Source organism: Caloenas nicobarica, chromosome 28 (assembly GCF_036013445.1).
Source record: "Caloenas nicobarica isolate bCalNic1 chromosome 28, bCalNic1.hap1, whole genome shotgun sequence".
In the NCBI taxonomy this organism is placed as follows: domain Eukaryota; kingdom Metazoa; phylum Chordata; class Aves; order Columbiformes; family Columbidae; genus Caloenas; species Caloenas nicobarica.
Window position 1 is genome coordinate 4,542,893 of NC_088272.1, and position 70,663 is coordinate 4,613,555.

The window sequence follows — 70,663 nt, forward strand, 5'->3', positions numbered from 1 at the left end:
CCAGCGGGCACAGGCCCTGCTCCTCACGGCACCTCCAGCCAGCAGCACCCAGGGCTCAGCCACGGACCCGAAGGAAGGTCTGGAAAACGACAAGGGGGTGTGGAGCAGGGGGAAGGCATATGTGAAATGGCTTTGGTTTTTCCCAGAGAAGTCTCATCTAAACTGTCACTGTCTTTTCCTCCTTGCACAGGTCCTCATGCCCACAGGCAGCGAATGTCCAACAGCAGCTCCATCACCCAGTTCCTCCTCCTGGCGTTCACAGACACACGGGAGCTGCAGCTCTTGCACTTCTGGCTCTTCCTGGGCATCTACCTGGCTGCCCTCCTGGGCAACGGCCTCATCATCACCACCATAGCCTGTGACCAGCACCTCCACACCCCCATGTACTTCTTCCTGCTCAACCTCGCCCTCCTCGACATGGGCTGTATCTCCATCACTGTCCCCAAATCCATGGCCAACTCTCTGTGGGATACCAGGGTCATTTCCTTTGCAGGATGTGCTGCCCAGGTCTTCTGTGTATTTTTCTTGTTAGGTGCAGAGTATTTTCTTCTCACCGTCATGTCCTACGACCGCTACGTTGCCATCTGCAAACCCCTGCACTACGGGACCCTCCTGGGCAGCAGAGCTTGTGTCCACATGGCAGCAGCTGCCTGGGCCACTGGGTTTCTCGGTGCTCTGCTGCACACGGCCAATACATTTTCACTGCCACTGTGCAAGGGCAATGCCCTGGACCAGTTCTTCTGTGAAATCCCCCAGATCCTCAAGCTGTCCTGCTCAGATGCCTCCCTCAGGGAGGTTGGGCTTCTTATATTTGGTGCCTCTACATTCTTTCTATGTTTTGTATTCATTGTGCTGTCCTATGTGCAGATCTTAAGGGCCGTGCTGAGGATCCCCTCTGAGCAGGGACGGCACAAAGCCTTTGCCACGTGCCTCCCTCACCTGGCCGTGGTCTTCCTGTTCCTCAGCACTGCCATATTTTCCTACCTGAAGCCCCCCTCCATCTCCTCCCCATCCCTGGACCTGGTGGTGTCTGTTCTGTACTCGGTAGTGCCTCCAGCAGTGAACCCCCTCATCTACAGCATGAGGAACCAGGAGCTCAAGGATGCCCTGTGGAAACTCATGCCTTAGTGTTTTCTGAAGCAGGAAACTACCTATCTGCTACTATATAGCAGTTTTAATGTAACTAGTTACAGCCTCTCATCTGTATTTTCTGTTGTTATTGATGTTTTCTTTATTGTGATAACATCATCCCCTTTCTAAATCACTTTCTGCTTTTCTTTTATAACTAATGGCTGTGTAAATGAGGAGCCATGATCTGTGTGTATTTAAACAAAATAAAGGGTCCCGTAGTGATGTGTTTTTCACTATATCCTTCCTGCAAAGCCTATTTGGAGCTGCAGGGACAGTTCCTGTGTGCATGGGAGGAGGGGAAAGAACTCTCACTTGGCAGCACTGCCAGGGAGCAGCAGCGCTTGGCCTTCCAGAGCTGTTCTCGTTCCACTCCCACACTCTCCTTCTCATCCCTTGTGTTGGTGCAAGGCCTGAGTCCTCTGGCAGCCTGGTCACCGTCCTGCTGTGTGTCAGTCCTGTGAGCGCAGGCAGGGACAGGCAATGGGCACTGCTGTGACAGAGCTGGCCTCTGTAACAGTACTTCTATAAAGAAGAGTGATCTTCTCTCAAAAACTTGCCCACGAAAGTGGCCACAGATGCAAACAGCAGGGTACAGCTGCACAGTGTGTGTGTGCAGGGCTGGGCACACAGCAGTGTCCTCTCACAGCCAGGCCTCCTGCCAGAGACCTGCAGGACCAGCAGAGCAGGGGCTGGGCTGTGCCCCTGTGCACTGGACACCCCTTGAGAAGAAGTCTCAGGACAATCATCATGGACTGGCCCCTCACAACCTTCATTTCCAGCCCTGGCCTCTCTCCCCAGCTCACAGAGGTTGCTCTTCCCTCCTTGGTGGGACACTGAATGAGTTGTTCAGCAGTCCATGTTGGCTTTGTACAGATGAGATGTAGGCACACACATCATGTACGTGAGGTGACACACATGCGAGTGATCACAAACACCATCAATTATTCCTTGTTTTTCCACTAAGGTCTGTGGCACAGACAAGGTCTTGAGGTCACTTGATGTTGGGAGGAACACGCCATGGGAAATCACCTGAATGCAGCACTGCGATCTTCTTCCTTGAACTGAGGTCCCCGTGTCCATTCCTCATGACATGGCACTTCTCAGATGAGTGCAGAGCAGGGTGACACACCACAGGGCTGAGGTGTCTCCCGTCCCTTTGGAGTGGCAACAGGAGGCCAGAGGGACACTGTGACTCCTGCCTCTGTGAGTTAAAGGGACAGACTCTGTCTCTGAACATCCCTGGGTGCATAAGGAGTCCTGAGACCAGCTCAGACACGGATGCCTGATGGAACCCTGGCATTTCTGTGTGTGACTCCAGGAACAAACCTCAGTGGCCCAGTGAGATTCATCTCAGCTGCTGGGACAGGCTCACTGCAAGTGCTCCTGTCTGCTACATCACCCTTGCCCATGATTCTGGATTGTGCTTTCAAAAGTGACAGCAGAATCAGAGAAGTTCTGAGGTCCTTGGGAAAGGAAGATGTCAAACCCATCTTCAAGAAGGAGAATTTGAATAATTACAGGCTGGTCAGCCTACCTCCATCCCTGGGAACGGGATAGGCCGCATCTTCCTGCACCAATCTCCAGGCACCTGAAGGACAAGGAAGGGATTGCTGAACCAAAATGAGCAGAAAACCCAATGAGTCCCAAGAAATGCTCTGAACCCATTCTGGAGCTTTAGACCCCCGGGAAAGAGCTCAGTGACAGTGCAGCCCATGCAGTTGCATCTGTGTCCCTCACTGAGCAGCACAACCAGTGTGGAGTCACCCCATGGTCCTGCAGCCAACCTGCTCTGTAGAGCATCAGTGCCAGGTTGGGGCCCTGTGGGGAGCACAGGGAAGGGGCCAGGAGCACCAGACCAGATCAGAGGAGGGATGGGGGGAGATCAGACAGGAGCTGACCGGGGCTGGAAATTGCCTTGGAGAGAAAAATGCTGGTGTTCAGCTGCCCCAAGATAATACCCAGAGTTCAGGGTGCAGGGCCAGAAGTCCTTGCTGTCCTGGTGCTTCACCAGGCCTGGGAAGTAGCTGGAGAAGGATTGGTGTCCCCCACTTGCCATCTCTTAGTGCATCATCCCTCGTGAAGGGTGGCGTGGAAAGCAAGTCTGGGACTCTGTTTCAGGATTTGCACCGAAGAAAGTATTCACCCAGAAGCCACATCATTTTGCTCTGGTACTTCAGTCCTGGTGCTCATCACATGTCCTTAAGACAAACTTATGCACCCCTCTTGTCAACCTTACCCCAAAAGTCACCCCTAGACAAGGCTCCTGAGCTGCGGCCGAGCTGGAGAACTGGGGTCCAGCTGTGACCAGAGGAAGGACAAGGCCTGTCCTGGGTCCTCTAAAGGGCTGGCAGCCTCTGTGATCTCCACCAGAAAAGGCAGCATGCAGGAAACTGTAGACCATCCCCATGCCCATTGGAGGCCCTTAGGAAGAGTTCCTCTCTCCAAATATCCAGCCCAGCTTGTTGCTGCATGAACAACCAGGAGAAACTGCCCCAGGACCCTCATTCCAGACCCCATCTCCTCCACCCCATACAGGCAGTGCTCTCCCCCTTGTCACTGAGGTGGTTCCAGGGACCCAAGAGACACCTGTGGGCAGGAGATGCTGGGTAGTACGGTGTCCTTCAGTGCTCCTCATGGTACCTCCTGCTGGGCTTTGTGCCGCTGGTCACAACCCTCTGAGCCTGGCTGTTCAGTCAGTTCTCAGTGGTGCTAAACAGGAATATGCCCATGAGCACGTTGGGCTGCACTGGGAGGAGCGTGGCCACCCAGCCAAGGGCAGTTATTGTCCATCTTGACTCCGCACTGGTGTGGTCACATCTGGAGCGGGGTGTCCCAGTGGGAGGTTCCCCACTCTGGAGGAACGGGGAGGAGATGTCGTGTGGCCGGAGAGAGTCTGAGTCATGTGTGGAGATGTTGAGAGACCCAAACTTCTTTAGCGTGGTGAAGTGGAGGCTGAGGAAACGTGCTGTTTTTACTGAGATTGAGTTAATTTTCTTCATGCATTTTGAATCTCTCTCCTTCACAGCTACTACAGTCTTTTGTTTAGATTTGCTATGAGAATAATAACACTGTTTCTTCCCTGGCATAGATTTAATTTTTTCTTTTAGCTACTTTACAGTGTTTGCCATTTGGTATGAAAGGAATGTCAGAACTCACTGATATCTTGGCTGTTGTCAGGGAAACCAAGGACGTCTTTGGCCATCCATCTGCAGATGCAAATTGGCAGGAAGGGACACAGGCAGGACAGCACCTGGATTGACATGCAGGCTGATCAATGAAATATTCCCTATGATTAGCGTCATGCTCAGTCTAAAGCTGGAGCTGGCTTTTAGGGCTTGTTACATCCGTTACTTTGGGTTTTCTGGCTAGTTTGGTTAGTTCCATTCAGAAGTTTCATTCTGTCAGGAGTTCGATGTCAGTCTGGCCTTTTGCCATTCTGCTATTTTGCAGTTGGCCCTTGGGCCTTTTGCACTTTTACTTTCTCTTGCTGGGATCGGCTGTTCAGGACCAGAGCGCTCCCTTCTTTTGGGCTGTCTGTTTGGCACAACTGGAGTTATGTGAGGGATTGCACTGAGTATCATATATTTTACTTTATGTATATTCTAGTATAAGTATATTAGTAGTAGTAGTGTATTATTTTTATTGTCTTATTATTTTTTTTTCTAAACCCACCAGTTTCTCCCTTCCCCTTCAGTTCTCTCCCTTATCTCACTTGGAGACTGGGAGCAGGATGTGAGCAGCTCTCATGGTCTTAGTTGGTGGCTGTGGTAAAACCACAACAAGAAAGAGTACTAGTAGCTTCAGAAATCTTGAAAATCACTTTCCGAGATGATGGCACTTTTTTGGGTTTGGTTTTTTTTTTTTTGGTAGAGGGAAACAACATGAGAAAGGAAAACCGTCAGAAACGGCAGCTCTGGAGGTCCAGAGTGGACCTCAGGGTAAAGAAATGTCATTCTGAGCACAGTGCTGTGGTCATTCAGAAGGACGCTGGATCAGCCATGGCTTTGTGTTTCAAGGAACAGCTGGTGGGGATGGAGAGACAGCAGCACAGGTGGGGACACACTGGGGTGAGAACAAGCTGGGGAAGCGCATGGGGTGTCTGCAGCCTGTGGGGAAACAGCCACAGGCCTGGGACAGTGTAGGATGGACCGTGGTGGAGATGGCCAAGGGTGCTGGCAAGGCTGCATGTCCCTGAAAGCCCCGAGGTCTTTGTCCCCTTGGCTATGGCTGATGTCCCTGACAGCGAGGCCGAAGAGGAGACACATGGTTGTCATGGCCATGGCACCCCATTGCCTCCTTGCACCCCCCAGGGAGTGTCACACCATTGTCCTGCACTGGGCATCATCCCCACATCCCCAGGAAGAGCCCTGAGACACACGTGAGGGACAGGATCTCCCTTCCTAGGGGCAGGGGGTCAGGGCTTGGCCATTCTCCTTCATCAAACAAACCAAGGGTTTTCTCAGCATCAGAGCTGCTGCACTTTGCCTTTGCCTGATGCAATCACTGCCTCCAATTATCTGCTCTAACGAGTCCCTGGGGAGGCTTTGTCAGTAACAGCCCTCAGTGGGGCCCATTAATGCTTCAAGGTACTTTGGGCTTTGCTTCTGACTTGGACTTCTTGAGGAGATTCTTCAGTCTGTCCTTGGTATCTGAGGTTCATGGACTCAGCACCAAATACGCCATGGGGCTCATTAAAACACAGAAAGCCCTAACGAGCGATGTTTGTTTCCTAATTTTCTTCCAATCTTCAAGACTTGTAGAACTAACTGGAGAGGTTTCAATGGGACACTTACTGATGAAGACTTCAAAGAAGATTTCATAAAGGAGGGTTTTTTCTTTCAAGGGTATTTTCTGTCATTTTTCAGTGTGTAGAAGAAGTGACAGCAGCATTCTGCAATGGACATTGATCCAGAGGGTCTCCTGAAGCCATCTGGACAGGCAGGAGAACAGTCCTTGAGGCTGGACACTGTATGGACACCCTTGCTCCTCACCCCCCACCCCCAGTCTGCCCGTTCCCTCTTTGGCCACCTGGGACTTGCATCACTTTTCCTCACATCAGACTTCTCCACTGAGCTCTGCAGGTGGATGCTGCAGCTCCTGCACACCAGCTCCCACCTGCTCTCCTGTGTAAACACTACACAATTTCATAAACACTAAACCATTTTCCTCAACTGTGTGTGTGAGCTGGATCTAATGAGGTCCACCATCCACAAGGGACATCCACACAAGAACTGTTTTAGACAGAGAGATAGGAAAGGATATACATAAACACAATTAACACGTTAACTACCATGTTAATTAGACTTCTGAAGAATGGGGCAAGTTTGTAACTCCCTGAAGATCAAATCAGAAACCAGAGAGTTGAGAGGCAACTGAATGACCAAAGAGCAAGTGGAGGAGGAAACCTGAGAGCACTGGGAAGGGCAAACGTCAAGACAGTCTGCTGGAAAGTTGTCCTTTGACATGGACATTTAATCAGGATAGGTGGAAACTCCTGAATGACGAGGGAGTTGAAATAATAGAGTGCTGGAAATAGAAGTACAGGGGAAGACCAATATTTCTTTTCGTACCCTTAGTACACTTCCTGGTAATTCACTGTTTAGCATTTTTTTGTGTTTCTGGTGGGGGTTTTTTTGTTTGTTTTGGTATTTTTGTTTTAATATGTTAAAAAACGAACAAACAATAACCCCCAGAAACAAACAAACAAACAAAACAAACAAGCAAAACCAAAAAAAAACCCCAAAATACAAACCAAACTAAACCAAACCAACAACAACAACAACAACAAAGTGCACCTTTCCAGGCAGACATCAGTCATCAGTTGTCTCACCATAAACAGCCAGGGCCATTTGGGAGGCCCCAGTGCACCTGAGGTGCTGGCCTGGGATTGGCATCTATCACAGAGGACCTGGGGGAGACCAGAGCACCTTGCGATGCAGGGGGAGCCTGGGCAGGGGTTCCTGGAGCATCTACACTGGCACCAGGTGTTTGTGTCCCTGGAGCTGAAGACATTTGTGTCCTAAATCCATTCCCAGTTCTGGAAAACTGGTAGCTAATCCTCTTTCCCCCTTTTTTTCCTCTTCCCCTTTTCTCCACTTTCTCTATCACATGCCGCTTTACAGGCAAAATTAGAGAGTTAACACTGTTTGATTGAATTATAACCCCTTGGCATTTTGGTCGCCTTAATTTTGCGCTTCAAGATCAAGGAAAACGAACCATCACGAGTCCATCATCAAATGGACCGTGACATTAAATTGGTGTCACGGACAGGATTCTGAGAATACAGAGGAGTGCAGGTATTGTGTGGTCAGTATTAGGGGAAGAAAGTTTCACTCCAGCCACAACTTGCCCTAACCAATAAGGTGAGAGGTGTCCAGAAAGCGAGGGAGGCAATTCAGATTTCCCACACACTACACACACCTTGGTGTTGAGCGCTCCAAACTTGAGTTGAGGGCTCTGTCTCTGGGATATCAAAGTGCAAAAATGGGTGTTGTTCTCATGTTGATGAGAATTGTCTGCTAGAGAGAGTGAAGGGGCAACTTTGAGTGTTTGTGTAACTAAGTTGAGCCTTCCTGTAGCAGATATTTGGCCCCTCTAACCACTCGGGAAAGAGAAAGGTGACACAGCAGTTGCTGTGGATTTGTGTAACTGAGTTGTGCCTTCCCAAAGTGGGTTTGGTCCCTTCATAATAAGAATGACTGAAAAGGCTGATAATCAAGAGTTTTGGCTAGTGAAAGATCGAAGCTCGTTCTACACACTTTTAGCAAAGTATGGGGCTCGACCCTCTGTATCCAGAGAAGACTGGGCTCGTAATAACTGGGCTAATTTGCAGAGTGTAGTGGACCAAGTAATTTCTCTACAGACTAAGTTTAGATCAGATAAGAACAAAGCTATGTTCTGTGCTGTCGTAGGAGCCATCCTAGTAGCAGAGATTGAAGATCGTCTCAGGTGATGTAGTAATGAAAGCAAAATTATAGAATCCCTTGAAAATCTGGTGCAGATTTTGCAAAAAACAATCTCCAATTTAGAACAAAAATTAGAAAATTGTTCACCACAACTAGAAAAAGCGATGGAAGAAAACCGCTCATTACAAGCTACTCTAAAGGAGGAATGTTTATAAAACACAGGAGTGCTGAGGGAGCAGGAGCCAGAGGAGAAAGGTATCAGACAAATAAATCAGATTTACCCTCAGAAAGAATTGGAGGAGACGAGAAAACGTGATGAGGAATACCCACACGTGAGACCCTTAGTGAAAACAGAATATTTTTATGCAAATGAGGAGGATACTGACCCTCACATTACAACTAAGCAAACACCTTACACTGCCACCGAGCTGGCAAACTAAAGAAAGAGTATGGGTGCCTCCCTAAAGAACTGAGTACGTGTGGCACGTATCCCTAACTGGGAGAGACCAAATTCAGTTAAGTGAACAGGAAGCTAATGGTTACTGGGGGTATGAAGTTTTCTTAACAACTGGTGACAGACGTGCCCCGTGATCCCTAACCCAGCGAGCTGCTTATTGGGCTGGAGGGCTAAACCCTTTAGATAGGGGAGAGCCCCTGGCAATCACTGTCACACCTGATCAATTGCTAGAAAGTGCACACAAAGCCGCCTGCTTGCAAATGATACATGAAAGAAAATTGATTCCCAAATGTGAATCCTCAATGATGCTGGCAGTGAGTCCTGACATGATGACTCCCTTGATAAGGGGACTTCCAGAGTCACTTAAACCTTCAAAGGACAATCGCATTGATGAGCCCAGTAGAAAGATTGGAAGGTTTGATCAGAAGCCAGGGTACCAGAAGCGGGAGCCAGAGGGATGGAGCTGACACTACCATTGATTCACTGTTCACCCCTGCCCTGACTTTCCCCAACCAACCAAATACTAAAAAGGTGTGGACGTGGGGGGAAACAGCACAAGAATTGATACATTATAATAGGAAATATGGCCCTGTAAAAATCCTAGAAGAAAGGTCGAGAGGAAACTGTCATGTTGAAGTCAAGAATGTGCCCCTTTCTACCAGTACTGCTGCTGCTACCAGTGCTCCAAGAAAGAAGCATCCGCATATTAGAAGAGGAAAGGGGGAACAACCTAAGATCCGACAACAATGGTGGGTTTTGGGAATTAAAAAGGGAGTTCCCGGAGATATAATGGAGGGCTTGCTTACCCCTTGATAAACTGAGTAAACTGGTATCAAGGTGGCACAATCCAAAAGAACATTCACAGAGCATGAAAGAAGTCCTACCCATTATACCTTCAGCTCCCTCCTCCACCGAGGATGAAACTCTCCCAGAAACAGGAAAACGAGAATCTGCATTCCCTCCATTCCGCACTCATACCTGAGGGTGGGACGTGACAGGCTGTGGGCATTACAACATAGTCCAGAAGCTTCTCGGTCTCTCTGGGCACCTCCTTTGCTGAGGACCCTGTCAACTGACTGAGGGTCCCACCCCTCCTGCCCCCCAGCTGGTGCAGGTGAAGTCACCCTGCCCGGGGCAGGGGAGGATGTGACTGTCAGCACCTTGGTACCACCCTGGTGTGTACCTGGGGACAGGCACAGTGGGGCACAAAAGGTGCGAAGGAGCCATCGACTGCCCTATTGAAGGCTCTGGATCTCAGGGGGATGTGCAACTGCCACAGTGGGGCATTTTGATGTCACTGGTGATGTCACAAAGGGCCCCACCCAGGCACCCCTTTAAAAGCGGGGCTGGGGGTGCAGAGCTGCATCCTCTGGCAGGACAGGGAGGTGGCCACCCCACCGTGGCCCGGTCCTGGTGAAAGAGGAGACGTGGTGGCAGCCAGACACGCTGCCGTAGCCGGCACTGCTACCGGAGTCGCTCTCGCTGCCGCCATGTCCCATCCCTGGAAACTGTGAGGCCCCTAAGAGCCAAAATCTCCCATCCTTGGACACCTTGGGCCGCTCAGGGTTAAATTTCCTGTCCCTGGACCCATTAGGGCCCCAAAACTTAAAATGGCACGTCCCTGGACTCCTTGGGCCACTGAGAGCCAGAATGTCCCATGCCAGACACCGGATATCCCATCCCTAGAGACTTTGGGACCAAGACCTAAAATGTCCCATCCCTGGATCCAAGATGTCCCATCCCTAGACACTTTAGGCCACCCAGGCCCAGATATCCTATCTCTGGACCCCATGAAGCCTCCGAGACCCAGGATGACGCATTCCTGGAAACTTTGGGGACACCAAGTCCTAAGATGTCCCATCTCCAGCCACCTTGGGCCACCAAGATCAAGATGTCCCATTCCTGGACACTTTGGGCCACCAAGACCTAAAATGTCCCATCCCTGGATCAAAGATGTCTCATGCCCGGAGACTTTGGGCCACCAAGACGCAGGATGTCCCATCCTGGGACCCAAGATGTCCCATCTCCAGCCCCCTTGGACCACCCAGGCCAAGATGTCCCAACCCTAGATACTGTGAGGCCATGAAGACCCAAGAAGTCTCATCCCTGCACCCTTTGGGGACACCAAGTTGTGAGATGTCCCATCTCCAGCCCCCTTGAGCCAGCCAGGCCAAGATGTCCCATCTCGGGACCCCTTAGGCCACCAAAAGACCTAAAATGTTCCTTTCCTGGACCCACTGAGCCACCAAAACCCAGGATGTCCCATCCCAGACTACAGATGTCCCATCCCTGGACACTTTGGGCCAATCAGACCCAAAATGTCCCATCCTTGGAACACCCAGGCCAAGATGTCCCATCCCTGAACACCTTGGGCCACCAAGACCTAAAATGTACCATACCTGGACTCTTTGGAACACCCAGGCCAAGATGTCCCATCCCTGGACAGTTTGGGGCCACCAAGACCCAGGTTGTCCCATCTCAGGACCCAAGATGTCTCATCTGCAGCCATCTTGGGCCACCAAGACCTTAAATGTCCCAACCTTTGGACCCCTTGGAGCACCCAGGCCAAGGTGTCCCATCCCTGAACACTGTGAGGACACCAAGACCCTGGATGTATCATCCCTAGACCCTTTGGGGACACCAAGTCCTAAGATGTCCCATGTCCAGCCCCCTTGGACCACCCAGACCAAGATTTCCCATCTCTGGACAACTTTGGCCACAAAGACATAAAATGTCTAATCCCAGACCCCGGATGTACCATCCCTGGAGACTTTGGGTGATCAAGACCTAAAATGTGCCATCCCTGCACCCCTCGGACCATTCAAGACCAAAAATGTCCCATCCCTGGACCCCTTGGGCCACAGAGAGCAAGGGTGTCTCATCCCAGACCCCAGATGTCCCATCCCTGGACATTTGGGCCAACCAGAGCAAAGAGGTCCCATCCCTGGACCCCTTAGGCCAAAGAGACCAAGATGTCTCATCCCTGGACACTTTGGGCCAACAAGACCCAGGATGTCCCATCTCTGGACACAATATGTCCCATCTCCAGCCCCTTTGAGCCACCAATACCTAAAATGCCCCAATCCATGGACCACCCAGGCCAAGATGTCAATTCCCTGGACACTTTGAACTACCAAGACCCAGGATGTCCCTTTTCCGGACCCCTTAGGCCACCAAGATATAAAATGTCCAATCCCAGACCCCAGATGTCCCATCCCTGGACACATTTGGCCACCAAGACCTAAAATGTCCCATCCCTGGACACTTTGGGACACCCAGGCATAGATGTCCCATCCCTGGACACTGTGAGGCCACCAAGACCCAGGATGTCGTATCTCCGGACCCCTTTGGCTACCAAGACCAGGATGTGCCATGTTCAGCCATCTTGGGAAACCAAGACCAAGATGTCCCATCTTTGGACTCCTTGGGCCACTGTGAACCAAAATGACCCATCTCAGAGCTCCAATGCCCCATCACTGGAAACTTTGGGCCACCGAGACCAAGATGTCCCATCCCTAGATCCAAGATGTCCCATCTCTGGACCCAAAATGTCCCATCCCTGGACACTTCGGGCCACCAAGATGCAGGATGTCCCATCTCTGGAACTTTTAAGCCACCAAGACCCAAAATGTCCCATCTCCAGGCATCCTGGTCCACCAAGACCAAGATGTCGCATCACTGGACCCCTTGGGCCACCGAGACCAAGATGTCCCTTTCCTGGAGTGAAGATGTCCCATCTCTGGACCCAAAATGTCCCATCCCTGGACTCTTGGGGCCACCAAGACCCAGGATGTCCCAACCCTTGGACCCGTGGAGCTCCCAGGCCAAGATGTCCTATCCTTGCACTGAAGATCTCCCATCGCTGGACACTTTGGGCCACCAAGATGCAGAATGTCCAATCTCCAGCCCCCTTGCTCCACCAAGACCAAGGTTGTGCCATCTCTGGACCCAAAATGTCCCATCTCCAGTGCCCTTGGGCCATCAAGAGCCAAAATTTCCCACCCCTGGATACCTTGCGCCAATCAGCGCAAGATGTGCCATCCCTGAAACCCTTAGGCCACCGGGACATAAAATGTCCCATATCTGGACACGTTGGGCCATCAATACTGAAAATGTCCTAAACCGGGACCCCTTAGACCACCAAGACCCAAGATGTCCCATCCTTGGACACTCTGGGGACAATAAGACCAAGGACATCCCTTCTCTGGACTCAAGATGTCCCATTTGCAGCCATCTTGAGCCATCAAGATGTTAAATGCCCCAACCCGTGGACCACCCAGGCCAGGATGTCCCATCCCTGGACACTGTGAGGACACCAAGACCCAGGATATCCCATCTCTGGACCCCTTCGACTACCAAGATCAGGATGTCCCATCCCTGGACCACCTGGGCCACCCAGACCCAGGGTATCTCATCCCTGAACTCAAATTGTCCCATCTCCAGCCCCCTTGGGCCATCAAGAGCCAAAATTTCCCATCCCTGTATCCTCTGGGCTACACAGAGCAGGATGTCCCATCCCTGGACCCTTTAGGCCAACAAGACCTAGAATGTCCCAGCCCCGGACACTTCGGGCCACCCAGGCCAAGATGTCACATCCCTGGACCCTGTGAAGCCATCAAGACTCAGGATGTCCTATTCCTGGATACATTTGGGACACCAAGTCTTATAATGTCCCATCTCCAGCTCCATTGTGCCACCCAGGCCCCGATGTCCCATGTCTGGACCCCTTAGGCGAACCAGAACCAAGACCTCAACATCTCCCCCAACTTCGTCCCACCTTATGTGGAGAGTATTGAACTCCAAGACCTCAAAACTTCTCCCCAAACTTACCCCCTCCTCACCTGGGGATGTTCAACCCTAACCATCTCCCTAACTTCACCGCACCTCATCTAGAGGATGTTGGACCCCCAGACAAAACATCTCCCCCAACTTCACCCCACCTCACCTGGAGGAGGTTGAACTCCAGCTGAGACCAAACATCTCCTCCAATTTTGTCACATCTCGGGAATAGTGAACCCAAGACCCCAAACACCTCTCCAACTTTGTCCCACCTCATCTAGAGGGTGGAGAACCCCAAGACAACAAACATCTCCTGCAGTGTTGTCCCACGTCTTCCAGAGGATGTTGAACCCCAACATCTCACCCAATTTTGTCCCATCTGGAGGATATTGAACCCCAAGACCCCAAACACCTCCCCAACTTCATGCCTTCTTTACCTGAAAGATGTTGAACCCCAACCAAGACTCCAAACATCTTTGCCAACTTTGTCCTACCTCATCTGGAATGTGGAGAACCCAGGACTCCAAAACATCTCCCGCAGTGTTGTCCCACCTGAGGGATGGAGTACCCAAGACCCAACCATCTCCCCCAACTTCACCTCTCCTCATCTAGCCGGTGGAGAACTCCAAGACCCCCAACATCTCCCTCAGTGTTGTCCCACCCGGAGGATGTTGAACCCCAACCAAGACCCGCAAACATCTCCCCAACTTCATCCCTCTTCCCCTGGGAGGATGGAGAACCCAAGACCTCAACCATCTCCCCCAGTGTTGTCCCACCTCACACTGACAACGTTGAACTCCAAGACTCCAAGATCTCCCCAACTTTGTCCCACCTGGAGGATGTTGAACCCCAACTGAGACCCCCAAACATCTTCCCAACTTCATCCAACCTCATCTGGAGGATGGAAAACACAAGACCCTAACATCTCCTGTCAACTCCTCCTGATTGGTGAGTGGAGGGGGTGGGGCCTGTGGGTGGGGTCTGTGGGCGGGGCCTGCCAGGGGCAGTGGCCACTGCTGCTCTCCCAGGGAAGTTCATCTGGATCCATTTTGGGGCCACCAGGAAGTTGGTGTCGCCCAACAAGATGTGTGAGTGGGCAGAGGGCCCAGCAGGGGGCATCTAGTTGGCCGGCGTCTACTTGTCCATCATCCATCTGTCTATCCATCCGTCCCTCCACATGTCCATCCCTCCATCTCCTCATCCCACCACCCACCTGACCCTCATTCTCCATCTCCTGGTGTCTCCACCCTCATCTGTCCATCTGTCCATCCCCATCTTCTCACCCACCTCCTGGTCCCTCCATCTCCATCTCCTGGTGTCTCCATCTCCTCGTGTCTCTGTCCATCTGTCCATCCCGAGCTCCTCACCCACCACCCACCCGACCCTCCCTCTCTTGGTGTCTCTATCTCCTCATCCATCCATCTCCTCACATCTCCCTCTCCTGGCCCCTCCATCTCACAGAATCACAGAAATCAGGGACTGGAAGGTGTAAGAGTCAGTCCGAAGAACAGTATTTGCCTGAACATCGCCATCAGGGACTTGGAGAACAGATGTTTTCATAGAAAGAATTGGTCAATGACTTGGAGAGAGGCCTGACGAAAAAAATTGTCTTGTACAGGTCTCTCCAACCTGGGGGCTACAGGTAACAATGGCTGCTGTACGGATTCCACCTGCTGCCGCAGCCAGACTTGCCCCCACCTCCTAAAAGGAATTGTGTTCTACAGGTGTCTCCCACCTGGGGACTACAGCTGCTGTGCAGAAGATGGATTTTCACCTGCTGCCTCAGCCAAACTTGCCCCCACCTCCTCCCTGCTACTAAGGCCAATGAAGAAGAGCATGCACAGAGGCTTGACGAAGGTCTTGAGGTCACCCAATGGACCAGTAAGAGACCCCTGAACCGAGGCGATGCAGGCACAGACGGGTTCTGGCAAGCGAAGCGGGGACTCTTCAGGCCTGCGCAGTTAAGCCTGGATTGCGAAACAAAGGCAGAGATTGGCCTCAATCCATGGGAGCGAAGCGGGGTGAAGAAGCATGAAAGATGATTCCTGCCAGGACATCTTTGAGCTCTCCCCACCAAAGGATCACGGATCACAACGGAGAACCGGCAGGACTCTTCTCACAGCACCTGAGACCATAGGGACGCCTTTGGATCTCGTAGTGGTAGCCAACCCTTTTTTTTCCCCGTTTCTTTTCTTTCCTTTTTCTCCACTCTCTCTATCACGTGCCACTTTACACGCAAAATAAATAAAGAAATATTGATGATTGAATTACAACCTCTTGGCTTTTTGATTACCTTAATTTTGCACTTCAAGATCAAGGTGAATGAAGCATCACGATTCCATCACCGAAAGGACCGTAACAGGCCTGGATCACAAGTCTTAAGAGGAGCAGCTGAGGGACATGAGGCTGTTTAGCCTGGAAAAAAAGAGACTGAGGGGAGACCTTATCGGTCTCTACAACTACCTGACAGGAGGTTGTAGCGTGGTGGGTGTTGGACTCTTCTCCCAAGCAGCAAGTGATAGGACGAGAGGAAATGGTCTCAAGTTGTGCCAGGGAAGGTTCAGATTGGAGATTAGGAGGCATTTCTTCATGGAAAAAGTTGTGAAGCAGTGGAACAGGCTGCCCAGGGAAGTGGTGGAGTCACCATTCCTGGAGGTGTTTAGAAGACATTTAATTGGGTTTCTTAGGGACATGGTTTAGTGCTAGAGTTGGGTTATGGTTGGACTCGATGATCCTGAAGGTCTCTTCCAGCTGAAATTATTCTATAATTCTATTGACAAATCAAATTCAGGGCGGTTATTCCCTTTAATGCCAGTTACAGGCCTGCAGTGTTACGTGAGGTGCCAAGGCTCTCACACACCCCTACATGCACTGGGCAGGGACAGCGATGGTCCTGTCCAGGGCAGCCATCCCCATCCACAGTGAGTGTGGGACAGACACCCCAGACAGCACTGCAGACAGATTTGGTGCCTTTGTGCAAGAAACTCATTCCCACCTCTGAAGCATCGGAAGATCTGTCCCTTCTCTATCCAGTAGATGTAGGGCAGCCCTTGAATAGGAAGCGCTTCACACCGCGGTATCCATGCGTATAGCAACACTTCCAAACCTCCTTTTTTTCTTTTCACCAAACCTGTTCTCACCCCCTTGATAACATAATCAAGGAACAGACAAACCATTGTCACATTGGGCCTGTCAGCAGCACCTTGTCATTCCTAGAGATCAGTGACACGTCTGCCCAAGTACCTCAGGGGCAGCAGAGACGCCACTGACAAAACACACGTTTCCTTCCAGGTCTGTCATTCCCAGCCCTGTTTCTCTCTGGCCTTGGGGACAGCAGGGCTTGCTCACTCTCCTGTTGCCCAATTTCAGCCCTAACTTTCCATCTGCCAACCGCTGTGACATTGCTCTGCTCTGAAGTCAAACCTTTGCACACATGGGGACCTGGATTCTTGAGACCAACCAGATTTCCCTAAGACTCTCAGAGCTTGGCCGGGTGCTACAGCTGAGGTGCCACAGCCCAACTGTGCACTGATGCCCTGAGCCAAGGGCACAGCCAGGACAAGCTGCAGCCTGTGCTGTTTGACACCCATGGAGTCACCGCCAGGCGTGGTGGGACAAGTCACACAGCTTGGGGTGCTGCAATGGCTGGGTACAGGCTTTTCAGGAGAGACGGGCTGGAAGGGTCAGCAGTGGGATTCCCTCAGAGTGAAGAAGTTGCTTGGATGTATGGAGCTCCTTTATGTGGGGAGTGACAAGATGGGTTTTCCCTTGTGAGTGAGGGCACCAATGACAAAGCCCTGGGGCTGTGGGGGCACATGGCCATGCCCCCAACAATCTGGTGCCACCGAAAGTGGGGCACAGCAGTCAGGGAGAGGCACCAGCATAAGGAGGAGAAAGCAGCACTGAAAGACTGTGCTAGGGAAATTGGAAATTATTTCCTTTTTCTTGAATAAACTCTTGATGGAACCCTGCTACTGCTGCCATTTTAGTGGCCACTTTCTGGGCTCAGGAGAGTCCTGGAGGCTGAGGCCCCTTTTCTTTAGGGGGCACCGGGGGCTCCCCGGGCGAGCGGTCCCTGCCCTGGCTGGAATTGGAGGGACTGCGGCTGCAGCAGCCCAGGGAGTATCCAGACCTAGAGAAATTTGGGGTTCCACCACCAGGAATCTCGTCAGTTTTAAAAGGAAAAATAACCAATTCTTTATCAGGGCAGGAGAACAACCCCATACATCAGAACAGAGCAGGACCTGACACGCTGAGCAGGGACCCTGAGGAGAAGGGCCTGGGCACTACAAGGGCCGCCACACAAGCCCGTGCTGCACGCTCACCATGAACAAGGCAGCTGCACACGGGGCTGCATGAGGAGGAGCGTGGGCACCCAGACACCTGGAGTTCTCATCCCCTTCGGTTCAGCACTGGTGTGACCCCACACACACGGGTGTGTGCCAGTGTGCGGCTCCCAGTTTGGAGAAGCAGGGAGGAACTGGAGAGTGCAGGGCTGTGCCAAGGCAGGGGTCAGGACCTTGTGCACATGGTGTGGGATGCTGAGGGACCTGGGCTGCTTTGGCCCAGCAGCGCTGGGGAGGCTGCAGCAGTGTAGGAGTAGCCTGAGAGTGCTGGAAGGGTGGTTTTAGAGATGGTGGAGGTTTTCTTCATAGTGGGAAAGCGCATGAGAAAGAAATAATGGCACAAAGTGCAGCTGGGGAGGTCCAGGCTGGAGATGAGCAGCAAGGAATGTGAGTGGAAGGGCAGTGCTATGGTGGAGCAGGTCACCCAGAGGGAGTCTGCATCAGCCCAAGGCTTTGTGCTTCAAGGAACAGCTGGGGAGGATGGAGAGAGATCAGCAAAGGAAGGAAGATGCTCAGACAAGAGCAAGATGGGGCAGCAGGGGGGATGTCTCCAGCCTGCAGGGAAAGAGGTGCAGGGGATGCCACAGCATAGGACACGCTGTCGTGGAGAGGATCAAGGGATGTAAAGAGGTTTAAAGCCCCCAACAGACATGAGCACCTTCTCCTCTTGGCTGTGGCTGTTGTCTCCAGCTCTGATGCCTGTGAGGAGACACCTTGTCCTTACAGCACAGGGGCCTCATGGCCTCCTTGTCCCCAGCCAGGAACCTGGGAGGTGTGGGACCATAGTCCTGCCCTTGGCCTTGCACAGCCCCACATCACACTGTCCCAGGAAGGGCCCTGGGCAACGTGGGAGGGACAGGATCTGCCTTCCCAGGGCTGGGGGTCAGGGCTTGGCCCTTTGGTTAATGAAACACATCCAGGTTTATTCAGCATCAGAGAGACCTTCACATTGCTTGTCCGGACCTGTCATCTCTGCCTCCAGTTTTCTTCTCTAACCAGACCCTGGCGTCAGTTCCTCAGTAGTGTTCCTCAGTGGGACCCATTAACATTACAAGAAACTTTGGAGTTTGAATCTGACTTTTGACTTCTTGAGAGGTTTCTTCAACTTCCTCCAGGGTCTGAGGTTCATAGCCTCAGCACCAAACCCACCAGAGGGGTCATTAAAGCGCCTTGGGCTGCTCCTGTGCTGCTGAGCTGGGCTGGGCTCCTGGGACAGAGGGAGCTCATGGCAAGCGGCAGCGCTGCAGAGAGACAGCTCTGCCCAGGAGCAGCTCCTCTGCAAAGCGCAGCAGGGCTGAGGGCTCTGCCTGGGGATCTCAGGGAGACGAGCAAGGCAGAGAGAGATGAAAGGTGGTCAGGATGGGGAGGATGACTGAGAGCTCACTGGAGGAGAAATCTTTGCAGCCCTTGCCATGGTAAGTCTCTGGGTGCAGGGCAACGCAGCTGCAGCTCCTGGAGGCATCTCCTCAAGTTAGCACAGGCACAGCTTGAGGGATCTGTAAGGAGGGGGCTCTTGTCAGGCAATTTTGAACAGCTGTGAAGCTGGGTGAGCACCCAGGGGTGCCCAGGGCTGTCCTGCAGAGCAGGGTCCCTGCACCCCAGGGCTGTGCCGGGGCAGGGACTCTGCCGCCTGCCAGGGTCAGCGCTCAGCCTGCCCGGGGAGATCCCCATAGTGCTGAGGGGAGAAGCTGTGGGGGGAAGGAGCGACCCCTGGCAGGGCAGGAAAGGTGCTTCTGCTGTTGGGTTCTCCGTGGGTCAGGGCTGCTCCTACAAAAGGAGGTTTCAAGGAGAAGAGCTGTACAAGTATTACTATAAAGATATGGAGCTTTCTCAAATCTGTCCTTTCAGTTTCCATTTCCAAGACTTGTGGTGGGGTATAGGAAAAGATAAATGAAAAAGGAGCTCTCAAGTTGTAAGCAGTCACTGATACGCCTGAACTGCAACTCAGAGTCACCAGTACATCTGCCAGAAGCCTCATAACATCCCTTCAGCTGCTGCTCTGCCTGTGCACAGCACCTGCATCACATCTGCTGAACCCCTCAGCCTTACTCTGACCTGTCCTGTTTTCCAACCTGCAAACATGAAGATGCCCCCAGGCAGTGCCCTGTGAACAGGCAGGATCTGTAGGGCCAGGGTGAGGGCACAGAGGGTGGGATGGTCTGTGAGTGCTGACAAGGAAGAGACGTGGACAGGGAAACACCTCCCAGGAGGAGAATCTCCAGACAGCAGGGAAATGATCAGAAATGAGAGGAAACTAAACCCAGAATTGTTATCAGAAGGAGAACAGAGAAAAGTCCGTATGATCCCCTGCAGTGCAGATCCCTCCTGTGAGCAGCCCCCTCGCCTCCTCTCCCACCCAGCAAAGCCTCTGCCCTCAGGGCCGGGGGCTCCAAGGCATGAAGCAGCTCCTGTGCAGCCAGAGCTCCAGTTCCCTCTGCAGAGCACAGGGGCTGAGAGCAGCTGCCCGGCAATGCTGGTGTGTGGGAGGTGGCTGCACAGCTGGGGAAGGGTGACGCTGTCTGAGTGCCCGGCTGCCTCTGCCCTGGCCTCTCTCACACCCACCCTCACCGCAGTTTCCTTCTTGCTCCACTGCTCTGGGTCACTGTTGGTGTGATCTGGTTCTTGCTGTCAGGCTCTCTGGGGATGGGAGTTTCAGCTGCAGAGTCACAGCCTGGTCTTGTGGGTCCTTTCCTGCAGCTGTGTCCATGGGAACACGTGTCCCAGCTTTCCTCTGACCTGTGGGGTTGTGGGCAATGCAGTGTGTGGGGCTGGGGAATGAGCTGAGTCTCCCTGAATCAAATGCCATCGTCAGGACACTTGGCTGTCTCACTGAGGTTTTCTTCCAATCCTGTCCTATAGCAGCTTTTTGTTATCTGAAACCCCTATGGAGAAACAGAGAGATGCTGTGACAAATAAAATGCTGTTGAGTTTGTGAAATGAGCCGTGTGTATCCTGGGCTAGAAGTGGAGAACTGCAACCTTAGGAGAGGGTGAGACGTGTCATGGTCTGAGGTGGATCCCTCTGCTCTCAGCAGTGCCTGGTGGCTTTTCAGGGTAACATGGCAGTGTGATCACCATCTCAGAAAGGTGCCAGCCCAGGGCAGCTGGAGCAAGACAGAGGGACAGAGCAGCTGCCCTCGCTCTGCACTGACCCACAGGCATCCTCTGGTCTCGCAGGACTCGCTCTGTTCTCCCTGAGTGCAGCAGAAATGCTGAGGGTTTCTGACACCCAACAACACTCTCCAGGGGAGTTGAATGGTTGGACTACATGATCTTTCAAGGTCCCTTCCAATCCCTAACATTCTGTGATTCTGTGAAGCTGTCAAAACCCCAGTCATTTCAAACTTCATTTTACCATCCTGTTCCATTCTCTGTGACAGTGCAGATGCTGACAGGCCCTTCTGCACCAGCAGCAGTTTCAGATGACAACTTTGAACCCCAGGTCCGTCCCCTGCCCCCCGTTCCATGACCCCTGCTGCAGAGCAGGGCTGACTCCTGGGCAGCCAGCGGGCACAGGCCCTGCCCCTCACGGCACCTCCAGCCAGCGCCACCCAGGGCTCAGCCACGGACCCGAAGGAAGGTCTGGAAAAGGAGAAGAGGTGTGGAGCAGGGGGAAGGCATATGTGAAATGGCTTTGATTTTGCTCAAAGAAGTCTCCCCTAACGTGTCGCTTTTATTCCCTCTTGTGACAGTGCCCCATGCCCAGAGACAGCAAATGTCCAACAGCAGCTGCATCACCCAGTTCCTCCTCCTGGCGTTCACAGACACACGGGAGCTGCAGCTCTTGCACTTCTGGCTCTTCCTGGGCATCTACCTGGCTGCCCTCCTGGGCAACGGCCTCATCATCACCACCATAGCCTGTGACCAGCACCTCCACACCCCCATGTACTTCTTCCTGCTCAACCTCGCCCTCCTCGACCTGGGCTCCATCTCCATGACTGTCCCCAAATCCATGGCCAACTCCCTCTGGGACACAAGGGCCATCTCCTACACAGGATGTGCTGTACAGCTCTTTTTGTTTACATTCTTGATAGAAGCAGAGTATTATATACTCACCATCATGTCCTACGACCGCTACGTTGCCATCTGCAAACCCCTGCACTACGGGACCCTCCTGGGCAGCAGAGCTTGTGTCCACATGGCAGCAGCTGCCTGGGCCACTGGGTTTCTCGTTGCTCTGCTGCACACGGCCAATACATTTTCACTGCCACTGTGCAAGGGCAATGCCCTGGACCAGTTCTTCTGTGAAATCCCCCAGATCCTCAAGCTCTCCTGCTCAGACAGCTCCCTCAGGGAACTTGGGCTTATTGTGGTTAGTGCCTGTTTAGTTTTTATGTGTTTTGTGTTCATTGTGCTGTCCTACGTGCAGATCTTCAGGGCCGTGCTGAGGATCCCCTCTGAGCAGGGACGGCACAAAGCCTTTTCCACGTGCCTCCCTCACCTGGCCGTGGTCTCCCTCTACGTCACCACTGCCTTGTTTTCCTACCTGAAGCCCCCCTCCATCTCCTCCCCATCCCTGGAGCTGGTGGTGTCTGTTCTGTACTCAGTGGTGCCTCCAGCAGTGAACCCCCTCATCTACAGCATGAGGAACCAGGAGCTCAAGGATGCCCTGTGGAAACTCATATCTAAGTGTTTTCTGAAGCAATAAACTGCCCATCTGCTTCTGCATAGGAGTTGTAATTAATTACAGGTCCAGCCTGTATCTGTATTATATGTCGTTATTGGTTGGGTTTTTATTGTTTTATTGTTTTTATTCTCCCTCTACTCTGCCCTGGTGAGACCTCATCTGGAATATTGTGTCCAGTTCTGGGCCCCTCAGTTCCAGAAGGACAGTGAACTGCTGAAGAGAGTCCAGCACAGGGCCACAAAGATGATGAAGGGAGTGGAGCATCTCCCTTATGAGGAAAGGCTGAGGGAGCTGGGGCTCTTGAGCTTGGAGAAGAGGAGACTGAGGGGTGACCTCATCAATGTTTATAAATATATAAAGGGTGGGTGTCACGAGGATGGAGCCAGGCTCTTCTCGGTGACAACCAACAGTAAGACAAGGGGTGATGGGTTCAAGCTGGAACACAAGAGGTTCCACTTAAATTTGAGAAGAAACTTCTCTCAGTGAGGGTGATGGAACACTGGAACAGGCTGCCCAGGGAGGTTGTGGAGTCTTCTTCTCTGGAGATATTCAAAACCCGCCTGGATGCCTTCCCGTGTAACCTCACCTAGGTCTTCCTGCTCTGGTGGGGGGATGAGCTTTTGAGGTCCCTTCCAATCCCTAACATTCTGTGATTCTGTGATTCTGTGATTCTTCAAAAGGTTTGCTCAAGAACATGCCCAAGAAACTGGCCCACAGATGAAACACCAGTGTCCAGCTGCACAGTGTGTGTGTGCAGGGCTGGGCACACAGCAGTGTCCTCTCACAGCCAGGCCTCCTGCCAGAGACCTGCAGGACCAGCAGAGCAGGGGCTGGGCTGTGCCCCTGTGCACTGGACACCCCTTCAGAAGGAGCTTCAGGTCAATCATCATGGACTGGCCCCTCACAACAACCCTTTCCCACCCTGTCCTCTCACCCCAGCTCACAGAGGTTGTTCTTCCCTCCATGGATGGACACTGAATGAGTAGGTCAGCAGTCCGTGCTTGCGTTGTATAGGCGAAATGTAAGCATGCACATCATGTATCTGAGGCGACACGAACAAGAGTGAACACAAACACTATCAACAATTCCTTCTGGTTCCATGATGGCCTGTGGCACAGACAAGATCATGAGGTCACCGCATGTTGGGAGGAACACCCCATGGGAAACCACCTGAATGCAGCACTGGGATGTGCTTCCTTGAACTGAGGTCCCCGTGTCCATTCCTCATGACGTGGGACATCTCAGATGAGTGCAGAGCAGGGTGACACACCACAGGGCTGAGGTGTCTCCTGTCCTTTGGGAGTGGCAACAGGAGGCCTGAGAGACACTGTGAATCCTGCCTCTGTGTGTGAAAGGGACAGACTCTGTCTCTGATCATCCCTGGGTGCATAAGGAGTTCACAAGGCTGGCTCAGATGACAGAACCTGACAGAACCTGACATTTCTGTGTGTGACTCCAGGAACAAACCCCACTGGATCAGTGAGATTCATCTCAGCTGCCTTGGACAGGCTCATTGGAAGTCCTCCAGTCTGCTATGTCATCCTTGCCCGTGATTCTGGATTGTGCTGTCCAAAGTACCATAGAAACCAGAATGGATCTGGGGTCCTTAGAAAATGCAGACCTCAAACCCATCTTCAAGAAGAGCACAAACAGGAACTGGGAGAATAACAGGCTGGCCACCCTACCTCCATCCTTGGGAAGGGGATGGGACATGTCCTCCTGCAGCCATTTCCAGGAACGTGAAGGGCAAGGAAGGGATTGCTGAACACAAATGGACAGGGGAAAGAAAGGCATGTTGTGTACAGGGCGTTTGCAAGGCCTCAGACATGGTCTCCTTCTGGGCAGAGTGGTGCTGATGGGGCTCAAGAAGTGGATGCCGGGTGGGAAGTTGGCTGAACCATCAAACCCAAATAGCATGAGTGGTACAAAGTCCTCCGAGCAGCCAGTTACTAGTGTCACCTCTCAGTGACAAGCACTTGGGCCAACACTGTTGAACGTCTTTATTCTCCCCTTCTATGATGTAACAGAGTGCACTTTCAGCTCCTTTGTGGATGATGCAAACTTGGGAGGAGGCCTCGAGCAACCTCCCCTGGTTCACCCTGCCCTGAGCAGGAGAGTGAGACAAGATGAGTGAGACAAGGGCTCTCTTCAAACCTGAGTTATTCCGTGATTTGAAATAATTTGTGACTTGGAGATGTTTCTGGAGAGACAATAGGTAGAAGAATAGTAAAAAAATTTAAAAAGGCAGAAGAGGAGATATAGGAGATGTTAAAATAAATACAGCAGTTCCAGTGAGGAATGCTTTTCACCCACATTGTTAGTAGGAAATATATTTAAGAAATTTGAACAAGGAGAGGAAGCGAGATGGGTGTCTAGAGCCTGCAGGGAAAGAGGGGCAGGTGTAGGAATGTGTAGAACACGCTTCAGTCTTGGTCAGGTCCTGGTTGCTAAGGAGGAGGATGGATGGGTGTGGTATTATGAGGTCAGTTGTGTCTCAGTTCTGTCTCTGGAGGTGACAGCCCAGCAGCAGGAACATGGCTGGGAAAGAACCTCTGCATCAGTACCCACAGGGTTCTCATGTCCATTCCACCTGAGAACATGACGGGGCAGCAGCAGGGACATGGCTGTGTCTATCAGAGAAGCTGAAAGGCCCGCATAAGTCCTGGTATTTAGAAGATCATGGTGAGGTGACTTCTCTCTGGTCAAGTAAAAGACCACAAGAAGCCTAACGGGTTGGGTTCCTTGCTTGAAGAGCAATTTTTGAGATGGTTGAGTTTTCCTTAATAGCAGAAAAAAGCAAGAGAGAGAAAAAAAAGTCATAAAATGCAACTTGGAAGATGGAGACTGGAAGAAATGTCACTGGAAGGGCAGTGCTGTGGTGCAAGAGGTCACCCAGAGGGAGCTGGATCAGCCCATGGTTTGTGTTCCAAAGAACAGGCAGTGAGGGTGCAGACACATCAGTGAAGGGACAGAAATGCTGGGGTGAGAGCAGGTGGGGAAGCAGATGGGTGTGTGCACCCTGCAGGGAAAGAGGGGCAGGTGTAGGACCGTGTAGAACAGCCTGTGATGGAGATGGCAAAGGGCGCTGGTGAGGCTGGAAGGGACCAACAGAACCCAGGTCTTTGTCCCCTTGGCCATGGCAGTTGTCTCTGCCACTGAGGCCTGGGAGAAGACATGTTGTCCTCACGGCACTGGGGCCTCGTTGCCTCCTTGCAGCCCCATGGGGAAGCTGGAAGTTGCTGTACCAGTGTTGTCCTTCCCTCGGCCTTGCACACCCACATCCCACGGTCCCAGGAAGAGCCCTGAGCCGTGTGTGAGGGACAGGATCCCCCTTCCCATTGCCTGGAGGTCGTGGCTTCTCCTTTCTGCTGCAGAAAGCAAACCAAGGGGTTTCTGAGCATCAGAGCTGAAGAAAACACTAAAAGGAGACCTCATGGTGGCTAGAGCTTCCTCACAAGAGGAGAAGGAAAGGTAGGTACTGAGCTCTTCTCTCTGGTGACCAGTGACAGAACCCAAGGGAATGGCAGGAAGATGTGCCGGGGGAGGGTGAATTGGACATGAGGAAAAGGTTCTTCACCCAGAGGTGCTGGACACTGAACAGGCTCCCCAGGGAGGTGTCACGGCCCCAATTCTGACAGTGTTCAAGAAGAAACGGGACAACATCCTCAGACACATGGTGTGAACTGTGAGGTTGTCCTGTGGAAAGACAGGAGTTGGACTCAATGATCCTGGAACACAAGAGGTTCCACTTCAATATGAGAAGAAACTTTTTCAGAATGAGGGTGACAGGGCCTGGAACAGGCTGCCCTGGGAGGTTGTGGAGTCTCCTTCTCTGCAGACATTCAAAACCCGCCTGGTTCCTCTGTAACCTCACGTGGGTGTTCCTGCTCCAGCACGGGGATTGGACTAGATGATCTTTTGAGGTCCCTTTAAATCCCCAGCATTCTGCGATTCTGTGATTCTGTGATCCTTGTGGGTCCCTTCCAACTCAGGACATTCTATCATTCTATGAAATACTAGGTCAAAAGTCTGTGTTTTCATTGTACAGATGAGTTGTAAACATACACATCATGTGCATGTCCACTGTGTGCATGTGATAAGATGAACCCAAGGGAGCACAAATGCTATCAGCTCTTCCTTCAGGTGCCATAAAGGTCAGTGGGACAGAGATGGTGTTCAGGGGTCTCTTCCAACCCGCCTTATTGTAGGATTCCATGAATCTTTTCCTTGGAGAGCTCTTTCATGTCAGAATAGACAGAGGAAGAAGAAAGAAAAAGAGGCAGAAGCAGAGACATAAAATGCCCCAGTGTAAATACAGCAGCTCCTCTGAGGAACGTTTCTCCCCTCAAACCCTTGATAGGAAATCTATTAGATACATTTGATGAAACCAGCTTAGTTTTACCTGCTCACACACTGGAGCACAAGGAGGGCGATGGCTGGGTACGATGCCATGTGCTCAGCTGTGTCTCAGGAACTCACAGTCCAGTAGGAAGCCAATGGCTGTGGAGGGGACTGTGAGTCACTTGTGCCTCTGCAGGGGACAGGCCAACAGCAGGAACAGGGCTGGGAAAGGGACTGGGAGGTCACACATACGAGACGAGCAATCGGGCCCAATCAGCATGGCTTTATGAAAGGCAGGTCCTGCCTGACCAACCTGATCTCCTCCTGTGACAAGGTGACTGGCTTAGCAGATGAGGATAAGTCTGTTGTGGGGGAGTGAATCCGCCACACAGGCTGTGGATGTTGTGCACTTAGACTTCAGTAAAGCCTTTGACACCGTATCCCACAGCATCTCCTGGAGAAGCTGCAGCTCGTGGCCTGGATGGTGTATCTGCGATGGATAAAGAACTGGCTGGAGGGCCGGGCCCAAAGAGTTGTGGTGAACGGAAACAAACCCAGTTGGCGGCCGGTCACGAGTGGTGTCCCCAGGGCTCAGTATTGGGGCCAGTTCTGTTTAATCTCTTTACCAATGATCGGTATGAAGGGATCAAGTGCACCCTCAGTAAGTCTGCAGATGACACCAAACTGGGTGGGAGTGTTGATCTGCTGGAGGGTGGGAAGGCCACACAGAGGGACGTTGGCTGACTGAGGCCAATTGTCTGAGATTCAACAAGGCCAAGTGCCGGGTCCTGCACTTGGGTCATAACAATCCCCTGCAACAACACAGGCTTGGGGAAGAGTGGCTGGAAAGCTGCCTGGTGGAAAAAGACTCGGGGGTGTTGATGGACAGCAGTTGAACATGAGCCAGCGTGTGCCCAGGTGGCCAAAAAGGCCAATGGCCTCCTGGTGTGCATCAAGAATAGTGTAGTGGGCAGAACCAGGGCAGCAATCGTTCCCTTGTACTCAGCGCTGGTGAGGCCACAACTCGAATCCTCAGTTCAGTTTTGGGCTCCTCACTATAAGAAAGACCTTGAGGTGCTGGAGTGAGTGCAGAGGAGGGGACAAGGCTGTTGAGGGTCTGGAGCACAAGTCTTCTGAGCAGCAGCTGAGGGACCTGGGGGTGTTTAGCCTGGAGAAAAATGAGACTGAGGGGAGACCTTTTCACTCTCTACAACTACCTGAAAAGAGGTTGTAGCATGGAGGGTGGTGGTGTTCTCCTGAGTAGCAAGTGATAGGGTGAGAGGAAATGGCCTCAGCTTGTGCCAGGGAAGGTTCAGAATTGATATTAGGAGACATTTCTTCATGGAAAAAGTTGTGAAGCAGTGGAACAGGCTGCCCAGGGAACTGGTTGAGTCACCATTCCTTGTTCCTTAGCCCAGCTTCTAGGAGGATCTGTTCCATGATCTTCCCAGGCACAGGTCAGAGGCTGACAGGTCAGTAGTTTTCAGGATCCTCCTTTCTCCAGCAGAGAGAAACACGGCCACACAGCGCAGCTTGGAATGGACATGAGGAGGAAGAAATGTCACTCAAAGGGTAGTGCTGTGGTACAAGAAATCATCCAGGAGCATGGGATCAGTCCACCTCCTTGTGTTTCAAGGAACAGAGCACGAGAGTGGAGACACATCAGCCAATGTATGGAAACACCAGGGTGAGAGCAAGGGGAGGGAGCGAGATGGGTGTCTACAGCCTGCAGGGAAACAGAAGCAGCTGTGGGACAGTGGAGGACAACCCGTGGTGGAGATGGCAAAGGGCACTGGCAAGGCTGGATGTCGCCAAGAGAACCCGAGTCTTTGTCCCCTTGGCTATGGCAATCATCTCTGCCACCAAGGCCTATGAGGAGCCATGTTGTCCTCAGGCACTGGGGGCACCTCGTGGCCTCCTTGCACACCCCAGTAAGGCTGGGAACTGTCACACCATTGTCCTTCACTCAGCATCACACAGCCCACATCCCCCTGCCCCAGGAGGAGCCCTGAGCAACGGGTGAGGGACAGGATCTGCCTTCCCAGGGGCTGGGGGTCAGGCCTTGGCCTCTCTGCTTCGTCCAACAAAACCAGGGTTTTCTCAGCACCTCAGCTGCCTGCACACGACCCTTTGTTTATCTGCCAGCATGGCCTCCAATTCTCTGCTCTAACGAGCCCCTGGGGAGGCTTTGCTGGTACTTGCCCTCAGTGGAACTCATTAATACTTCAAGGGACTTTGTACTTTTTTCCTCTGACTTCTAGAAAGGTTTGTGCAATCTCCTCTCAGCACCTGAGGTTCAGGGACTCAGCACCAAATGCGCCATGGGGCTCATCACACTGAAGAAAGCTCTAAGAATCCATGTCTCGTAATATTCTTCTAGTCTTGTACAGTTAATTAGAGACATTTCCTACTGTAGTTATGGAGAGTGATTTCAAAAACATTCTAATAAAACTGACTTTTTTTTTTAATTTCATAAAGGATATAGTTTATTTTTTTTCAGTGTGGAGAAGAGGTGATTGCAGCATTATCTGATATTGACCCAGGGTCTCTCCTAAGGAGGTCTGGACTGGTTGGAGAAGCTGTCCCTTGAGCTCTGACACCGTGTGGACAACCTTGCTCCTCACCTCCCCAGCCCCATCATTTCTCTCATTGGCCACCTGGCACTTGCATCCCTTTTCCTTACCCCAGACTTCTCCATTGCAGGCTGCAGCTGGATGTTCCAGCTCCTTTGCACCAGCTCCCACCTGCTCTCCTTGGAGACCTGGCTGCACACAGGCAAAGAGGGACTTCTCCTTACTTTTGAACAAACAAAATAAACTGATAAGAATCATGGTTAAAAGAAAACACATTCCTCAGCTGTATGCCAAGGAAAAACCGCCACCAATGAGGTTCACTGTCTCCAAGGCATAACCATGCAAGAAATGATTTAGACAGAAAGGAAATTAGAAAATAAACACAATAAAAGAGTTGGCTAAAGACAGAATTAGACAGACTACTGAAAGACAAGGAAGCTTTTAAGTCCGTGAAGCTGAAAGCAGCAACTGGATTGTTGAGAAGTGTCTGAGTGATCAAAGAGTAAGGGGAAGGGCAATCCAGAGACCGATCACAAGTGCTTGTGTGCAGATCAGCTGCTGGAAATGGGACTTCAGACATGGTCAGTTTAGTTAGGGCAGAGGAAATACCTGAACGATGAGGGAGATCAGATGCACAGCCTAACAGAGTGCTGACAAGGCAAATCTTGTGGAAGAAGAGAAGTTCTCTTCTTGCTCTTAATGCACATCCAAAATAGTGTCATTTTGATGTCATGGGAAAACACTGGTATTTAAAGTATCAAAACAAAGAAAGGAGAATTACAACACCAACAACGTTTGATGCTTAAAGTTGCAAGAAGACATTTCCTTCACTCTACATCTTTCATTTTGTTTCTTTTTCCCTCCATTTTTAGAAAATGTTCTCTAGATTTCTGTCCCACCAAAGCCTACAGCATTAAGAAAGATAATCCATGTGTCTTGCACAGAGTCAAAGGCACCAAAAAATCCACTGCCCTGGACTGTCAATGCCACTTTTTACTCTTGGCATGGCGTGAGTCATGCTCGAAGCTGTTGGCCACTCTTGCCTGATGGAGGAAAGAAGAATATAAAGGTTAATTGAACTGTTCTCTTTGTAGATGGTCATGTTGACAGTGATCTCAACAGACCTGTGTTAGCTGTCTTTCTATGTGAGTATAAGGAAAAAGAAATATTTATGTAGAGGTAAATGTATAGTAAAATGCATAGGTGCGTCCAGTTACTCAGCAAAACACATTTCCTACCAGCACTCTCAAAGGAAGAATCTTTCTTCTGAGAAATTGCTGTTTCGATACTGTCTTTGTCACTCTGTCCCCTGCCCCACTGGCCACTGGGACCAGGGTTCCCTCAGCTGCCTTCCTTGTGCTGACAATATCTTTGGAGAAGCCCTCCTGGGTGCGCTCCCCTTGCATGGCCACTTCAGCCACTGCTCAGCGCTGGCTTTGCTGGCTCCATCCCTGCACCCCCAGGCCAGGTGTCTGTCTGTCTGTCTCCTGGGCAGCCTGTTCTCCTCCAGCCTCCCTGCACGTCCTTCTGCTGTTTGATCTCCTAAGTCAGAGGGTCGCTGTGCACCCATGCTGACCTCTTGCCAGGCCCTGCTCGACTCCCTGACCACCAGATTGGCTTCTTCCTGGGCTTTGAGGATGTTGTCCCTGAATATCCAAGAGAGCCCCTTTGTTCTCCAGGACAGCCCAAGGAGATCCTCCGGTAACTGAAATCAGCTCTCCTGCAGGACTGCACTGTTGTTCTGCAGTTGCCCTGCTTCTCCACCATCTCACGGTCACTGCAGCCATGGCTGCCCTCATCCTTACATCCCCAGCCTGATCCACCTTGTCTGTCAGTAAGAGACCAGCCCTAGTCAGCTCGTCCAGTGTTTGTCTCAAAATGCTGTCTTCCACACCCTGCAGGAACCTCCTGGGTTGCTTGTGCCCAGCCCTGCTGCCCTCCCAGCAGATCGAGAGATGGTCCAACTTGCCATGTAGTCGAGGGCCTGTGACCATGAAGCTCCCTCCAAGGCAAGGGCTGTGCACGCCGGACTCCCCTCTGCACAGAGCTCATCTCCACCTCCTCATCCACCCGCCTGCCTTCCTGAGGAGCCCTGCCCACCCATGGCTGCCCTCCCACCACCGAGCTGTCCCACCAGGGCTCTGCAGTCCCCATGGGGAGCACGTTGCTGCCTGCCCAGCAGAAACGACAGTGCTGGGTAGCAAAGAGGAGAGGCAGGTAAAGGGGCAGTGTGTGGGAGGTTGGCTGGGAGGTGACCCCTGGTGCCAGAAGAGGATGATGCAAGGTGCATCATGGGAGGGAGGTGGATTTTGAGGTCACGTCTTTGGAAACAACCCAACTGGGCATGTGGTGAGACAGGCCTGGTGATGTCACCTGGATGCTGGAAAACACCCCCAGCAGTGCTGAGAGCCTGGGAGACGGGAGATGCAGGAGAAGGGGAAGATGACACGGCTGGAGGTGGGTTGTGATGCCACTTCTATTGCAGTTACCTGGGGTACATGTGGACAAAGCCAACATGGCCAGATTGTTACTTGTGATGTCACCTCATGACAGCAATGTGATTGGCCAGAGGTAGGCAGGTATCATGAGGTCATCAAGGACACCAGACGGGAAGGCTGCAGAAAGATGAGTGAGCCCCTGGGGAGGCCCTGCCCTGGGCTGAAACCACCTGTACGTGCCACGGGAAACTGTGGCACATGCATGAGAAGCTGAGGGATGTGAGAAGGGACCAGCAGTATGGGCAGCTCCGTGTGTGCCAGCTGGGCCTCACAGGTGGCTGCAGATGTGACCAGGTTGGCCAGACTGCACAGAGGGGAGCACTGGGGACTGTCTGGGCAGTCAAGTCTTGCAAGGCCATCAGTGCCTGGAGGAGCCACCAGTGATGCCACCAAAGTCCCAGAGGACCAAGGCAATGGAATCCAAACTATCAAATTTGAGTGCAAATGGAGAAAACCTGAGCCCACTGGGGAAAAAGTAACTGATGATGGTTATGAATTGTGAGGAGATCGGGGCAGAGAAATTTGGATCGTGGAAGAAGCAGCCTGTGGAAGAGTGGGGAGGAGCGGGGTTCAAGAAACAGGCTGCCCGTGGGGAGGTGGCTGGTCAGTGCTGGTCTGGCCAAACTCCCTGTCTGATCACTATGGCCTGTCCTGCTTATCATACTGGTTTCAGTTGGGATAGAGTTACTTATCTTCATAGCAATTTGTATGAGTCCATTTTACATTTGTGATGGAAACAGTGTTGGTCCCACCCCGATGTTTCAGTCATTGCTGAGCAGTGCTTGCACAGTATCAAGGGGATTTCCACTTCTCACACCAACCCCACCAGCATGGGGGCTGTGGGTGCGCAAGAAATTGGGAGGGGACATGGCTGGGACAGCTGAACCAAACTGACCAAAGGGATGTTCCACAACATATGATACCGTGGTCAACAATAAAATCCGGGAGAAGAAGGGAAGGGAGGACATTCGGGGTGATGGCATTTGTCTTCCCAAGTAACCATTACATGTGATGGAGCCCGGCTTTTCTGAAGATGGCTGAAAACCCTCCTGCCGATGATGCAGTGAATGAATTCCTTAGTTTTCTTTGGTTACATGCATAGATTTTGCTTTGCCTGTAAAACCGTCTTTATCTCAACCCACAAGTTTTCTTTTGTGTTTCCAATCCTCCGCCTTATCCTGCTGTGGGGCAGTGAGTGACAGACTATGTGGTGCTGAGCTGTCTGTCAGCGTTAAACTACAAAACTAATCAAACTCTGCTCCTGGCTCTTTGCTGTGTGAGTGGGCTCACTATTGTGTGTGCGTTTGGGTGTGATGGCACGTACACACCTTCTTGGTCAATTCTAAGTGAGGCTAGCAAGGAGGAGGAGGACACCAGGATCTGGAGAACCCCAGGGTTGGAATGTCCAAGTGGGTAATATCTCTGAGTCTGGGCTGACCCAAACCCCAGGTCCACATGGGAAGGACCACAGGGGTGTGTGAAACTGCAAGTAAGTTCTACCTGGGATGTACAGACCACTCGTGCAACCTTCACACCAGATCAGTCTGAGAGGGGCAACAGGACAGGGTCAGTTGTGTTGCTCATGGTTGTGTAAGTGCTGCTGTTGGTGTGGTGGCTGTGAGGGTGCTGTTGCCTGTTGGAGTTGGTCTGTGTCAGATTGTCTGTGTCCATCTCTGCTTCCCTGCAGATACCTGCATTTAGTGCTTTCCCTTTGATGACTCCACCGTGGGCCATGTCTCACTCTGTGGGGTCCTGTCACTGCCCACCTCAGGCACAGCCGGTCCGTGTGTATCTCACGGGCTCTCGGGCAGCTCCAGATTCCTCTCCTGGAGGATTGTCCTCTGCCCCATCATGCACTGGGACAGCCCAGTCTGACTGTATCTCATGACCACTCCCCATCTCCACTGTCAACAGACAGCAAGGGTTGTGTCTTAAATCACAACTCTCTTGTGAATCAGCTTCCAAGGTGACATCGAGCTTTTTCCTCAGGCCCTTTTGAGGGAAATTCCTGGGCCTGTTGTTGAAAACAGCTTTGGAAGAACAACCAAATCTTGAGGAACTGCACTCTGGAGATGTCGTTTTGTTACAGAGATGCTATGGGAGACTAAGCTCTGACACAGTGTTAGAAAAACATTTATACAGGTTTCAGGTGTTTTAAAACTATTTATAATGGGTTCATTACTCAGGATAGTGAGCTAAACATGAACAGTTATGTACCAACATAATAACCATAAATAACAATATGGGTAATGCTAACAAAGTAAAAGGGATAAAACAGGGTACAGGCCTGCATTGGGATACAATTAGACATCATTTGTGGACAGTGATGGAAAGATGGTCAGTATTGACAAACGCACATGAAATCACTTTCCTAATGGACTCCTTGAGCTCCTGGTTCCTCATGCTGTAGATGAGGGGGTTCACTGCTGGAGGCACCACTGAGTACAGAACAGACACCACCAGGTCCAGGGATGGGGAGGAGATGGAGGGGGGCTTCAGGTAGGCAAACACGGCAGTGCTGACAAACAGGGAGACCACAGTCAGGTGAGGGAGGCACGTGGCAAAGGCTTTGTGCCGTCCCTGCTCAGAGGGGATCCTCAGCACGGCCCTCAAGATCTGCACATAGGATACCACAATGAACACAAAACACCCAAATGATAAACAGACACTAACCAAAATAAGCCCAGCTTCCCTAAAGTAGGACTGTGAGCAGGAGAGCTTGAGGATCTGGGGGATTTCACAGAAGAACTGGTCCAGGGCATTGCCCTTGCACAGTGGCAGTGAAAATGTATTGGCCGTGTGCAGCAGAGCAACGAGAAACCCAGTGGCCCAGGCAGCTGCTGCCATGTGGACACAAGCTCTGCTGCCCAGGAGGGTCCCGTAGTGCAGGGGTTTGCAGATGGCAACGTAGCGGTCATAGGCCATGATGGTCAGAAGAGAATACTCTGCACTAATCAAGAAACCTACAAAGAAGACTTGGGCAGCACATCCTGCAAAGGAAATGAGCCCGGTATCCCACAGAGAGTTGGCCATGGATTTAGGGACAGTGATGGAGATGGAGCCCAGGTCGAGGAGGGCGAGGTTGAGCAGGAAGAAGTACATGGGGGTGTGGAGGTGCTGGTCACAGGCTATGGTGGTGATGATGAGGCCGTTGCCCAGGAGGGCAGCCAGGTAGATGCCCAGGAAGAGCCAGAAGTGCAAGAGCTGCAGCTGCCGTGTGTCTGCGAACGCCAGGAGGAGGAACTGGGTGATGGAGCTGCTGTTGGACATTTGCTGCCTCTGAGCATGAGGACCTGTGCAAGGAGGAAAAGACAGTGACGGTTTAGATGAGACTCCTCTGGGAAAAACCAAAGCCATTTCCCACAGACCCTCCCACAAAGAGACCCTTTTCTTTTTCCAGGAGAACGTCCTGGCTGGAGCCCTGGTCGGTGCTTGATGAGTGTGCAATGAAGAGCAGGGTCTCTGCCCAGGGGCTCTTGAGGAGTCAGCCTGACCCTGTGTGGTGGGGTGGGGCAGGGGCCAGTCCTGGGGTTCAGCTTTGTCAGATGGAACCGCTCCTGCTGCAGAAGGGACTGTCAGCATCTGTACCCCCCGACCTGAGAAACTGTGTTTGAGAGGTTTGGCGTTTCTACAGCTCCTTCTCCCCTCACAGCCTGGGAAGTGTTGTTGGGTGTCAGAAACCCTCAGCATTTCTGCTGCACTCAGGGAGAACAGAGCGAGTCCTGCGAGACCAGAGGATGCCTGTGGGTCAGTGCAGAGTGAGGGCAGCTGCTCTGTCCCTCTGTCTTGCTGCAGCTGCCCTGGACTGACACCTTTCTGAGATGGAGGGTGATCACATTGCCATGTTACCCTGAAAAGCCACCAGGCACTGCTAAGAGCAGAGGGACCCACCTCAGACCTCGACATGTCTCACGCTTTCGTCAGGTCTCAGCACCCCACTTCTGTTCCAGGACACACTCGTCTCATTTCACAAACCAAACAGCATTTCTTCCATCATAGCATCTCTGCACTTCTGCATGACTAATTCAGATAATGCTAACGTGCTATAGGACAGGTTTGCATCCTGGAGGGAAGCTCACAGCTTGGAAGAAAAACTCAAGGAGACAGCCAAGGGTCCTAATGATGGCATTTGATTCAGGGAGACTCAGCTCATTCCCCAGCCCCACACACTGCATTGCCCACAGCCCCACAGGGCAGAGCAAAGCTGGGACACGTGTTCCCATGGACACAGCTGCAGGAAAGGACCCACAAGATCAGGCTGTGACTCTGCAGCTGAAACTCCCATCCCCAGAGAGCCTGACAGCAAGAACCAGATCACACCAACAGTGACCCAGAGCAGTGGAGCAAGAAGGAAACTGCGGTGAGGGTGGGTGTGAGAGAGGCCAGGGCAGAGGCAGCCGGGCACTCAGACAGCGTCACCCTTCCCCAGCTGTGCAGCCACCTCCCACACACCAGCATTGCCGGGCAGCTGCTCTCAGCCCCTGTGCTCTGCAGAGGGAACTGGAGCTCTGGCTGCACAGGAGCTGCTTCATGCCTTGGAGCCCCCGGTCCTGAGGGCAGAGGCTTTGCTGGGTGGGAGAGGAGGCGAGGGGGCTGCTCACAGGAGGGATCTGCACTGCAGGGGGTCATAGGGAATTTTCTCTGTTCTCCCTCCCGCAGCATTTCTGGTTTTGATTTCCTCTCTTTCCCAGATCACATCCCTGCTACCTGAAGATTTTCCTCCTGGGAGGTGTTTCCCTGTTCATGTCTTTTCTCTGTCATTGCTCACAGACCCCATCCCACCCTCTGTGCCCTCACCCTGGCCCTACAGATCCTGCCTGTTTGCCTGGGGGCATCTTTCTGTTTGCAGGCTGGAAAACAGGACAGGTCAGGTTAAGGCTGACGGGTTCAGCAAAGGTGATGCAGGTGCTGTCCACAGGAAGAGAGGTGGTGAAGAGATGTTATGAGGCTTCTGGCAGATGTACTGATCATTCAAACTTGCAGCTCAGGAGTCTCAGTGACTTGCTTAAGCATGAGAGCTCATTTTCCTTTTATCCTTTCCTGCACTCTCCAACCGTCGGGATAGGAAACAAAAAAGGCAGGCTCAGGAAAGCTCCTTATCTGTCTAGACAATCCTTGCATTAATCTTCTGCTTGAGGCATCCCCTTGGAAAAATCCTGGGGGTGATCTGGAGCTGTGAGCAGCCCTGACCCACACAGCATCCTCTCCACAGCAGAAGCACCTTTCCTGTCCTGATAGGGGTCGCTCCTTCCCCCCACGGCTTCCTCTCTCAGTGTTGTTGGGATCTCCCCGGGCAGGCTGAGCGCTGACCCTGGCAGGCGGCAGAGTCCCTGCCCCGGCACAGCCCTGGGGTGCAGGGACCCTGCTCTGCAGGACAGCCCTGGGCACCCCTGGGTGCTCACCCAGCTTCACAGCTGTTCAAAATTGCCTGACAAGAGCCCCCTTCTTACAGATCCCACAAGCTGTGCCTGTGCTAACTTGAGGAGATGCCTCCAGGAGCTGCACCTGCATTGCCCTGCACCCAGAGACTTACCATGGCAAGGGCTGCAAAGATTTCTCCTCCAGTGAGCTCTCAGTCATCCTCCCCATCCTGACCACCTTTCATCTCTCTCTGCCTCGCTCGTCTCCCTGAGATCCCCAGGCAGAGCCCTCAGCCCTGCTGCGCTTTGCAGAGGAGCTGCTCCTGGGCAGAGCTGTCTCTCTGCAGCGCTGCCGCTTGCCATGAGCTCCCTCTGTCCCAGGAGCCCAGCCCAGCTCAGCAGCACAGGGGCAGCCCAAGGCGCTTTAATGACCCCTCTGGTGGGTTTGGTGCTGAGGCTATGAACTTCAGACCCTGGAGGAAGCTGAAGAAACCTCTCAAGAAGTCCAAGTCATATTCAAACTCCAAAGTTTCTTGTAATGTTAATGGGTCGCACTGAGGAACACTACTGAGGAACTGACCCCAGGGTCTGGTTAGAGAAGAAAACTGGAGGCAGAGATGACACGTCAGGACAAGCAAGGTGAAGGTCTCTCTGATGCTGAGTAAACCTGGATGTGTTTCATTAACCAAAGGGCCAAGCCCTGACCCCCAGCCCTGGGAAGGCTGATCCTGTCCCTCCCACGTTGCCCAGGGCCCTTCCTGGGACAGTGTGATGTGGGGCTGTGCAAGGCCAAGGGCAGGACTATGGTCCCACACCTCCCAGGTTCCTGGCTGGGGACAAGGAGGCCATGAGGCCCCTGTGCTGTAAGGACAAGGTGTCTCCTCACAGGCATCAGAGCTGGAGACAACAGCCACAGCTAAGGAGAGAAGGAGCTCATGTCTTGTGGGGGCTTTCAGCCTCTTTACATCCCTTGATCCTCTCCACGACAGCCTGTCCTATGCTGTGGCATCCCCTGCACCTCTTGCCCTGCAGGCTGGACACATCCCCCCTGCTGCCCCACCTTGCTCTTGTCTGAGCATCTTCCTTCCTTTGCTGATCTCTCTCCATCCTCCCCAGCTGTTCCTTGAAGCACAAAGCCTTGGGCTGATGCAGACTGCCTCTGGGTGACCTGCTCCACCACAGCACTGCCCTTCCACTCACATTCCTTGCTGCTCATGTCCAGCCTGGACCTCCCCAGCTGCACTTTGTGCCATTATTTCTTTCTCGTGCTGTTTCCCACTATGAAGAAAACCTCCACCATCTCTGAAACCACCCTTCCAGCACTCTCAGGCTACTCCTACACTGCTGCAGCCTCCCCAGCGCTGCTGGGCCAGAGCAGCCCAGGTCCCTCAGCATCCCACACCATGTGCACAAGGTCCTGAACCCTGCCTTGGCAGAGCCCTGCACTCTCCAGTTCCTCCCTGCTTCTCCAAACTGGGAGCCGCACACTGGCACACACCCGTGTGTGTGGGGTCACACCAGTGCTGAACCAAATGGGATGAGAACTCCAGGTGTCTGGGTGCCCACGCTCCTCCTCATGCAGCCCCGTGTGCAGCTGCCTTGTTCATGGTGAGCGTGCGGCACGGGCTTGTGTGGCGGCCCTTGTAGTGCCCAGGCCCTTCTCCTCAGGGTCCCTGCTCAGCGTGTCAGGTCCTGCTCTGTCCTGATGGATGGGGTTATTCTCCTGCCCCGATACAGGACTGGCCGCTTCTCCTTTTGAAACTTCAGAGATTCCTGATGGTAGAACCCCAAAGTTTCTCCAGGTCTGGACTCTCCCTGGACTGCTGCAGCCGCGGTCCCTCCAATTCCAGCCAGGGCAGGGACCACTCGCCCGGGGAGCCCCCAGTGCCCCCTAAAGAAAAGGGGCCTCAGCCTCCAGGACTCTCCTGAGCCCAGAAAGAGGCCACTAAAATGGCAGCAGTAGCAGGCTTCCATCAAGAGTTTATTCAAGGAAAAAGAAATAATTTCCAATTTCCCTAGCACAGTCTTTCAGTGCTGCTTTCTCCTCCTTATGCTGGTGCCTCTCCCTGACTGCTGTGCCCCACTTTCGGTGGCACCAGATTGTTGGGGGCCATGGCCATGTGCCCCACAGCCCCAGGGCTTTGTCATTGTGGCCACACTCACAAGGGAAAACCCATCTGTTCACTCCCCACATAAAGGAGCTCCATACATCCAAGAAACTTCTTCACTCTGAGGGAATCCCACTGCTGATCCTTCCAGCCCGTCTCTCCTGAAAAGCCTGTACCCAGCCATTGCAGCACCCCAAGCTGTGTGACTTGTCCCACCACGCCTGGCGGTGACTCCATGGGTGTCAAACAGCACAGGCTGCAGCTTGTCCTGGCTGTGCCCTTGGCTCAGGGCATCAGTGCACAGTTGGGCTGTGGCACCTCAGCTGTAGCACCCGGCCAAGCTCTGAGAGGCTTAGGGAAATCTGGTTGGTCTCAAGAATCCAGGTCCCCATGTGTGCAAATGTTTGACTTCAGAGCAGAGCAATGTCACAGTGGTGGGCAGATGGAAAGTTAGGGCTGAAATGGGGCAACAGGAGAGTGAGCAAGCCCTGCTGTCCCCAAGGCCAGAGAGAAACAGGGCTGGCAATGACAGACCTGGAAGGAAACGTGTGTTTTGTCAGTGGCGTCTCTGCTGCCCCTGAGGTACTTGGGCAGACGTGTCACTGATCTCTAGGAATGACAAGGTGCTGCTGACAGGCCCAATGTGACAATGGTGTGTCTGTGTGTGGTCTGAATCTGTCTGCAGTGCTGTCTGGGGTGTCTTGGCACCTCACGTAACACTGCAGACGTGTTACTGGCACTAAAAGGAATAACTGCCCTGAATTTGATTTGTCAATAGAATTATAGAAAAATTTCAGCTGGAAGAGACCCTCAGGATCATCGAGTCCAACCATATCCCAACTCTAGCACTAAACTATGTCCCTAAGAAACCCAATTAAATGTCTTCTAAACACCTCCAGGAATGGTGACTCCACCACTTCCCTGGGCAGCCTGTTCCACTGCTTTTCCATGAAGAAATGTCTCCTAATATCCAATCTGAACTTTCCCTGGCACAACGTGAGAACCTTTCCTCTCCTCCTATCACTTGCTACTTGGGAGAAGAGTCCAACACTCTACCATGCTACAATCTCCTTTCAGGTAGTTCTAGAGACCGACAAGGTCTCCCCTCAGTCTCTTTTTTTCCAGGCTAAACAGCCTCATGTCCCTCAGCTGCTCCTCATAAGACTTGTGCTCCAGGCCTGTCACGGTCCATTCGGTGATGGACTCGTGATGCTTCATTTACCTTGATCTTGAAGCGCAAAATTAAGGCAATGAAAATGCCAAGGGGTTGTAATTCAATCATCAATGTTTCTTTATTTATTTTGCCCGTAAAGTGGCACATGATAGAGAGAGTGGAGAAAAAGGAAAGGAAAGAAAAGAAAGGGGGAAAAAAAAGGGTTGGCTTCCACTACGAGATCCAAAGGCGTCCCTATGGTCTCAGGTGCCGTGAGAAGAGTCCTGCCGGTTCTCGGTTGTGATCCGTGATCTTTTGGTGGGGAGAGCTCAACGATGTCCCGTCGGGAATCGTCTTTCATGCTTCTTCACCCCACTTTGCTCCCATGGATTGAGGCCAATCTCTGCCTTTGTTTCGCAATCCAGGCTGAACTGCGCAGGCCTGAAGAGTCCCCGCTTCGCTTGCCAGAACCCGTCTGTGCCTGCATCGCCTCAGCTCAGGGGTCTCTTACTGGTCCATTGGGTGACCTCAAGACCTTTGGAGAGCCTCTGCCCATGCTCTTCTTCACTGGCCTTAGTAGCAGGGAGGAGGTGGGGGCAAGTTTGGCTGAGGCAGCAGGTGAAAATCCATCTTCTGCACAGCAGCTATAGTCCCCAGGTGGGAGAGACCTGTAGAACATAATTCCTTTTAGGAGGTGGGGGCAAGTCTGGCTGCGGCAGCAGGTGGAATCCATACAGCAGCCATTGTTACCTGTAGCCCCCGGGTCAGAGAGACCTGTGCAACACAATTCTTTTCGTCAGGCCTCTCTCCAAGTCATTGTCCAATTCTTTCTATCAGGGCATCTGGTCTCCAAGTCCCTGATGGCGATGTTCAGGCAAGTACTGTTCTTCGGACCGACTCTTTCACCTTCCAATCCCTGATTTCTGTGATTCTGTGAGATGGAGGGGCCAGGAGAGGGAGATGTGAGGAGATGGATGGATGAGGAGATAGACACACCAAGAGAGGGAGGGTCGGGTGGGTGGTGGGTGAGGAGCTTGGGATGGACAGATGGACAGAGACACGAGGTGATGGAGACACCAGGAGATGGAGGTGGAGATGGAGATGGAGATGGAGGTGGAGATGGAGGTGGAGATGATGGAGATGGAGATGGAGATGGAGGTGGAGGTGGAGATGGAGATGGAGATGGAGATGGAGATGGAGATGGAGATGATGGAGATGGAGATGGAGGTGGAGATGGAGATGATGGAGGGACCAGGAGGTGGGTGAGAAGGTGGGGATGGACATACGGACAGATGAGGGTGGAGACACCAGGAGATGGAGAATGAGGGTCAGGTGGGTGGTGGGATGAGGAGATGGAGGGATGGCCATGTGGAGGGACGGATGGATGGACAGATGGATGATGGACAAGTAGATGCCGGCCAACTAGATGGGCCCTGCTGGGCCCTCCGCCCACTCACACGTCTTGTTGGGCGACACCAACTTCCTGGTGGCCCCAAAATGGATCCAGATGAACTTCCCTGGGAGAGCAGCAGTGGCCACTGCCCCTGGCAGGCCCCGCCCACAGACCCCACCCCACCCCACCCCCTCCACTCACCAATCAGGAGGAGTTCGCGGGAGATGTTAGGGTCTTGTGTTTTCCATCCTCCAGATGAGGTTGGATGAAGTTGGGAAGATGTTTGGGGGTCTCAGTTGAGGTTCAACATCCTCCAGGTGGGACAAAGTTGGGGAGATCTTGGAGTCTTGGAGTTCAACGTTGTCAGCGTGAGGTGGGACAACATTGGGGGAGATGGTTCATGTCTTGGGTTCTCCATCCTTCCAGGGGAAGAGGGATGAATTTGGGGAGATGTTTGCGGTCTTGGTTGGGGTTCAACATCCTCCGGGTGGGACAACACTGGGTGAGATGTTGGGGGTCTTGGAGATCTCCACCGGCTAGATGAGGAGAGATGAAGTTGGGGGAGATGGTTGGGTCTTGGGTACTCCATCCCCCAGGTGGGACAACACTGCGGGAGATGTTTTGGAGTCCTGGGTTCTCCACATTCCAGATGAGGTAGGAAAAAGTTGGCAAAGATGTTTGGAGTCTTGGTTGGGGTTCAACATCCTCCAGGTGAAGAAGGCATGAAGTTGGGGAGGTGTTTGGGGTCTTGGGGTTCAATATCCTCCAGGTGGGACAAAATTGGGTGAGATGTTGGGGTTCAACATCCTCTGGATGACGTGGGACAACACTGCGGGAGATGTTTGGTGTCTTGGGGTTCTCCACTCTCTAGATGAGGTGGGACAATATTGGAGAGATGTTTGGGGTCTTGGTTGGGGTTGAACATCCTCCATATGAGGTGGGGTGAATTTGGGGAGATGGTTGGGGTCTTGGGATTCTCCATCGGCTAGATGAGGTGGGACAAAATTGGGGAGGTGTTTGGGGTCTTGGGTTCACTATTCCCCAGATGGGACAACATTGGAGGAGATGTTTGGTCTCAGCTGGAGTTCAACCTCCTCCATGTGAGGTGGGGTGAAGTTGGGGGAGATGTTTGGTCTGGCGGTCCAACATCCTCTAGATGAGGTGCGGTGAAGTTAGGGAGATGGTTGGGGCTGAACATCCCCAGGTGAGGAGGGGGTAAGTTTCGGGAGAAGTTTTGAGGTCTTGGAGTTCAATACTCTCCACATAAGGTGGGACGAAGTTGGGGGAGATGTTGAGGTTCTGGTTGGCCCAAGGGGTCCAGACATGGGACATCGGGGCCTGGGTGGCACAATGGAGCTGGAGATGGGACATCATAAGACTTGGTGTCCCCAAAGTGTCCACGAATAGGACATCCTGAGTCTTGATGGCTTCACAGGGTCCAGGGATGTGACATCTTGGCCTGGGTGGCCCGAAGTGTCTGGGGATGGGACATTCTAGGTCTCGTTGGCCTAAGGGGTCCAGGGATGGGACATCCTCCTCTGCGTAGCCCAGAGGATACAGGGATGGGAAATTTTGGCTCTTGATGGCCCAAGGGGGCTGGAGATGGGACAATTTGAGTCCAGGGATGAGATATCCTGGGTCTGGGTGGCCCAGGTGGTCCAGGGATGGGACATCCTGATCTTGGTAGTCAAAGGGGTCCAGAGATGGGACATCCTGGCTCTTGTGGCCTCACAGTGTCCAGGGATGGGACATCCTGGCCTGGGTGGTCCATGGGTTGGGGCATTTAACATCTTGATGGCTCAAGATGGCTGCAAATGGGACATCTTGAGTCCAGAGAAGGGATGTCCTTGGTCTTATTGTCCCCAAAGTGTCCAAGGATGGGACATCTTGGGTCTTGGTGGTCTAAGGGGTCCCGGTTTAGAACATTTTCAGTACTGATGGCCCAAAGTGTTCAGATATGGGACATTTTATGTCCTGGTGGCCTAAGGGTTTCAGGGATGGCACATCTTGCGCTGAGTGGCCCAAGGTATCCAGGGATGGGAAATTTTGGCTCTTGATGGCCCAAGGGCGTTGGAGGTGGGACATTTTGGGTCCAGAGATGGCACAACCTTGGTCTTGGTGGAGCAAGGGGGCTGGAGATTGGACATTCTGCATCTTGGTGGCCCAAAGTGTCCAGCGATGGGAGATCTTCGGTGCAAGGATAGGACATCTTGGCCTGGGAGCTCCAGGGGTCCAAGGGTTGGGACATCCTGGGTCTTGGTGGCCCAGAGAGTCCAGGGATGGGACATCTTTGCTCCAGGAATGGGACATCTTGGTCTCAGTGGCCCAAGGGGTCCAGTGATGCGACATCTTGGTCTTGGTGGACCAAGATACCTGGAGATGGGACATTTTGGGTCTTGGTGGCTTAAAAGTTCCAGAGATGGGACATCCTGCACCTTGGTGGCCCAAAGTGTCCAGGGATGGGACATTTTGAGTTCAGAGATGGGACATCTTGGATCTAGGGATGGGACATCTTGGTCTCAGTGGCCCAAAGTTTCCAGTGATGGGACATCGGAGCTCTGAGATGGGTCATTTTGGTTCACAGTTGTCCAAGGAGTCCAAAGATGGGACATCTTGGTCTTGGTTTCCCAAGATGGCTGAACATGGGACATCCTGGTCTTGGTAGCCGAAGGGGTCTGGAGATACGACATCCTGGGTCTTGGTGGCCTCACAGTGTCCAGGGATGGGACATCTAGGCCTGGGTGTCCCAAAGTGTCCAGGGATGGGACATTTTAGGTCTTGGTGGCCAAATGTGTCCAGGGATGGGACATCTGGGGTCTGGGATTGGACATTTTATATCTTGGTGGCCTAAGGGGTCCAGAAAAGGGACATCCTGGGTCTTGGTGGTTCAAAGTGTCCAGGGAATTGACATCTTGGCCTAGGTGGTCCATGGATTGGGGCATTTTAGGTATTGGTGGCTCAAAGGGGCTGGAGATGGGACATATTGGGGCTGGAGATGGGACCTATTGTGTCCAGAGATGGGACATCCTGGGTCTTGTTGGCCCAAAGTGTCCAGGGATGAGACATCTTGGTCTCTTTGGCCTAAGGGATCCAGGGATGGGACCTCTTTGCTCTGGTTGGCCCAAATGTCCAGGGATGGGACATCCGGGGTCTGGAATGAGACACCCTTGCTCTCTGTGGCCCAAGGGGTCCAGGGATGGGACATTTTTGGTCTTGGTGGTCCGAGAGGTCCAGGGATGGGACATTTTAGGTCTTGATCACCCAAAGTCTCCAGGGATGGTATATGCAGGGTCTGGGATTGGACATTTTATGTCTTTGTGGCCAAAGTTGTCCAGAGATGGGAAATCTTGGCCTGGGTGGCCCAAGGGGGCTGGAGATGGGACATCTTAGGACTTGGTGTCCCCAAAGGGTCTAGGGATGAGACATCCTGGGTCTTGGTGTCCTCACAGTGTTCAGGGATGGGACACCTTGGCCTGGGTGCTCCAAGGGGTCCAAAGGTTGGGACATTTTAGGTCTTGGTGGCCCAAGATGGCTGCAGATGAGACATCCTGGGTCCTGAGATGGGACAAACAGGGTCTTGGTGGCCCAAAGTGTCCAGGGATGGGACATCTTGGCCTGGGTGTTCCAAGGATGGGACATTTTGGGTCTGATTGGCCCAAAGTGTCCAGGGATGGGACATCTGGAACCTGGGATGGCACGTCCTGGGTTTTGGTGGCTCAGTGGGTCCAAGAAAGGAACATTTTAGGTCTTTTGGTGGCCTAAGGGGTCCAAAGATGGGACATCTTGGCCTGGCTGGCTCAAGGGGGCTGGACATGGGACATCTTAGGACTTGGTGTCCCCAAAGGGTGCAGGGATGGGACATCCCGGGTCTTCGTGGCCTCACAGTGTCCAGGGATGGGACATCTTGGCCTGGGTGGTCCAAGGGGTGCAAGGGTTGGGACATTTTAGGTCTTGGTGGCCCAAGATGGCTGCAAATGGGACATTTTTAGTCTAGGGATGAGATATCCTGGGTCTTGGTGGCCCTAAGTGTCCAGGGATGAGACATTTTAGGTCTTGGTAGCCCAAGGGGCCCAAGGATAGGATATTTTAGGTCTTGGTCACCAAATGTGTACAGGCATGGGTCATCCTCTGTCTTGGTGACCTCATAGTTTTCAGGGATGAGACATCTTGGCCTTGGTCACCTAAAGGATCCAAGGATGGGGCATTCTGGCACCTGATGGCCTCACAGAGTCCAGGCATGGGACATCTTGTTGGCCTAAGGGGTCCAGGGATTGGATATCAGGGGTCTGGTTGGCCCAAGAGGGCTGGAGATGGGACATCTTGGGTCCAGAGATGGGACATCTTGGTCTTCGTGTTCCAAAGTGTCCAGAGATGAGGCATCTTCATCTTGGTGGCCCAAAGTGTCCAGGGATGGGACATTTTAGTTCTTCGTGGCCTAAGGGATCCAGAGATGGGACATCCTGGGTCTTGGTGGCCCAAAGTTTCCAGGGACGGGACATCTTGGCCTGGGTAGCCCAAGGGGGCTGGAGATGGGACATCTTGGGTCTAGGGATGGGACATCCTGCGTCTTGGTGGCCCAAAGTGTCCAGGCATGAGATATCTTTGATCCAGGGATGTGACATTTTAGGTCTTGGTGGCCCAAAGTGTCCAGGAATGGGACATCTTGATCTTGGTGGCCCAAGGTGGCTGGAGATGGGACATCTTAGGACTTGGTGTCCCCAGAGTTTCCAAGGATGGGTCATCCTGGGTCTTGGTGGCTTCATGGGGTCCAGAGATGGGATATCTGAGCCTGGGAGGTTCTAGTTTTCCTGTTTCTGGGAGAGACTTTCATGCTCGGTGGAGGAGGGAGCTGAAGGTATAACGGGTAGGACTTCTTTCATGCTCTGTGAATGTTCTTTTTGATTACGCCACCTTGATACCAGTTTACTCAGTTTATCAAGGGGTAAGCCCTTTATTATATCTCTGGGAACTCCCTTTTTAATTCCTAAAAACCACCATTGTTGTCAGATCTTAGGTTTTTCTCCCTTTCCTCTTTTAATATGTGGATGCTGCTTTCTCGCAGCACTGGTAGCAGCAGCAGTACCAGTAGAAAGGGGCAGATTCTTTCCTTCAATATGATGGATTGCTCTTGACCTTTCATCTAGGATTTTTACAGGGCCATATTTCCTATTATATAATGTATCAATTCTTGTGCTACTTCCCCCCACGTCCACACCTTTTTAGTATTTGGTTGGTTGGGGGAAGTCGGGGCAGGGGTGAAGGGTGAATCAATGGCAGTGTCAGCTCCATCCCTCTGGCTCCCACTTCTGGTACCCTGGCTTCTAATCAAACCTTCCAATCTTTCTACTGGGCTCATCAATGCGATTGTCCTTTGAAGGTTTAAGTGACTCTGGGAGTCCCCTTGTCAAGGGAGTCATCATGTCAGGACTCACCGGCAGCATCATTGAGCATTCACATTCGGGAATCAATTTTCATTCATGTATCATTTGCAAGCAGGCTGCTTTGTGTGCACTTTCTAGCAATTGATCAGGTGTGCCAGTGATTGCCAGGGGCTCTCCCCTATCTAAAGGGTTTAGCCCTCCAGCCCAATAAGCAGCTCGCTGGGTTAGGGACCATGAGGCACGTCTGTCACCAGTTGTTAAGAAAACCTCACGCCTCCAGTAACCATGAGCTTCCTGTTCACTTAACTGAATTTGGTCTCCCCCAGTTAGGGATATGTGCCACACGTGCTCCGTTTCAGATTCTTTAGGGAGGCGCCCATACTCTCTCTTTAGCTTGGCCAGCTCGGTGGCAGTGTAAGGTCTTTGGTTAGTTGTAATGTGAGGGTCAGTATCCTCCTCATTTGCATAAAAATATTCTGTTTTCACTAAGGGTCTCACGTGTGGGTATTCCTCATCACGTTTTCTCGTCTCCTCCAATTCTTTCTGAGGGTAAATTTGATTTATTTGTTGGATACTTTTCTCCTCTAGCTCCCGCTCCCTCAGCACTCCTGTGTTTCTTAAACATTCTTCCTTTAGAGTAGCTTTTAATGAGCGGTTTTCTTCCCTCTCTTTTTCTAATTGTTGTGAACAATTTTCTAATTGTTCTAAATTGGATATTGTTTTTTGCAAAATCTGCACCAGATTTTCAAGGGATTCTATAATTTTGCTTTCATTACTACGTTGCCTGAGGCGATCTTCAATCACTGTGACTAGGCTGGCTCGTCAGACAGCACAGGCTGTAGCTTTGCTGTTATCTGATCTAAATATAGACTTAGTCTGTAGAGAAATCACTCGGTCCACTACACTCTGTAAATCAGCCCAATTATCACGAGCCCAATCTTCTCCAGGTACGGAGGGTCGAGCCCCATACTTTGCTAAAAGTGTGTAGAACAAGTCTCTATCTTTCCCTAACCAAAAATCTTGATTATCAGCCTTTTCAGTCATTCTTATTATGAAGGGACCAAACCCACGTCGGGAAGGGACAACTTAGTTATACAAAAGCACAGCAACTGCTGTGTCACCCTTCTCATTCCCGAGTGGTTGAAGGGGCCAAAAATCTGCTATGGGAAGGCTCAACATAGTTACGCGAAGACACAGGATTGCCCCTTCACTCTCTCTAGCAGGCAATTCTCATCAACATGAGAACAACACCCTTTTTTGCACTTTGAGATCCCAGAGACAGAGCCCTCAACTCAAGTTTGGAGCACTCAACACCAAGGCGTGCATGGTGTGTGGGAAATCTGAATCGCCCCCCCTTGCTTTCTGGACACCTCTCACCTTATCGGGTGTAGGGCCAGGTGTGGATGGAGTGAAACTTTCTTCCCCTATTACAGACCATACAGTACTCCTTTGTTTTCTCAGAATCCTGTCCATGACACAAATTTAATGTCACAGTCCATTCGTTGATGGACTCGTGATGGTTCATTTACTTTGATCTCGAAGCGACCAAAATACCAAGGGGCCATAATCCAACCAAACAGTGTTAACTTTATTATTTTGTCTGTAAATCGGCACGCGATAGAGAAAGTGGAGAAAAGAGAAAGAGAAAAAAAAAGGGGGAAAGAGGATTAGCTACCACCACGAGTTCCAAAGGCGTCCCTATGGTCTCAGGTCCCGAAAGCAGTGTCCTGCCGGTCCTCCGTCATGACGCGTGATCCTTTGGTGGTGTGAGCTCCATGATGTCCAGTTGGGAATTGTCTTTTATGCTTCTTCGCCCCACCTCGCTCCCAGGGATTGAGGCCAATCACCGCCTTTTTTTCGCCATCCAGGCTTAACTGCGCAGGCCTGAAGAGTCCCCGCTTCGCTTGCCAGAACCCGACTGCGTCGCCTCGGTTCAGGGGTCTCTTACTGGTCCGCTGGGTGACATCAAGACCTTTGTCAAGCCTCTGCGCATGCTCTTCTTTGCTGGCCTTAGTAGCAGGGAGGAGGTGGGGGCAAGTTTGGCTGAGGCAGCAGGTGAAATCCATCTTCTGGACAGCAGCTATTGTCCCCAGGTCGGAGAGACCTGTACAACACAATTCCTTTTAGGAGGTGGGGCCAAGTCTGGCTGTGGCAGCAGGTGGAATCCGTACAGCAGCCATTGTTACCTGTAGCCCCCGGGTCGGAGAGACCTGTGCAACACAGTTCTTTTCCTCAGGCCTCTCTCCAAGCCATTGTCCAATTCTTTCTGTCAGGGCATCTGTTCTCCAAGTCCCTGATGGCGATGTTCAGGAAAATATTGTTCTTCGAACCAGCTCTTATAGGAGGTCATGGAGAACACGCAGCCAGGCTCTTCACCATGGTGTGTGGTAGAAGCACAAAAGAGAATGGGTGGAAGGTGAGAGAGGTTCAGCCAGGACATAAGGAAAAGCTTTTTCCCCAGGAGCTCAGCCAAGTGCTGTCTCAGGTCACCCAGAGAGGCTGCACAGGCTCTGTCTTTGCAGGTTTTCAATCTCTGATTGAATCAAGGCTTGAACACCTTGGTGTGACCCAGTTTCTGACAGGTTGGACTGCAGACTCCTGAGGTCCCTTCAACCTCAGTTCTCTTACAATCCCATTGTGATGTTGGGCTCTGTTTCTAACTGGTCAGAGCAGACGATTATGGGCCATGAGTCCACCTGTGCTGGAGGTGACCATCTAAACCATCATCTCAACCAGTGAACCAGTCAACAGCTCAGTATGACTCGCTCTGGGCAAAGTGTGAGGAGTCCTGGGCAGGGAAGGTTTAGAGGGCATGGGGTGCTATGCAAGACACAAAATAATCTTGGCTTAATACCTGTAGGCCCATCAGATGTCAGTTAATGTCAATGCAAATTAAAATAAGAAGAACTGAAGACAAAGATCCAAAGCAAAGGAAGGTGTCAACATACTTGTCTTTATTTTTCCTTTTTTCTTTGGGAGGGTTTCTTTTCTTTGAAAAGCAAAGAGTTTTCCAGAACTGGGAATGGATTTAGGACACAAATGTCTTCAGCTCCAGGGACACAGACACCTGGTGTCAGTGTAGATGCCCCAGGAACCCCTGCCCAGGCTCCACTGCATCGCAAGGTGCTCTGGTCTCCCCCAGGTCCTCTGTGATAGATGCCAATCCCAGGCCAGCACCTCAGGTGCACTGGGGCCCCTCAAATGGCCCTGGCTGTTTATGGTGAGACAACTGATGACTGATGTCTGCCTGGAAGGGTGCACTTTCTAGTTGGTGGTGGTGGTTTGGTTTGGTTAGGTTTGGTTTTTTTGGGGTTTTTTGGGTTTTGCTTGTTTGTTTTGTTTGTTTGTTTGTTTCTGGGGGTTTTTCTTTGGTTGGTTTTTAACATATTAAAACAAAAATTCAACAAACAAACAAAAGAACACCCACCAGAAACACAAAAAAATGCTAAACAGTGAATTACCAGGAAGTGTACTAAGGGTACGAAAAGAAATATTGGTCTTCTCCTGTACTTTTATTTCCAGCACTCTATTATTTCAACTCCCTCGTCATTCAGGAGTTTCCACCTCTCCTGATTAAACGTCCATGTCAAAGGACAACTTTCCAGCAGACTGTCTGGACGTTTGCCCTTCCCAGTGCTCTCAGGTTTCCTCCTCCACTTGCTCTTTGGTCATTCAGTTGCCTCTCAACTCTCTGGTTTCTGCTTCAGAGCTTCAGGGAGTTACAAACTTGCCCCATTCTTCAGAAGTCTAATTAACATGGTAGTTAACGTGTTAATTGTGTTTATTTCTATCCTTTCCTATCTCTCTGTCTAAAACAGTTCTTGTGTGGATGTCCCTTGTGGATGGTGGACCTCATTAGATCCAGCTTACACACAGTTGAGGAAAGTGTTTAGTTTATGAAATTGTGTAGTGTTTACACAGGAGAGCAGGTGGGAGCTGGTGTGCAGGAGCTGCAGCATCCACCTGCAGAGCTCAGTGCAGAAGTCTGATGTGAGGAAAAGTGATGCCAGTCCCAGGTGGCCAATGAGGGAACGGGCAGACTGGGGGTGGGGGGTGAGCAGCAAGGGTGTCCATACAGTGTCCAGCCTCAAGGGACTGTTCTCCTGCCTGTCCAGATGGCTTCAGGAGACCCTCTGGATCAATGTCCATTGCAGAATGCTGCTGTCACTTCTTCTACACACTGAAAAATGACAGAAAGTACCCTTGAAAGAAAAACCCCTCCTTTATGAAATCTTCTTTGAAATCTTCATCAGTAAGTGTCCCATTGAAACCTCTCCAGTTAGTTCTACAAGTCTTGAAGATTGGAAGAAAATTAGGAAGGAAACATGGCTTGTTAGGGCTTTCTGTGTTTTAATGAGCCCCATGGCGTATTTGGTGCTGAGTCCATGAACCTCAGATACCAAGGACAGACTGAAGAATCTCCTCAAGAAGTCCAAGTCAGAAGCAAAGCCCAAAGTACCTTGAAGCATTAATGGGCCCCACTGAGGGCTGTTACTGACAAAGCCTCCCCAGGGACTCGTTAGAGCAGATAATTGGAGGCAGTGATTGCATCAGGCAAAGGCAAAGTGCAGCAGCTCTGATGCTGAGAAAACCCTTGATTTGTTTGATGAAGGAGAATGGCCAAGCCTTGAGCCCCTGCCCCTGGGAAGGGAGATCCTGTCCCTCACGTGTGTCTCAGGGCTCTTCCTGGGGATGTGGGGATGATGCCCAGTGCAGGACAATGGTGTGACACTCCCTGGGGGGTGCAAGGAGGCAATGGGGCGCCATGGCCATGACAACCATGTGTCTCCTCTTTGGCCTCGCTGTCGGGGACATCAGCCATAGCCAAGGGGACAAAGACCTTGGGTCTTTCAGGGACATCCAGCCTTGCCAGCACCCTTGGCCATCTCCACCACGATCCATCCTACACTGTCCCAGGCCTGTGGCTGTTTCCCCACAGGCTGCAGACACCCCATGCGCTTCCCCAGCTTGTTCTCACCCCGGTGTGTCCCCACCTGTGCTGCTGAACAGCTGATCCCAGCAAGAGAGAGCAAAAAGGCAACAGGCAGAAAGACCCAAAGGCCAACTGCAAAATGGCAGAACGGCAAAAGGCCGAACTAACATCGAACTCCTGACAGAATGAAACTTCTGAATGGAACTAATCAAACCAGCTGGAAAACCCAAAATAACGGATGTAACAAGCCCTAAAAGCCAGCTCTGGCTTTATACTGAGCATGACGCTAATCATAGGGAATATTTCATTGATCAGCCTGCATGTAATCCAGGTGCTGTCCTGTCTGTGTCCCCTCCTGCCAATTTGCATCTGCAGCTGGATGGCCAAAGAAGTCCTTGGTTTCCCTGGCAACAGCCAAGATATCAGTGAGTTCTGACATTCCTTTCATACCAAATGGCAAACTCCGTAAAGCTGCTAAAAGAAAAAATTAAATCTATCCCAGGGAAGAAACAGTGTTATTATTCTCATAGCAAATCTAAACAAAAGACTGTAGTAGCTATGAAGGAGAGAGATTCAAAATGCATGAAGAAAATTAACTCAATCTCAGTAAAAACAGCACGTTTCCTCAGCCTCCACTTCACCAGGCTAAAGAAGTTTGGGTCTCTGAACACCTCCACACATGACCCAGACTGTCTCTGGCCACACGACAGCTCCTCCCCGTTCCTCCAGAATGGGGAACCTCCCACTGGGACACCCCGCTCCAGATGTGACCACACCAGTGCGGAGTCAAGATGGACAATAACTGCCCTTGGCTGGGTGGCCACGCTCCTCCAAGTGCAGCCCAATGTGCTCATGGGCATATTCCTGTTTAGCACCACTGAGAACTGACTGAACAGCCAGGCTCAGAGGGTTGTGACCAGCGGCACAAAGCCCAGCAGGAGGTACCATGAGGAGCACTGAAGGACACCGTACTACCCAACATCTCCTCCCCACAGGTGTCTCTTGGGTCCCTGGAACCACCTCAGTGACAAGGGGGAGAGCACTGCCTGTATGGGGTGGAGGAGATGGGGTCTGGAATGAGGGTCCTGGGGCAGTTTCTCCTGGTTGTTCATGCAGCAACAAGCTGGGCTGGGTATTTGGAGAGAGGAACTCTTCCTAAGGGCCTCCAATGGGCTTGGGGATGGTCTACAGTTTCCTGCATGCTGCCTTTTCTGGTGGAGATCACAGAGGCTGCCGGCCCTTTAGAGGGCCCAGGACAGGCCTTGTCCTTCCTCTGGTCACAGCTGGACCCCAGTTCTCCAGCTCGGCCCCAGCTCAGGAGCCTTGTCTAGGGGTGACTTTTGGGGTAAGGTTGACAAGAGGGGTGCATAAGTTTGTCTTAAGGACATGTGATGAGCACCAGGACTGAAGTACCAGAGCAAAATGATGTGGCTTCTGGGTGAATACTTTCTTCGGTGCAAATCCTGAAACAGAGTCCCAGACTTGCTTTCCATGCCACCCTTCACGAGGGATGATGCACTAAGAGATGGCAAGTGGGGGACACCGATCCTTCTCCAGCTACTTCCAGGGCCTGGTGAAGCACCAGGACAGCAAGGACTTCTGGCCCTGCACCCTGAACTCTGGGTATTATCTTGGGGAAGCTGAACACCAGCATTTTTCTCTCCAAGGCAATTTCCAGCCCCGGTCAGCTCCTGTCTGATCTCCCCCCATCCCTCCTCTGATCTGGTCTGGTGCTCCTGGCCCCTTCCCTGTGCTCCCCACAGGGCCCCAACCTGGCACTGATGCTCTACAGAGCAGGTTGGCTGCAGGACCATGGGGTGACTCCACACTGGTTGTGCTGCTCCGTGAGGGACACAGATGCAACTGCATGGGCTGCACTGTCACTGAGCTCTTTCCCGGGGGTCTAAAGCTCTGGAACGGGTTCAGAGCATTTCTTGGGACTCATTGGGTTTTCTGCTCATTTTGGTTCAGCAATCCCTTCCTTGTCCTTCAGGTGCCTGCAGATTGGTGCAGGAAGATGTGGCCTATCCTGTTCCTAGGGACGGAGGTTGGTTGACCAGCCTGTAATTCTTCAAATTCTCCTTCTTGTCCTTCTTGAAGATGGGTTTGACATCTTCCTTTCCCAAGGACCTCAGAACTCCCGTGTTTCTGCTGTCACTTATGAAAGCACAGTCCAGAATCATGGGCAAGGGTGATGTAGCAGACAGGAGCATTTGCAATGAGCCTGTCCCAGGCAGCTGAGATGAATCTCAGCCACTGAGGTTTGTTCCTGGAGTCACACACAGAAATGCCAGGGTTCCATCAGGCATCCGTGTCTGAGCTGGTCTCAGGACTGCTTATGCACCCAGGGATGTTCAGAGACAGAGTCTGTCCCTTTTACACACAGAGGCAGGAGTCACAGTGGGTCTCTGGCCTCCTGTTGCTACTCCAAAGGGACGGGAGGCACCTCAGCCCTGTGGTGTGTCACCCTGCTCTGCACTCATCTGAGAAGTGCCATGTCATGAGGAATGGACACGGGGACCTCAGTTCAAGGAAGAAGATCGCAGTGCTGCATTCAGGTGATTTCCCATGGGGTGTTCCTCCCAACATCAAGTGACCTCAAGACCTTGTCTGTGCCACAGACCTTAATGGAAAAACAAGGAATAATTGATGGTGTTTGTGATCACTCGCGTGCGTGTCACCTCACGTACATGATGTGTGTGCCTACATCTCATCTGTACAAAGCCAACATGGACTGCTGAGCTACTCATTCAGTGTCCCACCAAGGAGGGAAGAGCAACCCCTGTGAGCTGGGGTGAGAGGCCAGGGCTGGAAATGAAGGTTGTGAGGGGCCAGTCCATGATGATTGTCCTGAGACTTCTTCTCAAGGGGTGTCCAGTGCACAGGGGCACAGCCCAGCCCCTGCTCTGCTGGTCCTGCAGGTCTCTGGCAGGAGGCCTGGCTGTGAGAGGACACTGCTGTGTGCCCAGCCCTGCACACACACACTGTGCAGCTGGACACTGGTGTTTGCATCTGTGGCCATTTTCTTGGGCATGTTTTTGAGAGAAGGTTTGGAAGAAGAGCTAAACCTTCAGGCCCTGCCCATAGGAGATCACTCTTCTTTCTGGAAAGGCTGCTCTGCGGCCAGCTCTGTCACAGCAGTGCCCATGGCCTGTCCCTGCCTGCGCTCACAGGACTGACACACAGCAGGACGGTGACCAGGCTGCCAGAGCACTCAGGCCTTGCACCAACACAAGGGATGAGAAGGAGAGTGTGGGAGTGGAACGAGAACAGCTCTGGAAGGCCAAGCGCTGGTGCTCCCTGGCAGTGCTGCCAGGCTGGACTCTTTTCCCCTCCTCCCATGCACACAGGAACTGTCCCTGCAGCTCCAAACAGGCCTTGCAGGAAGGATATATATTGAAAAACAAGTCACTACAGGACCCTTTATTTTGTTTAAATACACACAGATCATGGCTCCTCATTTACACAACCAGTGGTTATAAAAGAAAAGCAGAAAGTAATTTAGAAAGGGGATGACAATGGTATCACAATTAAAAAAAACATCAATAACAACAGAAAATAGAGATGAGAGGCTGGGCCTCTAGGTAGTTACATTAAAACTGCTATGTAGAAGCAGATGTGCAGTTTATTGCTTCAGATAACACTTGGATATGAGTTTCCACAGGGCATCCTTGAGCTCCTGGTTCCTCATGCTGTAGATGAGGGGGTTCACTGCTGGAGGCACCACCGAGTACAGAACAGACACCACCAGGTCCAGGGATGGGGACGAGATGGAGGGGGGCTTCAGGTAGGCAAACATGCCAGTGCTGACAAACAGGGAGACCACGGCCAGGTGAGGGAGGCACGTGGCAAAGGCTTTGTGCCGTCCCTGCTCAGAGGGGATCCTCAGCACGGCCCTCAAGATCTGCACATAGGACAGCACAATGAACACAAAACACAAAAAGAACAAACAGACACCAAAAACAACAAGCCCAGATTCCCTGAGGGAGGCATCTGAGCAGGAGAGCTTGAGGATCTGGGGGATTTCACAGAAGAACTGGTCCAGGGCATTGCCCTTGCACAGTGGCAGTGAAAATGTATTGGCCGTGTGCAGCAGAGCACTGAGAAACCCAGTGGCCCAGGCAGCTGCTGCCATGTGGACACAAGCTCTGCTGCCCAGGAGGGTCCCGTAGTGCAGGGGTTTGCAGATGGCAACGTAGCGGTCGTAGGACATGATGGTGAGAAGAGAATACTCTGCACCTAACAAGACAGCTAAAAATAAGACCTGGGCAGCACATCCTGCAAAGGAAATGGCCCTGGTATCCCACAGAGAGTTGGCCAAGGATTTGGGGACAGTGATGGAGATGGAGCCCAGGTCGAGGAGGGTGAGGTTGAGCAGGAAGAAGTACATGGGGGTGTGGAGGTGCTGGTCACAGGCTATGGTGGTGATGATGAGGCCGTTGCCCAGGAGGGCAGCCAGGTACATGCCCAGGAAGAGCCAGAAGTGCAAGAGCTGCAGCTCCCGTGTGTCTGTGAATGGCAGGAGGAGGAACTGGGTGATGGAGCTGCTGTTGCACATTTGCTCTGCCTGTGAACATGAGGACCTGTCATAGGAGGAAAAGACAGTGACAAGTTGGCGGAGACTTCTCTGAGAAAAATAAACATGCCATTTCTCACGGAAAACCTCATCCTTGATGGAGGCATGTGTCAGCTAATTCTCCTTTTCCACCAAATGACAAACATGGGTCATCACAGCTTAAAATGCAGCTTGGGCACCTAATTTCCATGAATGCACCTCTGGGGCAAGACCCCCTGGGTTGGTGTCAGAACTGAAACGGACCCACATTCCCACCCCAACCACAGAGAGTCAGAGCACGAGGGACAGGTGGAGAAACAGGGAAGAAAACTGCAGTGCTCCTGAAAAATAAAGCAAGGACAGAAAGGCAGACGCACATGATGTGAAACCTTCTTACCTGGCTGTGCTGCTGCCACTCACATGATGACATTGTAGAGCAAGTATTTCAGCACCTTTTTTGTGTACCACATTCCAGAAACCCTTCACCTGGAGGTCCAGCTGCTGAGGTGGAGACTCGTTACCTGGACCCCATGGCTTTGGGGCAGAGGCTCTGCTGGGGAGGAGAGGAGACCAGGGGGTTGCACTGGGAAATGTGTCTGCACTGCAGGGGATGGCAGGGGGGTTCCCGGATCCCCTCCCCAGCATTTCTGATCGCAGCACCCTCTCCCTGCCCATGTCTCTGCTGCATGGAGCTGCCCCTGCTGGGAGCTGTTTCTCTGTCCCTGGGTCTGCTCCCTGTCAGTGTCACAGAGCCCGTCCCCCATGCTCAGCTCTGTCCTGCTCACACCTCCTGGCACCAGGCACTGCCCAGGGGCAGCTCTGTGTGTGCAGGGGCTCAGGAGCAGCTCTGACAAGTCCTAACGAGAACTGGGGTCTTAGCGCCTTCTCCAGGGCAGAGAAATAAATTCCCATGTCCCACTGCCCACCCAGATAACCAAGAGTGGAAAAAACTAAAAACTTATAATCATCCCTATGAGATAAATGCTTCCTCAGTGTCCTTCATAAGGAACATCTGCAAATATCCTGGGGGTGAGCTGGAGATGTGAGCTGTCCTGACCCACGCAGTTCCCTCTCAACAGCAGAAGGACCCTGCCCTGCTGAGGGTCGCTCCTTCCACCCACAGCTTCTCCCCTCAGTGTTGTTGGGATCTCCCCGGGCAGGCTGAGTGCTGACCCTGGCAGGCGGCAGAGTCCCTGCAGGGACCCTGCTCTGCAGGACAGCCCCGGGCACCCCTGGGTGCTCACCCAGCTTCACACCCCGCAGCTGGGAAAAGGCAGCTGTCATGCCCTGTCCATGCAGGGAATCCCTGTTGAGGAGCAGATCCTTGTCCTCCACACCAGCCATGGGATGTGCCAGCTCTGCGAGATAATTGCAGGATCCTCATCTGCACCACCCTGCACCCAGAGACTTACTGTGTTAAGGACTGTGAAGATTTCCCTTCGAGTGATCTCTCAGCATCCTCCCACCCCAGACTGCGCTTCCCTCTCTCTGCCTGGCTCCTGTCCCCTCGGTGCTGCAGGCAGAGCCCTCAGCCCTGCTGCGCTTTGCAGAGGAGCTGCTCCTGGGCAGAGCTGTCTCTCTGCAGCGCTGCCGCTTGCCATGAGCTCCCTCTGTCCCAGGAGGCCAGCCCAGCTCAGCAGCACAGGAGCAGCCCATGATGTCCCTTCCTCTGTCCCCTCTGGGCTTCCTCCACGTGTCCGTGGGCCTCTGGGGGCACATCCTTTGAAACAGCTCTCAGGTTCTCTCTGACCACAGGAATAATTCACGTGAGGTGCAGGGCTGCTTTACAAGTTCCCGCAAATAGCCCTGACCACATCTTGTGCATCCCTTTTCCTTTGCCCCCACCCAGGTTCTTCTGTTTTGCTGTCCTCATGCTCACCTTTTTCATCCTTTCAGAGCAGGTTGCTCAACAGGTGTCAGCATCCATGTACAGAGTCTGCACACCAGCCAGGCAGCAAAGCCATCGTTACAGAAATGGAGACGAGGCTCTTGACCAGCTCCTTGCACCAGGAATCGGCATTTCTTGTCTGCAGAGATTCCCATGAACACCTGAACTTTAAGTGCAGAGCATGCGAGTCCTCGTTGGGTATCCTGGCCTGTCTCCTGACCCATGTGGTGCTTCAGGCTGTGAAGAGAATCAAAACCAACTTTTGGCTGGGGTAGTTTCATTTTACATGTGTTACAACGGGCAGATGAAGGGAGCTCAGAACTCCAGTCCCTGCTGCACTGTTGGGATTTCAGAGACTGGAAATGCAGGTGACGGTGAGTGTCAGTGCACACCACATAAACATTCTGGATGCCTTTGTGCCTTTGCACCAACCTGGGATCTGTTCCTTGGCCTTCTTTGCCTAAAAAAGAAGTAATCTTCCCTATGTCACCTCCCCTCACACCAGAAAAAAAGGGGGAAAAGTATGAAAGAGCGCTGATTTCAGGGCAATCCTGTCCTAGGAAGTACTTTTTAAATGATGAAACTAGTAGAAGTGAGAGAAAAAGATCTTAAAAAGAACTTCATGCAAGAGGTTAGCTACCGAGATGTAGCACCTGTTTTGAGAAGCAAGAACGACTGTTGGGAATGAAATTAAAAAACTTTAGTTCATCATCATCATCAACAAGAATAAGGAATTCCCTGTTATTCTTATTAGTGATTGTACCACTTTTCAAAAACATCCTTGAGATTGTCTCTATTTTTCGCTGGCTCCAAAACTGAGCCTGCTCAGATTTTGAAAGGACTGCTTGAAATCTCTGCAACTCAGATCTCTACAACTGTCTCTCATTGAAGATCTTTTACCCCAGAAAGGGGAAAACTCCCAATGCAGGCACCAAACCAGTACCCAACCTGCCTGGAGAGCCAGGACAGTTATGCCACACAACAGCCAACCTCGGGGGAAGCTGGAGGTGATGGGAATTGAAATGGTTTTGACTCAAATCATGATTTAGGTTGGAAAAGACCCTTAAGGTCATAAAGTCCAATCGTAAATACGACACTGCCAAGTCCACCCATTACACCATATCCCTAAGTGCCATGTCTACACATCTTTTAAATACCTTCAGGGATGAAAGCTCCAATCCTGAGCTGGCAGGACAACACTGTCTGCAGATAGACATAAGATACCTGTCATGGCTGTGACTTCAGAGTTTCTCACAGCCTTCACTGAGCAGGGCAGGTGTTGGGAGATGGGCGCACACTTCAGTTTCCAGATGCCAGGACAGAGCCCAAGCCATCCTGCCCTTGGCCTCTGGCATCCCATTTCTTGAGATGCAAAGCTGCTGGGCCTTCTGTGGATAATCATGTTAAAAGGCATCAATAATCATTCAAGTCTTTATGTAATTTCTCTAAGAGTGTCAGTATTAAAAACAGTAAATATCTGTAACACAGCAGTCTGCATCTGTGGTAGCCCCACTGGCAGTGCCAATCAAATAGGTATTTGCAGTATAAGGCACGACACCCCATCCGTAAGTACATATCTAAGTGGGTCAGATGAAGGGTGGTCTGGCAAAAATCACCCTGTTCCTCCCCAGGTGCACGGACACTGCTCATGTGCCTCTCCAGAGAGTGGCAGAAGCTGGATCCCCTTCTTGGGACAGACTCCTTCCAGGAGAGACACAGCAATGGGGGTAACTCATCAGGTCTTCATGGCATTTCACTTGGCATCAGTTTTTATGTATTTGTTTTTTTCCTGAGACTACACTTTCTGCACAAATGCTCACAAAAAGACACCCATTTAGTAAAACATTATCATAAAGGTGCTGTTATGGACAAGAAATCTCACCATGAGCTCTGGAGGGAGGGAGGAAGATTATAACAAGCACCAGGAAGAACCAAGGAGCTCAAGGCCTCTTCTTGATAGTGAGAGGCCCTGAGCAGCAGTGAGCAGCCATGTGTGGTGTGGGAGGGTCAGGGGATGTGAGGTAGAGGAGGGTGATGGCTGATGACTTCAGCAAATCCTTACAACCATGTCTGAGCCTGCAAGTGGGATGTGGCTGATGTCTGCAGGTGGAGGAGGAATAGGAGAAAGACTTTGGGGGATCCTGGAAAGAAGGCAGGCTTCTCTTGGACTAGTCATATATGGCAGTGACATTTGCATGCTGTGGGCATGGCTGTGCCTGGGAGATGGGGAATGGCTGCTGCTGGGGGTGGCTGTGCTCAGGCATGGCCCGTGAGCTGACCTTGCTCTGCTCCTCTCTTGCACTGCCCATGCTTGGATGGTCCTCAGGAATCATCCATGAGCCCGGAGGAAGCACCAGCCTCCTGGAGTGTTGGCCCATTACTGGAGGACAAGAGTGAAAGGTTCGTGAGACACATGGGAGTGCAGGAAGAGATGGGTCTATGCGTAGTAGTAAATGTGTTAAAGAAGAAGACCCGAAGAGCATGGTCTGGTCATGCTAATGTGGAATAGATTGATTTTTCTTTTTTATTTTAGGGCAGCAGAAGAAGGAACGTGTGCATTTCAGTGCTGGGGCATGGATCCAAAGAGCGGATTCAAGCAAGTTTGGGTCCGGGACAGCTCAGGTGATTGGTGACCATTGCAGGTCTATGAAAGAAGCTGCATGGGCTTGGGGAACCTCATAGGCATTGCCAAACCCTCAGAAAACTAGAGCCCTGTGGTTAAAGCAACAGCACTTGGCACCAAACCCACACCCAAATAATAAATACCCTCCCAGTGACCACGGGCAGAGCCTTGAGAAACATTTGACTGAAAGGGTCTCCTTTGCCAGGCCCTGGGGGTCAGGGCTTGGCCATTCTGATGCTAAACAACCATGAAGGGCTGACAGGGCACCAGAGCCACCTCCACATCGCCTTTACCACCTCTGACCATTGTCTCCAGGCTTTTCCTTCAGCAGCCTCCAGGGACAGGGACTGCTTGTGTCAGCGATGGCCCCTCGTGGGGTCCCAAACAGCCTCAGAAATTTGGGGTTTGTTTCTGCCTTTCACTTCATTAGAGGTTTGTTCATTCTTTCAGTAGCTGCAGCTCAGGACCATGGCAGCAGAGGGCTCATTAACAGCCAAAATGCTCTTACAAGCCAAGGCTCTCTGCAGCACTTGCCTAAAGGCGTCAAGTCTGGTGTGGATGATTAGACAGATTTCAGAACTGTAGCCAAACAGAGAGCATTTCCATAACAAATACTAATTAAGCCAAATTTCTTATATTTCCGTCCCCCTCCCAATGCCCTCATTTCCAGAACAGCTGATATCAACAATCTCCAATAAATATTGATCTAGAGAATCTCCTGATAAAGACTGAATGTGTCAGAAAGTTGGGTGCCTGACGCACCACTTGAGCGAGGAGACAGGCCAGGACACCTCAAGAGGAGTCACCCTCCTCTGGACAAAAAGGTGGGTGCTCCTGGGAATCTCAGGTGCCACAGCACAGCAATACGTGTGTTCAGGGAGCTGGTCAAGTGTCCCATCTCCTTTTCTGTAATGGTGTCTGAGTTTGCTCAGGTAACCCCTGACTGGACCCCCATCCACTCCTGGGTGTTCTCCAGACTCCTGCCTTCAGGAACAAAGTCCCAGGAGACCTTGCTGGTGGAGATGGAGGCAAAGAAGCCATGAAGTACCTCAGTCCTGTCTGATTGTACTCGTACGAAGTTCAGCAGCAGGCCCACGTTAGCCTTGTCTATTCTTTTACTGTAAGGAAGCTGTGTCAGCTGTGTCAGCCTCAGGGTCTGCTGCCAACCTGCCTTCAAATCATCTCTTCCCAGCTGGAGTCACTGCCAGTGTTGCTGTTCTCCTTCGGGCAGCGCGGTGCTCACCCAGCACAGCCAGAGCTGCTCCTGCGCCAGGAGGAGATTCACACAGAGCCTTGGCCGATGGTGACAGTTCCCACCAGCCGTCCAGCTCTGGAAGGTCCAGATGCCACAGAGGGGACACGGACCGGTTGTCACTTCTCTTGCAGGAACAGGATCGAACAGCAGAGGGGAGGCAGGATGAGGGTCCATGAGGTCAGAAAGCACATCAGACAGCTGGTACAGTCGCAATGGCAGCAGAGGGAGAAGAGAAAGAGATGCAGTGATCTGGCTGGGACAGTGCTTCTGACGTGACACCTGCCACACAAACACAGAGACAGATACATCACCACGTAATGCCGAAAGCAGAAGTTAGAACACATGAAGCACCATGGATCAGCTAGGAACCATCCAAATGATATGTGGGAAGAATGATATACCCGGTGACAAGAACATCATCTGCCAAAGGATGCAAGAGGAGAGCACTCAAAAATGAAAGATTAGATAATCTGGAGCAACGACTGACCTAACAAGATCAAAACTAAATACAAATTCTGGATGGTTCCCTATGGACATAACAAGATGTGTAGAAGGCAACTGAACAGGGAGAATAAATAAATTCATATAATATGTGTGAAATGTCAGTGGCACACAGAACACACCCTCCTGGTAGAAACTAAAGCCACACTATTTTTTAAATAATGCAGTACATTTATTATAAACATTCAGAAAGGGAAAAGTTAGGGTTACCCTTCCCCTTAAAAGTGTTTTTATTTCATGCGGTGATTTGATGGCATCAGTGTGGAAAGCTTTTCTTTCCTTTTAGTCTCTATAGAGACAGACAGAAGCCTTGGTGGTTTCCTGGAGGAAGTGGGAAAGGTGCCGGGGAGGGGGGAGAGCATGGGACGGAGGTGGAGACAGAGCAAAGAGCCGGTGCTGGCAGTGAGGACACTCCTGCTGTGCAGGTGCTGCTGAGGTCACAGCCCCCAGAGCAGGTGACAGATATGAACGGGCCACTGGCTTGTGCTGGTCCCCGTGGAGCAGAAATGCCCCTGCAGCCTCTGGAGCTCCACGCAGGAGCAGTGTCGCCACCACGACGGTCCTTTCTCCTTCCCTTCTTCCACCCCATCAACATCAGGCTCATGTCCCACATGATCCAACACGTCCTCACCAACCACCGCTCCCCTGCCCACCCTTTGCTGTCACACACACACAGTTGCCCTCAGCCCATGGGCCGCCCTGTGAAACGTCCATAAATGTCACAACTCCCCGTTGAGCTCATGGAGTCCGTGGCTTTGGGCTCCGTCTGTTCCGTGGCCACTCCGGACAGCACAGGTGTCTGTTCCGTGGGGTCACGGGCACCGAACCCAGCTCGGGTGGGAACCAAGAGGGTCCCCTCGTGTTCAGGGCCCAAAGCGCCATCTGCAGCACCTGCCCGTCCTTTTGAGTGCCCAGAGCCTCCTTCTTGGGGCCCAGATCCTCATGTTTAGAGTCCCAACGTTTTTTATCACCCACGGCCTCTGATCAGGGCCCACAGTTTCAGTTTCAGGTGGAGCTCGTTGCCTGGCAACAACCACCCAGAAGTCAGTGAGGAGTCAGTGGACCCAGGACAGCCAATGGCATTTGAGGAGGCGGGGCAAGTCATGTGATTGATATGTAACCAGCCAATCAGGCTTTGAGGCCTGCAGGAAAGGTGGCAGGCGTTGACCAATCTGGGCAGCGTTCAGGGGCGGGCTGTACTGGCTGCACCAATCACGGCTGGTGGGAGTGCAGCACATGGATGATTGACAAGTGGTCTGACCCATCACTTGGTAGGGGGGGAAACGAGAGATCCCACCCGGCCAATCACAGGAAACATTACCTCAGCGCAGGGCGGGCACTGTGGGGGGAGCGACCCCTAAGGCAGCCAATCAGATCCAGGATCACCTCAGGGGAGGAGACTGACAGCCCTCCCACCCAATGGCGGCGCAGCCCAGGCTGAGGAGGCGGTGGCTCTGCGGGCGGCCAGGCTGAGCTTTGCCGTGGCGCCCCTGGAGCTGCCCCAAGGCTGAGCAGCCCCCGGCCCAGCACTTCCCTCCCCTCCCTTCCCTTCCCTTCCCTTCCCTTCCCTTCCCTTCCCTTCCCTTCCCTTCCCTTCCCTTCCTTTCATCCTTCTCTATCTGCTGATTCTTTCTCCACCTCGATCCTCTTCCCTGCACCTTTTATCCTCTCACTCTTGTGGAGTGTCTTACAGACACTCATCTTGACTTACTGCAACGACCTTGACCCAAATAGAATGACAAACCACAATGGTTTTCTACAAGAAAAGATATTTACGATGTGTCAGCCAAACTGCCGGAGCGTGTGAAAGACTAAGCAGACCAATCACAAGATAACTTTGAGCGCGTGCACAGCTGCCGTAAGCCAATTACAGCAGAAAGTTCAATGCGTGTACAACAGCTACTAACTATAAATGTAGGTGTCTCTTGGTTCACCTGCACTGAGAGTCCGTGCCGTTAATCCCTCACGCTGTCCCTTTGTCCTGCTGTCTGTCCCCATCTTTTCTGTATTTATTCTTCCCCGCTACCTGTCCCATTTCCTCTGGCAATGGACCCTGTCCAGCTGGCTCTGCCTTCTGTTTCTCCTCTCTTCCTCTTTCCTGCTCCTCAACCCTCCTTTTCCTCCAGCTCACTGTGGGTTTTCTCCCTTTGTCAGTCTCTCCATCCCCATCTTACCTTCGCTTTCTCAGTCCCTTTGTTCTGCTCTCCTACCTTCCTTTTCTCCATCTGTACATACCCCTCCTTGTCCCTGTCTTTCTCTACCCAACCTTCTTTCTTCTTCTTCTCTCCATCCCCCGTTCCTCTGTCCTGTTCCTCAATCCTCTTCTTTCTTCCTCCCTGTCTTGTCGCGGCTCCTCGTCCCTGTTTGTCTTGATCTCTCCATCTCTCCAGCCTTTTCCCCATGTGTTTCCTTCTCTCTTGGCTCCTCTGTCTTCTCTCTCGTCTGATTTACCTCTGTCATCCCCAGCAGCTTAAGCTGAATGACCAGGTGTCCCTGTGTCCTGGTATTTCCTGAGCACTGCCCTGGGGAAGATCTGTGTCTGCAGGGCTGGGGGTCATTTAGGAGCTGATCTCCTTCTGCAGACGGCAGAGCCGGGTGTAGTTGTGGCAGTAGTTATGTGAACTGAACTTGTCCTGATGTACTCAAATATACTGGCTGAATATGCTTTTCTTTGCAGCTCCAATTCCAACCTCCGTGCTCTGCACTGAAGAACAAGAGACCTTGTGCTGTTTTCAAGATGTCAGCAGCAGCGAATCAGCAGAGAACATCACTGCCTTAGTGATGATGCTTTTTAGTTGTTATTTTCTAACACTGTCTGAACTTTGGTAAGCAAGAAGAAGAGTGGTTGACAGAGTCTGTTTTCTGAAGTAACATGTTCCTGTACCTTTCCCCCATGGTGAAGGATTTCTTCCCTTGCAGAGAGGACTGCAAGACCCGCTCCTATCAGGCTGGACTTTGCCTCCAAACGTGGCGCAGCCTCTTCCATTGTGACATCACCCACTGCCGTTGATGTCACAAAGCAGCATCAGCGCTGAGGTGGGCACAGCAGGGTATAAAACCAGGGGTCTCCCTGCGCCTTTGTCACTCTCGATCTTGACGGAACAGAGATCGCAGAGTTCTTGGCTCACTTCTGAGCAAGCAAGATGCTTGTTACCTGCACCTCAGCAGGTACCAAGAGCCAGCCAGAGAAGGTCGAAGGTCTGAACAGGTATGTTTTAAAAATCCTCCTCCCCTTTGCCCAGGTGATTTTTTTCCACCTCGTCAGCTGGGGTGGGTGGCAGGTGGACAGGAGAGGAACATGAGGGCAGCCTGAGAGCTCGGTCTGGAGCTGGTGGAAGGCAGCAGCCGCCTTTCAGTCTCTTCATGACCACAGGGGCAAGGCCCAGAAAGCCTTTGATCTCTGCAGAATGAGGGACAGGTCTATTTTGAATCGCATGGATGGAGTCCCAAGCGGTGGCCCCGATACAGCCTGCCGTAGTAATTGTGAGAGCTCAGCTCAGTCCTGTATTGTGCTCTGCAGGGTGGGTTATGGCCCTGAGCCTGCTTGGTTTTCCTCTCCACTCGGACCAGAAGGACACCAGCATGTCCTCTGTTGGCCATGAATTTGACTTGTGTTCCTGACAGAGGAGGTTTCTTTCAGAAACCCAGTCAGTTCCTCACCAGGGCTCTGCCTTAGGAAAGGGGAACATGATCCTCTGAAGGGTGCAAGGAGTTCTCTAGGAGAACAAAAGGGGATTGTTCATTCCTGATGAAGTGTACGCTGTGAGCCTTTTGAGAGCCTCCTGGAACAAGCAGGAGGAATTTCCCCCTTGCAGAGCGCTGTGTGCTGTGTCTTGGCAGATCAGGCTCAGGGCAGCAGGGCCCAGCCAGCAGAGTGCTTCTTTGGTGCTTCCTTGGTTGCCCGTTGCTTGCCAGCACGCATTGACATTCGGCCTCCCTCCCTCTTTCCCCAGTCTGCATTTCTCTGCAGTTATGCCAAGAGAAGGGCCAGAGATAACGCGGCTGCTAAAGAAATGCTGCGGGAGGGGAGACACACACCCCCTGCCCAGCAGCTGTTGAACTGTAGGGGCACAGGCTGAACCTTCTCTTGGGAGGGTGGAGAACAGGATCAGCACAAGTGCCGATGGGATGGTGGGCAGGAGAAACAGGTGTTCGTTGTGTCCCTTCCGTTTCCAAAGAATCCCTCTCCAGCCCCACAGACATGTAGTGTGGCAAGAGCTCCCGTTGCAGCTCCTGCTCTTAGTCCGGAGTCAATCTTGAGCCCTTTGTCCCTAACGAAACAATCGCTGCCATGACAAATCCCCCACTGGTGCAGCTGCTGATAACCCCAGCAGTGACTCGAGCTGGTGCAGGACCAAGCCAACGCACACGCCAGGAACGCCAGGCTCAAGGGCTGCAGCCCCTGCTGCTGCTCTCTGGCCTGCTGCTGATCTGCACGGGAACCGCCAGCTTCACCAGCCTTTTCCTCCTTGCTGCTCTGTAGGATGATGATGGCGCTGAAGACAGTGATCCTGGTGCTGATTCTCGGTCTGTTCTCTTTCGGTGAGTCTGTGCAGAGCTCCGACCTGTGGACAGTGCCTTAGGAGGTACTCGGGGCTCCATTCTGTCCTGTTCCACTTCACCTGCCGTGACCAGAGGAGCTCAGCTAAGAGCAGAAAGTCCCCGACAGAGCTGTGCCAGTCCCTGCTCCAGCGGGACGGGTGTGGGGGTGAGGAAGGGCTGACTTGCCTTCCCCAGGAGGGCTGAGCCAGTTCTCTTCAGCCGAGGGAGAGGCCGTGGCTGAGCTCTCCTGCCCCAGGGGGTGAGAATCTTCTGCAGGACAAGGAGCACAGTCCAGGGCAGGGAACGTCCATCTATTGCACAGCCCATACGCCATGATGGCCACTGTCAAAGAGCAGAGGAGAGGCAGCTATGGCACTTGGGAGAGACACAGAAAGGGGAGTGGGCAGCCCGAGGCATAACCCAGCCTTAGACCGAGTTCTAAGCTCTGGTTGTGTGTCTGACAGGTCTTTACCACGTGGGACGACTTGGCGCAGAAAGCCTCTGGAGCACCTCAGCAGAGTTAGAAGACCTGAGCAAAACCCTGCCCCTGCCAGACCAGCTCCATAAGCTGCAGGAACAGCTTTATCATCTGCGCTGGAGCGCAAAGGATGTCACTGAGCGGGCTCTACAGGAAGGCGTGAAGCAGGGAAAGCTCCCAGGCTTTACCGGACGGGTAAGGGCACAAGGCAGAAGGATCTACTCAGAGGTTTTATCCTCCCTCCGGCACGTATCCTACTCCATTCACTGCCATGGCCACGCTTCCTTTTCCTGTTGCTCCACACTTCCTTATGGAGATGAGAGAGACCTGACGGGAATGACAGCTGAGTCGTTCCTTCCTCTGTGTCCAGATCTTGGATCCTCCTCAAGGGAGGACTGGAAAGAAAGAATGGTCTCAGAGGTCCAGAGTTAAGCCAGTCCTATCTCATGCCCAGAAGGCTTGTCTGTCCGTGCTGCCTGGCCTGGGGCCTCTCCACAGGAAAAGCCTCTTCCCACAGCTCCAGCATTCAGAGCACTGGAGTGAGCAGCCCCCCATTCTGATCCCCGTCAATCACAGCAGAGCAAACCTGGGAGGCTTCCAGGCAATTTGGGTGTTCCTTCCATCTGATATGGGCCCTGTCCCTGTTCACCTTGGCTGGCCTTGCAGGGGAGCTGCTTGCCCCATTCCTTTTCCTTCCAACAGCCGCTCTCCTTTGTGTTCCTTCCCAGGCTGTTCAGGAGATCATCAATCAAGCCCTGGAGAAGCTGGAGGAAATCCGGGTCCCAATGCCTGATTACGCCCTCAAATCAGCAGGTGCTGTGACATTGTACATACAAACCAGTTTTAAAGCACTTCTTGCCCAGATTGACAAGATGGGCATTGGAACGTGCCCAGGGGTAGGAGAGAAGGGGTGAGAAGTCAAGGGTCACCTCGTGCCCTAAAAGTGCCCCCACTGACAGAGGCTGTAACGGGCCAGACCCCATGGGAAGCACAGAAAGCCTGGCTCACGTTCTTGTCTTTTTCCACGGCCCCATACGACAGTTTGATGACTCCCTGCTGTGAGTTGCAGAGGGGTCGTGCCAGTGAGAAAGAGGGGAACCCACTGTAGGACATGGATGACAACTGAGGAGCTTTTTCCAAGTCAACAGTGTAATATTGCTCTGACACTGCCTGATGATCTTGCTCATGTTTTAATTTCCAGGGGCTGCCATCATTCGTTCCAGGACTTCTCCAACCCTCCAGACTGCCAAAGCAAAGGTCTTCTTGTATTCCCTGCCGGTGATGGATTACATGAGGTCCCCTGAGCTTATTCTGGAGGTAGGAGCACCAAGAAGCAGTAAAACAAAGGTCTGGAGAATGAGCCACACACGCTGCTCAGAGGAGCGTGAGCCAGGACAACTTTCTCCATGTCAATGTAGTTTCTTCTTGTCCTTTCAGCCAGAAAATCATCCTGGAAACTGCTGGCCCTTCCCAGGAAGTCAGGGACACGTCTTCATCAAGTTGTCTGTGCCAGTCATTCCCAGGGCAGTCACCATGGACCATGTCTCAGGGACAGCGTTCCATGGAGAAAGTATCTCCTCAGCTCCCAAGGACTTTGCTGTCTATGTAAGTGACTTCTCTAGACTGGGGGCAGGGGCTTGCACAACATTTCTAAGCAGAGGGTGAAGATGGGTCAAAGAGTCCAGTGGCCTGAAGCTTCCTCCTGGCTCTCGGAAGAAACAGGCTCCTTGGAGTTGCTTCCTTCCCATTATATTCCCCTTTTATTCTATGTACCACTCAAAAAAAAAAGCTTCCGGGGCAAGATGCTACTCCAGGAGCCACAGGGAAAAGGAGCTGACATAGTGCATGGTCCTAGACCTTCTTTGCTTCCAATCCCAGTGACATTTGTGATCCTCAGGTTTCCTTGCTCTCACTGGGAGCGTCTGCTCCTTTTCTGACTGGCAGCCTGGACTCGTTGAGTAGGCAAGTGTGGCGTGCTGCCCACCTGCAGCTTCTCGTCTTGTGCTCATTGTCCTTGGACTACATAGTTGAAATAACCCCGTACTTCACCAACTGAAGTTCAGTCTCCCCATAGTGATACCAGACGCTCTTGTTTTCTCCACCCCTGTCTTTCTGTAGGGCTTCAAGGAAGAACACGAGGAGCAGGGAACGTTCCTGGGACAGTTCACCTTCCTGGCGGCACTGAACCCCAGTCAGACCTTCCAGCTGAAGGTATGGGGACAAAGAGGGAGGAGAACTGTAGGAGAGGAGGAGAAATGCGGCTGGATGGGGAGAGGCTTCCCTGCCAAAGGGCTACAGGCAGCCCTGTCCTTGAGCATGTGCCACGCTGGCCTTTCTTCTGCTTTAACTTCCTGGTGGCAGATGGCTGGACTGCCGCTCTTCTTCTCTTTCATTTTGGGTTTAAACTTCAGCACTTAGAAGCGCCACAGTTGAAGCTGGAATCAGCTTGACTGTCTGGAGCCCAAGTGCACACAAGAGGCCACATCCCGTAGGATGCACGACTGCTGGTCTGCCAGTTAAAGACCAGAAATACTGGGCTTCCTGAGGATTCTGTTTGTGCTGGCAGTGAGTAGTGACAGGGGGGCCATTCCTTTTCTGTGGCTTCCTAGAGAAGACAATGAGGCATTTTCCTGATACCACCACTGGTTCTTCTGACTGTGGAAGCCTGTGCCCCAAAGCAGGCGAGAACTTTCCAGCGTATTTGCTGAGGCATCTGGGTGCTGCTTCTTCCTTTACTAGTTCTCATGGCCCAATGAGGTGGAGCAGGATAGAACGTCTTGACCACGACTGTCAAAAGCCTTCGCGGGGCAGCAGGAAGGAAGCTGTTGAACGAAGCC

General features: G+C 52.2%; 3 protein-coding genes across 3 annotated transcripts; 2 read left to right on the top strand and 1 right to left on the bottom strand.

Annotated features, from left to right (window-relative positions):
* Nucleotides 1–141: 141 nt before the first annotated feature.
* Nucleotides 142–1,128, top strand: LOC135999411 (olfactory receptor 14J1-like; the record flags this gene model as incomplete). The annotated part of the gene is made up of 1 exon (XM_065652965.1): nt 142–1,128. A coding segment is annotated over one exon (987 nt), but the record flags the coding sequence as incomplete, so codon positions are not given.
* A 20,117-nt stretch (nt 1,129–21,245) lies between these two features.
* Nucleotides 21,246–22,265, top strand: LOC135999475 (olfactory receptor 14A16-like). Its single transcript, XM_065653040.1, has one exon. It carries the CDS (start codon nt 21,246–21,248, stop codon nt 22,263–22,265), a length of 1,020 nt encoding a protein of 339 aa, XP_065509112.1.
* An 11,701-nt stretch (nt 22,266–33,966) lies between these two features.
* Nucleotides 33,967–34,968, bottom strand: LOC135999539 (olfactory receptor 14A16-like). The gene has a single exon (XM_065653108.1). It carries the CDS (start codon nt 34,924–34,926, stop codon nt 33,967–33,969), a length of 960 nt encoding a protein of 319 aa, XP_065509180.1. The 5' UTR covers nt 34,927–34,968.
* Between the last annotated feature and the right edge of the window lie 35,695 nt (nt 34,969–70,663).

What these genes read in the sequence shown, in the direction of transcription:
- LOC135999475 (XM_065653040.1), top strand. Translation starts at nt 21,246, where the DNA reads ATGGCTTTGATTTTGCTCAAAGAAGTCTCCCCTAACGTGTCGCTTTTA.
- LOC135999539 (XM_065653108.1), bottom strand. Translation starts at nt 34,926, where the DNA reads ATGTCCAACAGCAGCTCCATCACCCAGTTCCTCCTCCTGGCGTTCGCA.